At 49.2% G+C, this 60948-nt stretch overlaps 1 protein-coding gene across 1 annotated transcript; it reads left to right on the top strand.

The window, feature by feature from the left end:
* Positions 1-5742: 5742 nt before the first annotated feature.
* On the top strand, positions 5743-31302 carry LOC311186328 (liver carboxylesterase 1-like; the record flags this gene model as incomplete). The annotated part of the gene is made up of 14 exons (XM_084257264.1): positions 5743-5794; positions 10821-11025; positions 13796-13940; positions 17076-17209; positions 18807-18960; positions 19665-19769; positions 21886-21990; positions 23626-23664; positions 24404-24544; positions 26406-26486; positions 26784-26931; positions 29047-29172; positions 30726-30798; positions 31119-31302. 14 exons carry the CDS (start codon positions 5743-5745, stop codon positions 31300-31302), a joined length of 1692 nt encoding a protein of 563 aa, XP_084113390.1.
* Positions 31303-60948: the final 29646 nt, after the last annotated feature.

The raw sequence follows: 60948 nt of genomic DNA, 5'->3' as shown, positions 1-60948 counted from the left end.
AGTCTCCATGGCAATGCCTGCTAATGCTCGCCTCTTTGTTCTTGGTTAATGCAGAAGTTAGTTAGTTATTAATTGGCATGTGAAAACCCAGTTCGGACCTAGATATTAATTGATTTGTTATTCTTACACTTGAATCAGTATCAAAGAAAGAACAAAATGCTAAAGGTATAGTTAGGAAGGAAATGTTCCGGCCCTGAGAACTATGGAGAACAAGCTGCCTTGAACCAGCTGTGCTTGGAAGCCATAGCCTAACAAGGGGGTGCATGTTGCGGCAGCAGCACAATTCCTGGTGTATGCAAGAGGTCAATAGTTCGCAGGCTGTGTGGACGTTTGGAATTTCTAGTTAAGAGTTAGAAATTTCTAGTTAAGAGTTAGTTCAGTAGCACTTACTTAGATTTGATGAGTTGTTTTAGACCACTTTGAAGTAATCAAAATATTAGCCAAGGTAATTGAGTGCTAGGAGATAGATTGATTTTAGTAATTGGATATAGAATAGGAATTTTACACCCATGCTGTAACTGGGAAATAATTGTTGCCAAATGTTGTGCTGTCTTATATGATTGATCATGTTAGTAAATGAGCTGTACCTAGGAAACTAATTATTCTTAAGGTTACCAGAGAAATGCCCTTTAGGTGTGAGACCTAGGGAGTCTTTACATGTTCATGAGAAAATCTGTATTGATTGTCTCTGCTCTGCCTCAATGCTTATGCTGATGTAATCTCACCACTCCCTCTCCTTAAGGTATAAATAAAGACCGGCTGAGACCCTCAGCAGGAGACACTTGCCCAAAATAGGGTGTCTGTGTCTTCCTCACTCCTGCCTGGCTCCACTTCCCCTCCCCTCTGTCCCCTGAGAAAACTTGGCAGAAGCCATCCTCTCCTCTCGGAAACCCCTGACACGACTTCTAGCTGAGCTGGGCTCCAGCACCATGCTTAACTTTAATTCATGGTAAGTTGTACAGGTCTTCCATGAAGGAAATGTGTAAAATGTCCTTTTCAAATGTATGTGTACAAGAATCCATTTAGGGCCTCCCTGGTGCCACGGGGGTAAAAGTCAGCACTATCAAGATGCTGCAGCCACTGCAGCACTAGTTTGATCCCTGGCCAGGGAGCTACCCACATGGCGCAGCAGACCTCTCCTGTCTCACCTGCGGCTCCCCTCAGCAGTGTATTTCAATAGATCTGCCTGTTCTGCTCCCCGCTCTGTCTCTGGTGAGGCCTCTCACCACCACCCTCCCTCCACCTCTGGCCTACACCGCAGTTCTTGAATACATAAATAAAAAGAAATCTTAAAAAAACAAAATCCATTTAAAGAAAACTGCTAGCAGCTTCAGTACAGATGGCACGCTGACATGGCAAGAAATATGTCAGGATGAGAATAACTGAAGTGTAGAAACACTGTAGATGTTTCCGGCTGCACTGGAAAGTGTCATAAAATTCTAGATTCACAGAATGTTGATCCAGAGTGGTTGTGAGAGATCATCCCACCCTGAGTAGTTGCCACAGAGACCATATGGCCTGAAAAACATAAAATATTTGCTATCTGACCCTTCGTGCCAGCGTTGCTGACCCCTGGTCAAACCTCAGACCACTACCTTGTTGACCTGAACAGCAGGTCAAGTCACTTGAGGTCAGGACACTTGAGGTCTTCGAGTGTCACCCAGTACTGCATTCACCTTTTATATTGATATACATTTATATTATTTGTTAATACTTATATTTTGCAAAGATACCTGATTAATTCCATGATTCATGGGCAAAGCCAAGTGAAGGGCCCAGTATGACATCTAGTGTTTGTTCTGGAATTTGTTCTCCATATATCTCATGAGTAAATTTACAGAGATGGATCAGTTTCAGGAGGTTAATTTGGAGCCCCAGAGATGTTGTCTCTCCTAATACTTGCCCAAGTTCTTAAACCTTGGAAATCCTAGAGAGTTCCCCTTAGAGAAAAGAGGTGATCACACTCAACTGCCGTGGAAACAAGGAGAACCGTATCACTTACAGCTCATGTGACCAGGGAGCTGGCTCATGCTTAGCAAAACTGAGTTCTGGCTTGAGGCTCGGTAGATGCCAGTCTCACCTATCACTTTTGCAGAGTCATGATGAGCCAGCCATGGGCTTCCAGGCTGCAGCCAGGTGCAGCTAGGTCTGGGAGTGGCTGCCTCTGTCGGTTCATGTCGCCAGTCGGCATGTGATTGAGCATTGGGGTTGAGAGAATAGTTCACCCTTACCTTTTATGTTTTGCTAAGATAGTATCCTACAATCTTCATGGTCTAAGAATACGGGCTGTATTCCCAAGTTACACAGGCCAGCTGGCCAGGATAAGAGGTAAGATGGTTATTTTAATAGGTGGGGGGAGGGGAACTCCCTGATGGCACCAGGGGATAAGACGCAACTATGAAGCTAGCCGCAGCCACTGCAGCACAAGTTCAATCCCTGGCCAGGGAGCTACCCACATGGTGGAGTAGACCCCCCCCTGACTCTCAACCACTCGGTCCAGGTGTCAGAAACTTTTTGAGAAGCTAAACATTTTTGGTGCCCTAAGCATCTGCTGGATTCACCCCCTTAAGTGCCCACACTGCTCCCCTCAGCAGTGCATTTCAGTCAGTCTTCCTGTTCTGTTCCCTGCTCTATATCTGGTGAATCCTCTCACCCCCCACACCTCTAACCTATACCCCAGTTCTTGTATGCATAAATAAATATAAATAAATCTTTATTTCTTAAAAAAAGATTTATTTTTATTTATTTATACAACCACTGGGTACAGTCAGAAGCACAGTAGGGTGAGAGAATTCACCAGAGCCAGAGCAGGGAGCAGAGCAGGCAGACTGAAGTACACTACTGAGGGGAGCAGTAGGAGGCAGAAGAGGTCTGCACGCCATGTGGGACCCTCTTCCGGTGGCCGGGGAGCAGCCGGGGATTGAATCGGCGCTGCAAAGGGTGCAGGCAGCTTCGCAACCCAGCGCTCAACCCTTGCACCACCGGGGAGGCCCATAAATAAATCTTTAGATAAAAAAAGAAACAGAGGGTTTAGAAAAAATAGGTAGGGGATGTGTGTGTGTGTGTGTGTGTGTGTGTGTGTGTGTATGATGCCGTGTGATTAGAAGCCACTTGTTTCCAGTTTAGAAGGACCACCCAGAGTGTCCCCTGTGGGTAGAGATGTGATGCTCATTTTTAGGATGATCTTTATGATTTGTAGTTCTTTCCTGGGTAAAAGTAAGAGAGGAACTGGAATCCGGGTCAATCTTTGTGGAGGCAGTTGCTTCTGTGGACCAACTGTCATGCTGTCACAATTTTATCCCCACCACAGGGTTCCTTCTCACTGGCCAGCTACAGTGGCTAGCATGAATGCAAGTGAGCATCCTATTTTTTGAATTTTCGGTGCCAGAATCTTCCCATCAGCTGTAAGCTGTGGCCTTGGCCAAGAATGCATGCACTTTTCTGGAACTGTCTTGTGCTTTATGGCAGCTGGTTACCCAGTTATTCCTGATCGCACATTGGCCATGTCTAGACCAGGGCAGGGTTGCCAGATAACACTTCTACGCAGTGTAAGCGTGGAGAAGGCCCAGCTGCCGCCTCACTAGCTGCCTGACCCGCGATCACCTCGCTTCATGGCTGCCCTCCATTGGCAAGAGTGAACTGAGGACTCCAGTTTGATGCAAGGGGGTAGAGAATGCAACTTCTGGTTGGGCAGCAACTTCTCCAACCTGTCCACATTGGGAGAAGGGGACAATGAAGTTTGCGTCATAGGTCAGTACTGCCTCCTAGGCCCTCTTGTCCCAGAAATCCCAGCACTCCTGTTGCCAGCCATGTTTCCAGGCAGCCTGAGGACCCAGGAGTGGCCTCCAGGGCAGTGTGGGCACCTAGAAGGGGGTGAATCCGGCAGGTGCCTAGGGCGCCACAAACGTTTGGCTTGTCAAAAAGTTTTTGACACCTGGGTCGAGTGGTTGAGAGTATCATCTGTAACATTATTCAGCTTTTGCTCAACCCTTAGCTCTTCCTCTTCCTTGATGTGTCACCATTTTTTCCAACCACTCTGAGTCCCCAGGAGATAACAGTGTCAGTTCATGGGCTTGAGTACCACAAAGAAGTCACATACCCATTAGCAGTCACTCCCCATAGCTCCTACCCCAGACCCTGGCAGCCATGAGTCTCCTCTCTTTACATTTCCTATGAATCGAATCATACCATAGGTGGCCTATTGTGTGTCTGACTTCTTACATTTACATCGTATTTTCAAGGTTCACTCATGATTTAGAAAGCAATGTTTCGTTTATTTTTGTGATTGCGTAATATTCCATCTTATGACTAGAACCCACTTTTATTTGTCCTTTCATCAGTTCATGGTTATTTGGGTTGTTGTTAATGGTTATTTTGTCTGTAATGAATAATGCTATTATTTATGCGTAAGTTTTCATCTTGATATGTTTTATTTCTCTTGGGTAGACACCTAGGAGTAGAATTGCTGGGTCATATGGTAGCCCTGTGCTGAACTTTTTGAGGAACTGCAAATTGTTTTCCTAAAGAGTAGCCACTATTACTTTTTAACCTGTTGTTTCCCCTTCACAATCTACCATGACTGCCTTCCCCTGTTAACAAATAGAGGTGTCCGTTGGCTTGAGTGAGTGCATTTCCTTAGCCAGCTTTGCCAGAGTTTATTTAGCTCCTCATTGCTGAGCATTTAATGATTCTATCAGATAGGCTTGGGCATCTTCCTTGTGTCCCCAGTACGTGAATGACACTTCCCCAGAATTGCCCAGAGCACATTTTAGCTCTTTGCTTTGGTGCTTTGGCACTGCAATGCATGCCCTCCTCCACTCCTCTCTTATTTGGAGAGCCCCTTAAGAAGATGGAACATTCTTGAATTCATCTTTGTATCTGTAATACTTAGCATAGCACCAGGCATTTGGTAAATGTTGCAAGAATGAGTGAACAACTGGAATAATGAATAAATAGGAGGATGGCTAGATGGATGATTAGGGTCAGGGACTATGGCGAGATGGAGTCTGTTTACTGTAAGCACATTCTGTACAGCGACCTCTCCTGGAGAGGTGGTGAGTTCCCTGAGTCACTTGAGCTGAATATGGAAAAGTTAATTTTGGCCTCAGAAGGAGAACTGGATGAAATGTAAGATTCCTCCAGCTTAAACTTTAAGAATAGAGTCTAGAGCATAGAACTTTAAGAAATAACAGCTCAGAAAACTGGAAGATTTGTCCCAAATGCCCCATTTGAGCAGCTGAGGGACTGAGAATTGTTCTAAAACTTTTCAAGCTTGTTCTCATGTCCCCAGACCAGCACTTCCCTTGCCTAAAAGCAGGTAAGTGCTAGTGCCAACCTGTGGGAAGCTCACTTTGCACTAAGGTTGCCATCCTGCAAGGGAGAAACCCTTATGTAACAGGTTGTTTAGAGGAGCCTTTAGCTGGCTGTAATTTGAGAGGTTATTTAGTCCAAGCAGTTTAGATAAAAGAGGGTAAACTCTGGGTAGGCGTGGCTTAAAAGCCCCAACTGACCCCTGGAGCCACTTTGGAAGGGGCAGAGCTTTTTCAGGTTGCCTCCTGATTAGGCAATTGACAGTGGAGGCAAGTCCTGCGGGTGGGGTGTGGTGGGGCAGAAACAGGGGCGGGAACTGGAGCTGGGTAGCAGGCAGCTGGGGGGCAGGAGCTAGGGCACTGGAGCTGGACTGACACTGCTCCACAGGACAGTGGAGACCTCACAGCACCCAGGAGCTGTTGTTCTTCAGAGATGTGGCTCTCTGCTCTGGTCCTGGTCTCCCTCATCACTTCTGATGCTTGGGGTGAGTCCTTCTGAAATGCAGATAGCAGGAGGCACATTTAGATGTCCTCCTCCTGGAACTAAAAAAAAAAAAAAACTAAGATGCATACCTGGCAAAGGCACTGATAGCAAACGCCCAGCAGGTATGGTCTGCAGCAGGCATGCCTGCCAAGGGGTTGCAGAGCCCAGGCAGCCAGGACTGCTCGATGCAGGGAGGGAAAACCCTGGAGATCAACTGCACCTGTCATGTGCAGGAGGGCAGCTGTCTCATGCACCACAGATGGGGACGTCAGAGAGCTCAGTTTGTTTCCCCTTGACGATTAGTCAGGTTACATCCAAATCAGGGAGAGTGGTTTAGCAGAATACTAACAGTATCTACCCTGGAGCCAGCACGTGTAGATTCAAATCGCAGCTCAGCACTTACTAGCTGTGTCTGTAGGCAAGGCTCTTCACTTTTCTGTGCCTAGCTTTCCCCTCTCAGAAAACTCCTGTCCTGGCACAGTAGTTCCAGCCTCATTGGTCTGTTGTGAGGTGGAAATGGGTGGCCATTGCTAGTGAACATAGAGCTTGGTACGCAGGTGGTACTAAAAGGGGCTCTGTAAGTAAAGGGGTTGTTTTAAAATATAATGCATGAATAGAATATTTGCGGTATGCTAAAACCAACAACAGATTAAGAGCTGACTGCCACTGCAAAGAAAGCTTGTTGTAGTTACCAAGAGGAGGAGGGAATGTCCACCATGGTGGGGTGGGGCAGGAACAGAGGAGAGCAGTTGTGGGCAAGGACCTTGTCTGTAGTTGCCAGGGGAAGGGAGAGGTCAGGCAGATTTAGGAGTAGCAGGCTCGCACTTCCAGTGGGCTCTGGCCAGGGCTGTCAGTGGCTGCCAGGGGCCTTGCCCTGAAATGATTAGGGCAGGACAACAGCGACCGGACCCATGAGAGTCAGTGAGGGGGCTCTGGGCATGGGCCTGGCATGCTCAAAGGGCAAGTTGATTACTATCTCCAGGAATTAGCTGACTCTGTGGGGTTCCATCCCTCTAGGGTCAGCAAGGCATCAGAACACAGAAAATAAAAGGCATGTTTAGTACAAGGGGGAAGCAAGGGAACCCAGGCCACCCGGAGTCCTGGTATAGGTGGGGAAATTGAGACTTTGGAAGGGAAATGTGTGGCCCAAGGTCAAAGGGGAAGTCACGCTCTGGAATCTTCTGCTGAATCTGCAGGCAGGGTGTTGGCCAACGGTGCCCGGGCAGCACAGGCCCTGTCTGGATTTTCTCTTCTTTCTGGTGGCGTGAGTTATGAGAGGGCTGGCACTGAGGAGAGGGCAGAATCAGAAAGGAACCAGATTAGGTGTGGAATAGTCCCTTCCTGATGATTATCTATCTCTGGCCAGGATGGAGAATTCCATCTTAAGAAAGGCCATACTGGCTGCCTCTGTTTCCTCTGTGAAATGGGCATATTAGCACCTAGCTAGCAAGGCCTTCACGCGTGTTTTTTTTTTTTTTTAAGATTTATTTATTTATGCATACAAGAGCTGGGGTACAGGCCAGAGGTGTGTGCGGTGAGAGGATTCACCAGAGACAGAGTGGGGAACAGAACAGGCAGATTGGACGAAGTACACTGCTAAGGGGAGCAGCAGGTGAGGGCGAGTCAGAAGAAGAGGTCTGCTGCGCCATATGGGTTGCTCCCTGGCGGGCTGGGGGATTGAACTTGTGTTGAGGTGGCTGCGGATAGTTTCATAGGTTGCAGCTTAACCCCTTGCACCACCAGGGAGGCCCTGGCCTTCATGTATGTTAATTAATTGAACTGGAAGGCCCCTCTGGCACACAGTAAGAGTTCAGCATTAACCTAAGCAAGCACCGCTGTTGTCATTATTGTTCACATGGTCACGTGATACCTGCAGGGCCCAGGGAGGGCAGCAGGCAGACACCAGCAAGTAGGAGCGCAGCTCCAGGGCCCAGGTGCAGCCCAAGAGCACCAGGCCCCGAATTCACTCACTAACATCCTCAAGGTCTCTGTCTGCCCTTCGGCTCCCAGAAGTCCTCTGCAGCTCACACACCCACTTCATCTCTCTGAAGGCTGACAAAGACCTTTATGGACTCTGGTTTCTTGTCAGACATTACCCTCCTTTGCCTCTTTGCAACACTCTGCATTCTTGAAACCCCTTCCACCTGACTCTGTGCTCCCCACCCCCTCTGGCTCTCTTCTGACTCACCCACCCATGGAGGCCCTCAGCCTCGGCTGCAGTTTCCCTGGCTGGCTCTGTAGCTCTTTCTCCTCTCTCTCACAGTGGCCTCTTGAACGAAAGCGCACACATCCAGGGTTTGTGCTTTCACCATCAGGAAGACAATTCTCCCTTCACCTGCCCGCCTTCCTGTCTTGAAAAGCCCACTTACTGTGGCCTCTCACACCTTCTGCCTAAAATGGAACTTACCACCTAAAGTAGGTGCTTTGGTTTTCTCCTTTTCCTTCCATGCCCCCCTCTATCTGGTCAGGGGCCAAATCCATCTTCAAAACTCTTTAGACAGGGCCTCACTGTTGCCGCAAGGGGTTAAGACGCAGCACTATGAAGCTATTGCCAGCCACTGCAACATGAGTTCGATCCCCAGCCAGGGAGCTACTCACATGGTGCAGCAGACCTCTCCTGACTCTCCTGCTGCTCCCCTCAGCAGTGTATTTCAGTCAATCTGCCTGTTCTGCTTCCCACGCTGTCTCTGGTGAATCCTCTCATGTCCCCACACACACACCTCTGGACTGTACCCCAGTTCGTGTATGCATAAATAAATAAATATTTTTAAAAGTTCCTTAGACATCACTCTATTTCCTTATAAAAATGTCTTCTAATTGTAAAGAGGAATTTGAGCTCAGTGCAAAAACCTGGAAAGCACTGAGGGAACATGTCACCTGCCATGACACCACCCACTGACATCCTGATTTACATGTAACTGAGCATTACCCAACATGGCTGGGTGTCACTGGAAATAATTAGCAGCAAAAGCAGAACAACCTGCTATAAATGGCCGCATATGGGCTTGACTATTATTAACATGAGACATGGACACTAGTTTTTGGGTTTTTGTTTTTGTTTTTAAAGATTTATCCATTCATGCACACAAGAACTGGTGTACAGGCCAGATGTGCAAGAGGGTGAGAGGATTCACCAGAGACAAAGCAGGGAATAGAACAGGCAGACCAACTGAAATACACTGCTGAGGGGAACAGTGGGCGAGACAGGAAAGGTATGCTGCGCCATGCAGGTATCCCCCCAGCTGGCCGGGATCGAATCCACGCTGCAGAGGCTGCAGACAGCCTCATAGTGCTGCACTCAACCACCTGCGTCATCAGGGAGGCCCTGTTTTTGTTTTTAAAGATTTATTTATTTATGCATACAGGAACTGGGGTATAGACCAGAGGTGTGGGGGGTGAGAGGATTCACCAGAGACAGAATGGGAAACAGAACAGGCAGACTGACTGAAATACACTGCTGAGGGAAGCTCAGCAGTGGGTGTCAGTGGGTGTTGTCATGGCACTGCTCAGGGTAGCTCCCTGGCTGGGGATCAAACTCATACAGCTGTGGCTGCGGATTGCCTCATAGTGCTATGTCTTAACCCCTTGTGGCACCAGGGAGGCCCCAAAACTAGTTTGTAACATGATTTCACTTATAGAGTCTCACATCTTTCATAAGACCAACTCTGGATAATATTTTTTCTGTTCTGGTCCAAACACTTAGGAGATGTTGACATTTCTTCTATATTCCAAGGAGAGCAAGTTGGAAGGCGAGAGGTTAGAAATCACCTCCCGTGAGGGATTCTTCAGTAAGCTGGCCTATTAAGGGCAGATGTGAGGAGAGTTGGAGATTGGTTCACCTGAAAGTGCAAGGTGGCCCCAGCGCAGGCAGAATGAGGACCGACGTGGAAGCTGTGTGGCGGAGTGTCAGCCCAGTGAGCAAGACCTCCACAGGAATGGAGCAGATAGGAATCTGGCCTCAGCCCCTCTCCCCTCTGGCTCAGAGTCACCGGAAGAATCTTCTTTAAGGGGCTATGTCACAATCGTGTCACTTTCCCATACTCCAGAGCATTCACTGCTGCTCGTTTGCCCACTGGATAAAGCCTAAACCCTTAGCCTGGCACCCGCAGCCCTCCCAGACAGAACCTCCTTGCTGACTGATTTTCTACTCCCCCAGATTCCATCTGGCTCAGCTGGGTCACTGGCTCTCCCTCTGCCAAGCCTTGCCTCATGCTGGCTTGACCCTTGCCTTAAAACACTCTCTTCTCTGCTTTATACTTTATGATCCCTCCTCAGACCTCCTGTTCACTCTCCCCTCCAAGTACACCCCTTCCATGAAGCCACCAAGCACAAGACCTGGTTTCTTCACCTAACTCATGTAGCCCCAAAAAGTACGGCTCCCAGGACCCTGACCACTTTCTTTCCAGCTGTAGAGTTGAAAATGTGGGAGGCTCATTCTCCTGATAGTGTTCAGAGAGCCTCGTGTCCATGCCCTCATGCAGAGGCTGTTCAGCCCCCCATCGCAGAGGATCGTTGTATGCAGAGGCTCAAGGTGTGGAAACAAAATGTGTTTTTGCATCTTTCATTTATTGTCTACTTGATTAACCTCCATTCCAGTTTGCTCCTTAAAAAACCTGTGGGAGGGGCCTCCCTGGTGGCGCAAGGGGTTAAGTCTCAGCACTATGAAGTATCTGCAGTCACTGCAGCACGAGTTTGATCCGTGGCCAGGGAGCTACCCACATGGCACAGCAGACCTCTCCTGGTTCCCTGCTGCTCCCCTCAGCAGTGTATTTCAGTCAGTCTGCCTGTTCTGCTCCCCACTCTGTCTCTGGTGAATTCTCTCACCCCCACATCTCTGACCTGCACCCCAGCTCTTGTATGCATAAATAAAGCTTAAAAAAAAAAGCAACTGTGGGAGTCAGGAAAAAACTGAGGCCAAGAGTCAAAGTTCTTCCCTCGGGGTCATACGCCAAGAGGGACAAGACGCACGTGAGACCAAGTCAAACCCTTCATCTCTGCCTTGTCCCATTTCCTCCCCACGTCCCCAGGACACCCGTCCAAGGCGCCTGTGGTGGACACCGTGCAGGGCAAAGTCCTGGGGAAGTACGTCCCCCTGAAAGGATTCACGCAGCCCGTGGCCGTCTTCCTGAGCGTCCCTTTCGCCAAGCCGCCTCTCGGGTCCCTGAGGTTCGCGCCCCCACAGCCTGCAGAGCCATGGAGCTCTGTGAAGAACACCACCTCTTACCCACCCATGTAAGCTGGGGTTGGGAGGGGTGGCTTCGGTATCTTTCCGCTGGGATGTTTGCATCAAAGTGATGTGGGAAGGAACAAGGCAACTCTCTGAGTGGCTTCTACTTTGTTCTAGAATCCTCAAGAGAGCATAGATCCTTAAAAAATCCCAGAATTCACCTAACATTTTAGAGCGCTGTATTTCACAAACATTTATTGAGCATTTACTGTATGCCTTGTGTGCATGTTCTAGGCGCCTGGGATCCATTAATGAATAGAACAAAGATCCACCTTCATGGAGCTTGCTTTCTGGCAAGGGGGTACATGATACACAATATGCAAATTGATAAGCAAATACTGTCATATGTAGAAATATGGTAAGTGCTTTGGAAAGAAACAAGAAGTCCAGCAGATGAGATGGATAAGATGTAATGATTCCATTTATTCTCCTTTCTTGAACTTTCTCAGAGTTGGAGAGTGGGATAATCCAAGAGGTCTATGGGTGGGGAATGCTTTGGGTATTGACTAGGCAAGTTCTCGACCCCCAAGATGAGCCAGCTAGACACAAGCAGAGCAGTGGTTGACTCTAGTCACCCTGATCAAGTCGAGCAAGGAAGCCCCACCATTGCCCCCCAGGCTACCTCGACTTCTCATCACCTCAGCAAGGATTTCTGGGAATGTCCAGGATCCTGCCTCTTGTTGGCCTTTCTTCTCTCTTCTTTTCTTCTTCTCTCCCTCCATTCCCTTCTCTCTCTTCCTTCCTTTTTTTTTTTTAACACAATGTCTTTTTTTTTTTTTCAAAGATTTATTTATTTATTTATTTATACAAGCACTGGGTACAATCAGAAGTGCCAGAGCAGAGAGCAGAGAGCAGAACAGGCAGACTGACGAAGTACACTGCTGATGGGAGGAGTGGGCAGCAGGAGAGGTCTGTGCTCCATGTGGGACCCTCGCTGGTGGCCGGGGATCTAACTGGCGCTGCAGAGGCTGTGGGCAGCTTCGCAACCCAGTGCTCAACCGCTGTGCCGTCGGGGAGGCCCCACTTCCTTCCTTTTTAAAAAAAAAAAAGATTTATTTACACAAGAGCTGGGGCACATTCAGAGGCACGGGAGGGTGAGAGAATTCACCAGTGACAGAACGGGGAGCAGAATAGGCAGGCGAACCGAAGACACTGCTGAGGGGAGCAGTGTGCGGCAGGAGAGGTCTGCGCACCATGTGGGACCCTTGCCAGGCGGCCGGATATCGAACCCTCACTGCAGAGGCTGCGGACAGCTTCACAGCATAGCACTCAACCTGCGCCACCAGGGAGGCCCACGTCCTTCTTTAAAAAAAAAAAAAAAGATTTATTTAATTTATTTATGCGTACAAGAGCTGGGGTGTAGAACAGAGGTGCAGGGGTGAGAGTACTCACCAGAGACAGAGTGGGGAGCAGAACAGGCAGATCTGCTGAAATACACTGCTGAGGGGCACCGCAGGCAAGACAGGAGAGGGCTGCTGCACCATGTGGGTGAGCTCCATACAGGGGATGGAGCTCAGGTCAAAGCAGTACCAGCATGACAGAGCTGAGACTTAACCCCTAACGGTGCACCAGGGAGGCCTTCACCACTTGGGATTATTACAAAACATATTTTGATTGTTAGGTAGGCAAGGCAGTAGTAATAACTATAGTCATTATCATTATATGTTATTTATTCTTCATTTATTTGAATTCTAGTAGCATGGAAGTCTTGCTTGTTCCCTTTTTTAACATTTGAGTTCCTTTTATTTATGGCTCTTACTCTTGATGATCAGGGGAAAGGTCCCCCAGGATGGAAACCAGGAAACCATTTTTGTGGGTTCCAGGGCTGCCCCTGGAGAGCTCTGTCACCAGACACCTTGGTACTCCAGTCACTGCATCTCCATCCTGGGCTGTTGTTGCCTGCCTTCTGGGCATGCGGAGATCTGGAAATATAAACACTGCACATCATAGCTCTTCCTGGCTGTGTGACCTTGGATGTTTGCTCTAGCCTCCCTGTGCCTCAGTTTTGTCATCTGTACAATGGGTAATAATAGAACTTTTGTCATGGAGGCTGATTTGAGGATTCAGTGAGTTAAACTTAATGCCTGGCATACTGGTGGACTCAAGAAATATCACCAATTATAATCTATGTGGAATCTTTAAGTTCCGTTATTAGGGCAACCGACAGCCCTTGCTCAGGGTGGGTTGGTGGCACAACCTTAGCACGTAAGGGCTGGAAGACCCCTATGGGAATCATTCCCTTCACTTAGATCTGGTAGATTGGAGCCCGGACCGAGGAAGGAATTCACCAAAGTCACCCAACAAACTAGTGGTGGAAGCAAGACTAGAGTGCAATCCTCCTGAAGCTGACCCTCAAATAGGTCAACTCTGACCTGCTGCAGGCCCTTATGTCTGCCACTTGAGTGACTTCTCGTGGTTTATTGAAGTTTCCTGTGGTCTAGAAGACATTTACCTAGTGGAGGAACATGGTCCCCTGTAGCCCACCCAGTGCCAGCAGACTATGTCCAGATCATGCAGGAATGTCATCTCCTGGGTGGGCAGTGTCCTCTTCTTGACCCAGCTCCTGGGGTCTTAGTGACTCCCCTAAGTGACCTTGGTGAACCCCAGGGCCTCCCATCCAAACCACCTCCTACCCATTCCAGCATCCAAGTCTGGTAAGAACAACTTTCTTTATGCCTAGACCTCCCAGCCTAGGCTCACTCTGACAGGAGGAGGTGCCTCCTTACTTAGCTCTGTTGAGTTTCTGGGGTTTTTCTGTCTCCCGACCCAACCCAGGTGCTCCCAAGATGCAGTGGGGGGCCAAGTGCTGTCAGAGCTCTTTACCAACAGAAAGGACAGCATCCCTCTCAAGACTTCCGAAGACTGTCTCTACCTAAATATCTACACTCCCGCTGACTTGACAAAGAAAAGCAGACTTCCGGTAAGCATGGGGCCCACAGCTCACGGCTAGTGTGTTCCAGCACTCCAGGAGCTCCAGGTGTAGATGCAAGAGGATGAAGGTGGCTTGGGGCAGATGCATCTCTGCAGGGCCCCCAGGCGTCCTTTACCACCACAGCCAGACCATGTGACCGCAGGAAACACGTACGCCCCATACTTCCCTTTCTCCTAGAAACAGGCATAGCATCACTGAAGGAAGTTTGTACTTTCCGAGTTCTTTCATGTAATAGAAGAAGGTTTACTCTTAGTTACTAGATCAGGAATCTGATATCCAGAGCAGCTAAGATATTGTTTCTAATAAAATCAGAGCTGGTAGGACTCTCAGAGATAAACAGCAGCCCAGTTCTTCCTTTACAGAGAAACCTAGGCCCAGAGAGAGGGTGGAGAGGTCACACAGGGAGGCTGTCAGAGGAAAGCACGGATCTTCTGACATCCAAGCGGTGTTCTTTGACTGTGTCCTTTCCTGAGCACACAAGGAACAGAGTATGGGACAGAGAATGAGGGGACAGGGTCTAGGGCAATCCAGGAAGAGCTTTCCTTTGCCTTTGGCCAACTCTCTGGGATTTTAGTGTAGCTAATTTCCCTCCCTAATTGTCTTTGGCACTGGCTGGTGAGCCAGTGAGTCAGCATTTGCAGAGTAAATGGAGGCCCATCCTCCAGTCTCAGGCTGCTGGGAGGGGGAGGGTCAGCTGGAGAAGGCTGCCCCTGAGTTGGCAGGGGCCTGAACACCCGCCATCAGCCAGGAGCACCCCTGGCAAGATGCCCAGGAGTGTGGGAGGGCGTCTGTGAACCTATAACTAAAAGCTGGCACTACACGTGCTTCGTTCAGAGAGGTGAGGATGAAGGTTCACCATCCATTCACTCAGCCACTCTTCTGTTACGGCCTCAGTATCCCATGTTGGCAGTCAGCCCAGGTTGCTACGGGAAGGGGAGGAACCTACAACCATGGCCACCGGCTCCTGCCTTCAAAGATCTTACCTTCTGGGCTGCAGACATCAACTAACTTTCTTGGCAAATCACACTGAGCAGCTCTTGGCTCAGTCTTCATTCAGAAATGGCCAGAAGTCAGCAGGGGTAGGGAGGACCAGTGGCCTGGGATCTGATGGCTAGAAAACCTCTACTTGGGGACCCAGCTCTACTCTGGGATCTGGGTATTATCCTGCTTCTGCCTTTTGTGACAGGAGGCCTGGTTCTGTTTCCTCAAATCAGGAGTAATTACATGAGTATTCAGAGGTGAATAGCAAACTTGATCTCTGTGCCTGGCAAAGTGCACAAGGCGAGTGCTCTTGAAGCATTAGTGGGAGCTGAAGGGAAGACCTTAGATCTTATTCCTACCCTATCAGCTGGCCTGCTGCTGTGCCTCGTTGGCTGCAGAGTGCTGGGCGGCTCCCCATGTGTACTCTCAACCAGACTGCCTGGGTTAAATAAAGCACCACTTAGTAGGTGCGTGATTGGGCAAGTTCAGCGCCTACGTTTTCCTGTCTGTTAAATGGGGCAGCAGTATGTACCTCATGAATGGTTTCTTTCAAAGTGCTTCAGACAGTACTGGGCACATATTTGTGTTGAGTTCTTTAGTTTTTTTAGAGACAAAGTTACTATAATATTTTTTTAAGATTTATTTATTTTTATAAAAGAACTGGGGTACAGGCCAGAGATGTGGGGGGGGGGCGGTGAGAGGATTCTCCAGAGACAGAGCCGGGAACAGAACAGGCAGAAGGACTGAAGTACACTGCTGAGGGGAGCAGCGGGTGAGACAGGAGAGGTCTGTCCTGCCATGTGTGTTTCTCCCTGGCCGGCCAGGAATCGAACTCGTGCTGTAGTGGCTGCGGATTGCTTCATAGGTCGCATCTTAACCCCTGCGCCACCAGGGAGGCCCCAAAGTTACTATAATATTATTTTAGCCACACTGTCTAAATTGCTATGTGAGCTTTTTATTTTTTTGTAAAGATTCATTTTATTTATGCATACAAGAGCTGTAGGCCAGAGGTGCAGGGGTTGAGAGGACTCACCAGAGACAGAGTGGGGAGCAGAACAGGCGGATCCACCAAAATACATTGGTGAGGGGAGCAGCGGGTGAGACAGGAGAGGTTTGCTGCACCATGTGGTTTGCTCCCTGGCCAGGGATCTAACTCATGGATAGCTTCACAGTGCTGGTGCTTAACCCCTTGGGACACCAGGGAGGCCCCCTATGTGACCTTTTTAAATACAAAAGCTGAATGGTGTCTGCTGTAAGCACTCATCCTCAATTCTCATCACAGTTCCTGGCAACAGTAAGTTCTTAGGTCATGTTCATTATGAACATGACTGAAGACTTCTTCTAGGAGGTGACTTTTCAGTCAGACTTTGGAAGAAGGGTGGGATCTGGGAATGCAAAGGAGGCAGAGGGAAGGCATGTAAGGAAGAGATAGCCCTGAGGCATGTGTGCTTCTTTCTTTTTTTTTTTAAAGATTTTTTTTTTTTATTTATACAAGCACTGGGTACAGTCAGAAGCGCAGGAGGATGAGAGAATTCACCAGAATCAGAGTGGGGAGCAGAACAGTCAGAGTGATGAAGTACACTGCTGAGGGGAGCAGCAGGCACACAGGAGAGGTCTGCGCACCATGTGGGACCCTTGCCGGTGGTCAGGGATCAAACCAGCGCTGCAGAGGCTGCGGGCAGCTTGGCAACCCAGCGCTCAACCACTGTGCCACCAGGGAGGCCTGGCATGTGTGCTTCTTAAGAAAATCATTGTCACAGGAGACAAGTTTAATTCACTGCACAAGAAGTAACTAAGATGAAGGCAAACTGGGTGAGGGGGTGCAAGCATGAAGATGACCCAAGTGTTTGAGAGGAGATGACACCCTTTGCCTTGACTGTTCCCAATGTGGTGCTCTCAGCATGAGGAGTCCTGAGAGAAGGTGGCCCAGAGGCTGGGAAGCCAGGCAGGGCCACCAAAGTGGAATGGTGATCTGAGCCCCAGCAGGGAGAATGGGGAAAGAAAGTACCTTTCCTGAATTTGTAGGATCAAGTGGACGTTAGATAATAGCCTCCTTGGATGATGGCCAAGGATCAGGTAAGCAAACGGGACACCCTTCCAGCTCTGCTTCCATAACCAGTAAGTTTCTTCTTCCCTGTCCAGGTGATGGTGTGGATCCACGGAGGGGGTTTGGTGGTGGGCGCAGCATCAACCTATGATGGCCTGGCCCTCTCTGCCCATGAAAACGTGGTGGTGGTGACCATCCAGTACCGCCTGGGCATCTGGGGATTCTTCAGGTAAGATTGTGGAGTCTCCTCCCTGCACTGTGGACTTCCAAGTGAGTGTGCTGGGGCCACTTCCAGGCATGTCAGCCCTCAGGGGGAATCCCTTCAGGGGATCCTACTTACTTATCTATATACCCCCTACCTTCACCAAGTCCTTTCATAATTGGGCTCCACCTACCTTCTCAACCTCCAGCCATACTGGTTCACTTGTTTCTTTTTTTTTCTTTTTTTTTCTTTTTTTTTTAGTATAGTTCTTGCAATGCTTTTATTTCTTCTGACTTGTGATTCCAGATAATATATTATTTTTTTCTTTTTTTTTAATTTTTATATTCCCCATACAATTGCAACCCTGATTTTGGGGGGGGGGGTGCAAGGGGGAAATGGTTCACTTGTTTCTGAGCTTTGGCATGTACTGGCCCCTCTACCTGGAATACCTACTCGACCTGACAGATACCCATGCACCCTGCAAGGGCCAGCACAAATGTTACCTCCTGAAACTTTCTTCTTTTTCACCTGTGCTGCCCCGTTCATGGTATGCCTCCATCATGAAAGTTAGCAAGCAGCCCAGCTGTGACAGATTACTTCTCTTACCTCGCAGGAAAGGAAGAAAGGAGCAGGAAATTAGGCAATGCTTGTGAGTAAAGGAACGGGAGGCTGGAGCCACACATCAATGGCTGGGACAACCCTCCTAGAAGCAATGTTAGGCCCACTCACCCCTCTTCCTTCCGATTTGGTACACACATGAGAATGAGTGAAGGTTAGAATCTTCTAGAACCTTCTCAGTCAACTCTGCATGGGCACCGGAGCCAAGTTTCTTGCAGGACCCAGTTACTCTGAATGCCTTTTCTGAATGCCCTGGCCCTGGAACTACTGCCCCTGAGGCCACGGGTGGACAGGCTGAGGCGGCAGTGTGTTGCTCCCTGGAAAGACCTAGGGAGCCGGGGGAGGGGTTTCTGAGCTGTGTCGTGTCCTGGACTGCTTTGCCTTCTTGCTTTCATTGATTCTCCTCATTCCTCCCACCCACAGCCCTTTCTCTGCTCCTGTCACTCTAAAAGTGCTACATGAGCTCTCTCCCTTCCTCTCCTCCAGGTCTCTCCACTTCACCGCAGCCATGCCACCAGTTGTGGGTCGAATCTTGGCAGCTTCCACACATGGTTGCTCACAGCTTCCTTCTCTTGGCTCCTGGCCTCTACCTTCTAGGCTCTTTGCCAGAACCTCCTGTTCCCCAGCCTCACCTCTGCCTTTTCTTTTATTGCTTTTTATTTTTCCTGAAAGCATTTTTACTACCTGTAATGCTTTATTTATCTATTTGTTTTTATGATCTGTAGTATGAGCTCCATGAGAGATTTTTTCCTATTTTGTTCTCAAAAGTGTTCCTAGGCCTTAGGGGACAGTACTTTGCCCATAGAAGTTGCTCAGTGGTATGAATGAATGTACAATGGGACTGTGCTGCAGGAATGGGAGGCAAGTGAAGACATGTGTCAGAGCCACGGAAGACCAGTTTTACTCCAGAAGGCTCACCACCTGGAGCTCCCAGCCCCACCCACGTTCTTAAGAATCTAGCCATGACCTCTTTGCTCCCCAACCCACCCTGTTCTCTTATTCATAGCACAGGAGATGAACACTGCTTAGGAAACTGGGGTCACTTGGACCAGTTGGCTGCTCTGCGCTGGGTGCAGGAGAACATTGCTAACTTTGGAGGGAACCCAGGCTCTGTCACCATCTTTGGAGAATCAGCAGGAGGTGAAAGTGTCTCTATTCTTGTAAGTGTTTCTGGTCCTAATGCAGTTGCTGACTGGATCCCTTGGAATTCAACCAGTCTATCCATTGGCACCTTTACTTATTAGACCTGGGTTCAGGGCTGACCCCATGCTGTACAATGTTAAATGGTGGTGAGTTAATGACTTAGCACTCCGTGGACCCCAGTATAGCCTCCAGGAAGCTCAGAACTCAGTTTAACTTAGATATCTATCTATCCATCCATCTGCCTGTCTCTCTACCTACTTACTTACCTACATACCCACCTAAGATTTTTTAAACAAATAATCTCCCTTAGCATTACAGTATAACATGAACATGTACCTAACTATTAAGCACTTTTCCGTAACATTATTTTGTATAGCTGCATAGTATTCCATGGTAAGACTGTGAAATCATTTATATCCTCAATCTCATCACTTTGGAATCTTGGGTTTGACAAGTGTCCTGATGCTTCTGATTATTATCAGAATGTGGCACAAACCACATATTTTGTGTTCTCTCCCTTGCCCTGTGGTCCTGGCTCCCTCCTGCTGATGTTTTCTTGGAGCAACCTGAAGAAAAGGCAAAGCCACGAGAGGCTTTGAGGGGTCCACTGAACTCCAGGGTCCCCAGGGAAATGGACCAGGGCAGTACAAGGGGTGAGGGAAGTCATTGAAGACCTCCTGTCCAGAAGCATATTCTCCTTTCCTCTCCACTCCCTTCCCAGGTTTTATCTCCCTTGTCTAAGAACCTCTTCCACCGGGCTATCTCTGAGAGTGGTGTGGCCCTCACCTCTGTTCTGGTCAAGAAGGAAATGAGCGCTGCAGCTCAGGTAGGTCTCACTCACTCTGGATCCCTCTTATACCCATTGTTCTGTGACCTGAAATCTGAGAATTTTCTTGCTATGGGATCCAGCTGACATCCTCAAAAAATCTTGAAAATGAGAATATCTGAGTGAGAAGGGCAAGGAGACATCTCATTCAAGCTCCCAGTTTCACTGATGAGCAAACTGGATCATAAAGCAGAAGAAACATGCCAAGGTCATCAAGCTGTCAGGGCCGAGCAGGAGCTCTGGGCACATTGACTGCACTGCCTCAGTTGTGCCAAGGTGGGGTGCAGGGTTGAACAGTAGGCCTGGACTGTCATTGTGTCCCTTTCCAGTCTGATTTCTGGTGAACCCCCTTACTGAATGTGGGTCTGGAGTGGTTCCTCCCTGAAGACCTTGTAACCAGGGTTGGTTCCTAGAGAATTCATTCATTTACTCAATAAATAGTTTTGATATAGAGACATCTAGCAACCTTATGAAGCTTCCATTATAAGAACGGAGACAGTTAATGGTTCCATAATCACACTAATTATTAAATGTCAACTGTGACAAGAGCAATAAAGGAGAGGTACCTGATGTCATAACAGCATCTGCTGCAGACAGGACAGCCGATGAAGTTCTCTGCCATTAACAAAGACTTGGAGTCTAAATGAATTTGCAATGTGGGGAGGCCAGGGAGAGTGCCATCGAGAGCAGCTCTGCCTTTCAGTCTCCCAGCCCAAGCTTTTATTGAAGATATGAACAAAGGAACAAGAAAATAGCATGCAACTGTGGTTTTGCTTATACAGATTAATAAGCTACTACTGAAAGCAAGTTTTTCTGGTTAGTGAGGAACATGAGCAGAAGCCAGTAGGTCCTCAGAGAACAGGAGTCAATTCTGGGAAGTTCTATTTGCAGAACTTCTAATGTCCTGGAACTCCGTATGCAGAGTAAACAGGTATTCTCCAAAAACTCCAGCTCCTTTTAGGGCAGCAGGCTCCCAACAAGCATGCAAAAGAAGCACTTACCCCAGAGTGTAAGGGGAGATTATCAGGAAAAATTTCCTGGAAAATGGATCAATGAGTTGCGATCAGAAGAATGGGCAGTTATTTACTCAGTGAGAAATGGGTATTCCAGGAAGAGGGAGCACCATGTGCAAAGGTCCTGGGATAGAAGGAGGTATCTTGTGTGGGAGCAAGCAAGACAGGCTGATGTGGCTGGAGGAGGAGCAGAGGGAACTTGAAGTAGACTGATGGCGGGAATGTTGGCAGGGATCATGACGCGTAAGAAGGACCCTGGTGAGGAGTTTGTCTTTATCTGGAGTGTTAGGAAGCCCAGGAAGGTGAGCAACAGGGAGGTTCTGCTGAGAAGAGCGCCCCCTATAGTCAGTGATGAGTCAGGGCTGTGAGAGCTGGCTTCAGCACCAGACTAAAGGGGACTTGTAAGTAGGAGGGGAGCAAAAGAAGACACCAGGAATTTTGGGGGGTTTTGAGAATGTTTTAAAGAATTTTTTTAGTTGTAAACAATAGATGCACTTGACCAGGCTTAAGTCAAGGAGGAATTTATTTAAAGAGGTGACAGAGAAAAGAACATTTTGCTGTTAAACAGGAACTTGACATTGGCAAAAGGAAGGGAATCTAAGACTCATAGTCTCTCCCTCTCTCCTCTTCTACTTCTCCCTGTGACTTTTTCTTTATTCAACAAATACATTCAGGCACCCTGTGTCAGACATGATACTAAGCAATGGGGCGCCCATGCACCCTCCCCATACCCCATTGTTCTGGAACCTGCCTTGTCTCTGTTAGCAGTTTCCTCTCTCCCTCACCCTACCTGTGGATTGCTCAATGCCAAATTGTTAGCAAGTGGCTGAGCTGACATTTGAAACCAGACAGCATATTTTAAGGTTAAGCCCCACTCCATGCTGCCTCTGTTTAGATGTTCAGCCTTGAGAGCATGTCCTTTTAACAGAGATAAAGTAACATAGATGGAGGTTGTGTAATTGGTGTGACTAGGACCCAGGACCCACAGATTTTCTGCCACCCCCTGCTGCCTTTAGACATCAACGTTGGACAAGAATACCTCTTTACTGATGGAGGCAGGGGACATGCCTCTTGAATTCTGCTGTCCCCTTTGATCTCTGCAGCAAATTGCTTTCTTTGCTGGTTGTAAGACAACCACTTCAGCTGTCCTTGTTCACTGCCTGCGCCAGAAGACAGAGGAAGAGCTTTTGGACGTGTCGCTGAAGATGGTAGGTACTTATACAAACCTCTCACTGTACCTTCCCCAAGCCTGTGAACTGGGCCTCAGAAAGACTACCCGGGACGTTTCTCACCTGTCCAGGCTAATGTCAGCTTCTGGTCTGGAGGAAGAATTTCTTCATTCCTTTTTTATTCGGAAATATCTTAAACATTCACAAAGTAAAAAAATAGTATAATGGGGCCTCCCTGGTGGCACAGGCAGTTGAGCACAGCACTGTGAAGGTGTCCATAGCCACTGCAGTGTGGGTTCGATCCCTGCCGGCCACAGAGATACCTACATGGCACAGCAGACCTCTCTTGTCTCGCCTGCTACTCCCCTCAGTAGTGTGTTTCAGTCTGCCTGTTCTGTTCCCCACTCTGTCTCTGGTGAATCCTCTCACCCTCCTGCACATCTGGCCTGTACCCCGGTTCTTGTATGCATGAATAAATAAATCTTTTAAAAAAAGTAAATTAAAAAAATAGTATAATGAACAATGGTATAATAATCCCCTAGCTCTCTCAGACTTTCTATTTTGTCATTCTTGTTTCAGATATATTTCTAATAAATCAGGCATTGCATATTCCCACACGCCACTACCATTCTGAACTTTAAGGTTGGCGATATGAAGAACAAAAATTTTTCAGAAAAATTGTCACAGTTTTCTTGGTTAATTTAGAAACTCAGTTTCAGCCCCGTAGGGGTTTTCTGAGAGTGCCTCAACTGTGACTCTGGGATAACATGCATCCACACAGTCATTCATCCTTTCATTCACCATCTTATTATCCATCTATAATTTCAACAATCCATCCAGTTCATTGATATCCTTTCATCAACCTAATGTCAATCCATTTTTACCTTTTATTAATTTATTATCAATCACCCATGTTTATCCAGCCATCATATATCTTCACCCCATTACTCATCTCTCTAAAATCAATAGTGAATTCATCACCTACCTGCTAGTTATCAGGCATTTATCCACTTAACCATCCAATTTGCCTGTATTCCTGTATTTACCAACTCCATTCATCTGTGCATCCATCCATCCATCCATCCATCCATCCATCCACCTATCCACCCATGTTAAATTCACTCTTAGGAGTTTGTCTCCTTGGGAGGTCGATGACAACAATAGCTCTCTACACTTAAATCCTATCTGTCTAGAAGCACTCTTCCCTAGTAATTCTAGCAGAAGTGTTGAGGTTAACTCTACTGGACTGACATGGGCACATGCCCATCCCTGAACCAATCTCAGTGCCCAGGAAAGGAAGCACCCTGGGTCACATACAGAGGCCTGGATTCATAGAGTGAGAATGGGGAAATGGGAGGTATCCCAAAGGAATATCGGGATGTTGTTGCTCTGGGGAACAAGGAGGAGACATGGATGGAGGACAGGGCAGGCACAAAAGACATCTCTCTGTGCTCCAACCCCTTCACTCCCCCAGCACCCCCCTCCACCTCCACCCTGAGCTTGTGTCCAGGGGAGCCAGCATCCTGCCCACTTCCTCCTGGCCCAGCCAGGTTGGCACCAGTGAGGAGAACCTGATACCTTGAACCTGATACTTTTGGCAGCACACAGCTCACAAACATCAGATTTTTTTCCCCCGGTTCCTTTCTCACCCACATTCTCTCTTTGTCTTCACAGAAATTTTTCTCTCTTGATTTACTTGGAGACCCCAGGGAGGTAAGGACCTTTGACTTCTTGATTATAGGTTGTAAATCTTGACAACTTTAAGCTGCAGTTAATTATGAATGAAAGAAATCTCCCTCTGGACTCATGTTTGTATTGCTGAGGCCCAGAGGGCTGCGGTGACTTGCCTAGGTAACACTGCCAGGAGGACCAACTGTGGATCCGGAACTCAATCCCCTGATTCCTAATCCAGGGCTCCCACTCATTAATTCTAACTCCCTGGGCCCAGCCCCCAGGCTGCCTCCCCCATCATGTTTATATTTCCTGCCCCTGGGGGAGAAGGGGAGACTAGAATTTTCCACCATGAAGAGGTGGAGATAATTGGATAGGGGAGTCTACAGGAAGGGCCCAGGTCTCCTGAAAGCTGCAGGAAGGATTAGTATCACAAACTCACTATTTGCAGGACCCTCAGGAAGGGGATCCCCTTCCATGTCTCCTCTCCTCCCATCCTGCAACCTGGCCGGGTTCTGATGACTTTACCTTCTTGAGAAGCAACTTCTCAATATCCTGCCCTGTCAGCCCTCCTGCTGGGCTAGTTACCCATCACCTTACCACTGCTTTCCCCTGGGCAAACTTCTACCTTTTGGGGTCAGAAAGACTTAGCTGCCTTTTTTAGGACCCTGAATTCAGTGGCCACTGCCCATGGCCACGCAGGTCTCACCCAGGTGGTTGGAGATGGGGACATCAGTGTCTGTATGGGAGAAGCACAAACAGCATGCTGGCTTTTTCCCAGAGCCACCCATTCCTGCCCACTGTGGTTGATGGAGTGCTGCTGCCGAAGACCCCTGAAGAGATGCTGGCTGAAAAGAACCTGAACACTATTCCCTACATGGTTGGAATAAACAAGGATGAGTTTGGTTGGCTTCTGCCAATGGTGAGCAAGTGCGGGCCTCTTAGAAGACTGCCGCCTGCCGCCCCGCCACCCCTCCCCCAGATCCCTGTCCCCTTTAGCACAAACTGACATTTCCATGGACACTTTCTCTGGGATACCCCAATGGTCGCCTGGGTGGTATAGCCCAGGAGCCTCTCCCCAAACCCTCTCTTGATGGTCTTCAAACCAAGATCCTGGCATGTAGGGGCTGGGGGAGACTCGTGGGTGCTGAAGGGGGAACCACAGCCTTGACAGGAGGTACTTGAGTGAGGAGTGAGCCTGGGGCCCTACTAGCAGCCTCACCCCCAGGCTTGGGATTTTCAGTTTCCCCATAAATCCCCCTTCCTGCTCTTAGTCATCTAATTGGACAGATTCAGAGAAATGTGTTTCCTCTTGAGTTAGAATTGTCTTCTAAAAGTTAGCAAGGGCTTTATACACTCACTGAAGTTGGAACATTAGGTTTATTCAGTGACCTCACTGCAATAGGGAGAAGAGTCTAGTGTGAACTGAGCTCTCATCCCTGATACAAAAGGCTGGAGATCATATAAAGGTCATAGTGTATTAAGAGGTGGGCTGTGCATGTGGGTGTGTCCATGTGACTAGGCCACCTGAGTTTTCTCTGGAGGAGAAATCGACTTGTCTTGATGGCAGGAGCAGTGATGTAAGTGGAAGCCAGGTGCCCACCAAGGGTAGACCTTATACTCCCTCCCCACACCCCAGGACTGAGTGTTTTCTTTTCAGAGAGAAGGCTCTCTGGTCCTTGTGGAACCAGTTTTGGGTGTTTAATTTACATCTCAAAGGGCAGAGACCAGGTTTATAATGGCAAGTTTTCTAGAGCTGAGTTTGAGGACCCTCTGCCCATCCCAGGTTTGTTACTAGAATCCATGGCCATTAAGTTCTCCTGGTGTCTGGAGCTTTCTCAGGTAGATGTTTTAAAGAGGGACTCAAGGCATCCTAGGTATGTGACCTTAAGTGGCCAGAGGCCATGCTGGAGTGTGGTCACCTGCAGAGGCTTGGATGGAGACATTAAGTACAGAATTCTGTATTCCTAACCTTGAAAAATTTCTTGGGTCTTACCCAAGGAGTAAAGCTATAATATAAAATCATAATGGGGGCCCTCCCTGGTGGCGCAAGGGGTTAAGATGCAGCACTGTGAAGCTATCTGCAGACACTGCAGCTTGAGTTCAATCCTGGCTGGCCAGGGAGGTGACCCACATGGCACAGCAGACCTCTCCTAACTCACCCCTGTTCCCCTCAGTAGTGTATTTCAGTCAGTCTGCCTGTTCTGTTCCCCACTGTGTCTCTGGTGAACCCTTTCACCCCCCACACCTTTAGCCTGTACCCAGTTCTTATATGAATAAAAAAATAAATCTTTTAAAAAATCATAATGGAGGGACTTGTACTTCGTTGGCCATTTGGAATGGGGACGGATATTTGTGAGGTCTGTGTCATCTTCTCCAGTGTCCTGACTTCAGCACTAGCCTGATATAAACCTCCCCTGTCTCACTGACCACTGAATATATAGACAGTTGGCAGATAGAGACAGACAGACAGACACAGACAATTGCATTGTATATATAGACAGTTGGCAGATAGATAGAGACACACAGATACGGACACAGACACAGACAATTGCAAAGGTCTGGGCCCACTTGTCTAAACATTTACTTTATCTTCAGCACATCTTGACTTTCTAGATATAAGTCCATTAGATCATTGATTTTGCCCAACTCATCGAAGACCCACGTCCAGGAGACATGATGAAGGGAGAGGCCCTTCAGCTGCATTGGCTTGGGCAGTTGGTCAGTTGATTCTTCCTGCTAATTCCCAGTGAGTCACAAATGATTAACTGTTATTTTAACAGATGATGGGCTACCCACTCTCAGAAGGCAAGCTGGACCAGGAGTCAGCCACATCTCTCCTGTGGAAGTCCTATCCTATTGTTGTAAGACTTTGGGAGAAACATGGGAACTAGCTGAGACCCAAGGAAGGGTGGAGCCACACCTTACCTCACAGAGCAATTAAATGGCAGAATGAAGACTAGGCCCGGGGGTCTCTGTCCACACCCCTCTGCCTTTCTTACCCAAGCACCCTGGGTCAGGGGTTGCACAGGGCAAAAAGCTCCCCATTAACTCAAGTCTTCCTCACTGGCTGAAGAAACTGTGCCAGCCACGGGGGGGGGGGGGGGGGGGGGGAGGGGTACAGGGAGGAAGCTGTCACTTTCATTCCCGATCCCTTTCAGAATGTCCCCGAGGGACTTACTGCAGCGGCCACTGAGGAGTATTTAGGAGGGACAGACGACCCTGTCAAAAAGAAAGACCTGTTCTTGAAAATGATGGCAGATTTGATATTTGGTGTCCCCTCTGTGAATGTGGCCCGTCGTCACAGAGGTGAGTTCAAGACATTGGACAGGGAAGGGACAGCTATCCCACAAGCTTTCCTGTCTGTCTTGCCCACCCTCAGCATGGAAAGATGTGAGGGAACAGCTGGGGGTTAGGCCTCCAAGGCTGACTCCATAAGACCTGGGGTGGGGCACTGTCTTATTTTGATTTCTGCCTGAATCAGACCCTGAGGCAAGGATCTGAACTCAAGTAGTTTTTCTGGGAGATGATCCCAGAAAATGCCAGGGGAGGAGTGGAGCGGTGACATGGAGAGAAGAAGGAACCAAGCAATGCTGTATTGATGAGCAAGTGTCCGCAGTGGCCAGCAGAGCTGGGGAGCCCTGGGGAGGTAGAAGACTTGTCTCGTGACTGTCCCTTGCAAGGGGCCTGTTCCCAAGGGCCCATTAATTCCCTGGCACTTTGGCATGCTGCCCACATGGACAGAATGGTCTCCATGGTCAAAGACCTTGGACCAAGAGCTACAGATCCCAAAGGCAGCAGTCAGGCTGGCATACCCAGAAGTAGGGGTTGGGTGAGCAACAGCAGCCTCCACTATAGGGGCTCCTTACTGGAAGTTATGGTCAGAGGGCAAATCTTAGATGAGTCTTTGAAGAGTCCAAAGTCAGAGCTAGCAGCAAACTCACTTATTAACTAGTGGAGCTGAAGAAGAATGAAGCCAAAACTTTGGAGTGGAACAGGTCAGTTTTAAACCCCTCCTTTCAGCAAGCTCTGCTTGACCTTGACTCAACTGTTTAATGAGTGAATTACGAACCACAAGTTTGCTTGTTCCAAACAAAACTTCCTGCTCAAAGATGTCATGATGGGGAGCAGGGGTTAGGGAGGCCATTTAACAAATGACATCCTCATGTTGGGATGGCATATGATGTTGTCATTTGTGGACAAACATTTCATTACATGAAGAAATGATGATTGGCATTATGAAATAATATATGCATTGTTATCCCAACTTTATACACATAGGAGAGGTGTGTGCTGAAATATGATAGCGGTTTCCCTGAATGGTGGGATTATAAATGATCATATTGTTCATTTTCCTTTTTTCTGCATTTTCCAAGTTCGTTGTTGTATCCAAGTGGGGAAGGTTGTAAAATTTCTCCACCAGCCTGAGTCGGCACCCAGCCCTTCCCCATGAGATCCCCTGTCTATGGGCACTGTGATCTCCGCAAAGCAACCCTCTCCCCACAGTTGGGTGGCCCAAGAGTTAGTCCCCAAGAAGCAGGAGAGGGCAGCTCCAATGGCATAATCAGCAGGAAACCTGATATCTTCTTGGGGCTTGGAGAGGAGGTGGTAAGGGACCAGGCAGGAGAAAAGAGAGGGGCAACTTTGTCTGTCCTGGCCCTTTATCTTTCTAGCCCTTACCTTCCTGCCCCCCTGGCCAAACAGGAAGTGAGATAAGTGAAGTGGCATAGGAAACCCTGAGCTTGTGGTTTTCCTTGACGCAAGTGGCAGCCTGTCACCTTTGTGCACAGGTTTGTGTTTAAATAGCTGCACCTTCAGACCAGCCACTTGGACCCCCTTCATCCTCCTTAGAATAGGTGAGAAAACACTGGAAGTGAGAAAGGTCAGAAGACACCTGTTAGGCTGCAGGTGTTCTCCAAAAGGATGCAAACCAGGCAGGGATCTATGTGTTACAGCAGCGTAATCTGTACGTGTATGTCTCGGTGTGGCTGTGTTGAGTAGGCAAAGGGGTTTATGATGTAAGTTGACCCCCACCCTGTAATGAAAGTTGAATGGATTCACCAAGTTTTCATTGTTCTTTTATTCAGCCAGTATTCATCCATTCATTCATTCAGCAAATACAAGGCTCAAATCCCAGCTCCATTCAACCATGGCTCAAATCCCAGCTCCAGCAAGTCATAGGGCTTCCCCAAGACTCTGCTTCTCTATTATGCTGGTCATCAGGGGTAGGGGCTCATGTAGGGACACATGGTATCCAGCACGTGGTTGGCACTGAGACAGGCAGTGGCTACTACTGTTACTGTTGTGTGCTCAGGCCCCCATTGTGCTGCAGTTTCCCTGGGTGCCCAGGGACCCTGGACATCTGACACCCCCCCCCAAGGGTGCATCTATTTAATGAATTGTGCATGAACTATATCCTCTCAGATGCCGGAGCCCCCACCTACATGTATGAGTACCAGTACAGCCCAAGCTTCTCGTCAGAGCTGAAACCCAAGGTGTCAGACCACGGGGATGAGCTCTTCTCGGTCTTCGGAGCCCCATTTTTAAAAGGTGATGACCCTTATTGAGACTGCAAGTATGGAGTGAGGAGATCTGGGTCCCCCATTTGGTGGTCTTGGGCAAGTTCTTCCTCTTTAAGTCTTAATTTCCTGAATTCACCATAATAGTTTTGGGGTTTTGTTTGTTTGTTTTTTTCAAAAAAAAAAAAGATTTATTTTTATTTATTTATGCATACAAGAACTCGGGTTGCAGGCCAGAAGTGGTGGGAGAGAGTAAGAGGATTCAACAGCAGCAGAGTGGGGAGCAGAACAGGCGGATCCACTGAAATGCACTGCTGAGGGGAGCAGCAGGCGAGACAGGAGAGGTCTGCTACGCCATGTGGGTCAGCTCCCTGGCTGGGGATTAAACTCATGCTGCAGTGGCTGGTGATAGCTTGATAGTGCTGAGACTTTAACCCCTGCACCACCAGAGAGGCCCTGAATTCACTGTAGTAAGTTTAACAACAAAGGGTTCCAGCATTTTCCTGTTTTGACATACACAATGGAAAATGTGTAGGACTGCTCCCTCATCCACGGATATGCTAGGAACCGGGTCTGTGCATCAATAAGATAAATAATGGGTCACCTGCAGGGATCTGGCACCTCTTGCCCTCCCACTCACAAGAGCGTAACAGAATGAGAGTGAGAGTCAGGTTAAAATTGGCATTGAGGTGCCTCCCCCACACCTCTTGCCTGTACCCCTGTTCTTATAAGCGTAAATAAATAAATCTTTTTTAAAATTTGGCATTGACCTTGAATCAGGACCAACGTATCTCTATCCATCCATCTAAAATTCCTGTAAAGGCCTCCCTGGTGGCGCAAGGGGTTAAGTCTCAGCACTATGAAGCTATCTGTAGCCACTGCAGCATGAGTTCGATCCCCAGCCAGGGAGCTACCCACATGGTGCAGCAGACCTCGCCTGTCTTGCCTGCTGCTCCCCTCAACAGTGTATTTCGTCAGTCTGCCTCTTCTGCTCCCTGCTCTCGCTCTGGTGAATTCTCTCTCCCTCCCACACTTCTGACTATACCCAATGCTTGTATAAATAAATAAATAAATCTTTTTAAAAAATCTTTTAAAATATATTTAATTATGTTATACTTTAAAGAAGATCTTTCACAAACACCTTCAGTATGTTAACTACTAGTAGTTACAGGTGACTTGTTAGCCACCTGGAGACTGTCCCTGACACCTCAGGGGCCCTGGGTATTTCCTGGCTGGGTGGTTCTGTAGGCCCTTGCAACTCTGTGTTGTATTAGATTCTGTGAAAATGTGGGTGGGTGACGGAGATTGAGAAAAAACCCAAGAGCAATCCCGAGCTGGGATAACTGACTAAGGGCCTGAAGGGGTTGGTGTGGGCGGTGGTCACAAAGGGTTGACTGCTGCCCTCACGAAGCCCAGGTCAGTGACCCTCGAGCTTTGAGTGCATGTAAATTACCCAATTGCAGCTTTTGAGGCAGAAGTTCTAGAGCACGGACTCAGAGCCTGAATTTCTGGCAAGCTCTCCACTGCCACCTGCCCAGGAAACACACTTTGAGTAGCAAAACTATTTTTTATTCTTCTCCACAGAAGGTGCCTCTGAAGAGGAGATCAAACTCAGCAAGATGGTCATGAAATTTTGGGCCAACTTTGCTCGGACTGGGTGAGCATGATGGCAGAGATGCAGCGGGGCTGGGGCAGGGCACAGCTGCTGGAAGGGGGTTGCTGCTAATGTGAAATGGTCAAACTTCTGGCCATGTGACCTCTGACCATGAGACCTCTGACATGAGAGTCTCCTGTTTGGAGAGGCCACCTAGGAGGTGGTGTTTTCTGCGCCTCTGGAGGTGTTGTGTTCTCTGCCTCTGGAGGTGTTGAGCCTGGTGGAAGACATGAAGATGAAGCTGGATGGTGGTCACTGCAAATCTCTAGGGCTTGCTGGGCCACACAGTAGCTCTAGGGAATTATATTTGATTCTATTCCCAGGAACCCCAATGGGGAGGGGCTGCCACACTGGCCAGCATATGACCAGAAGGAAGGGTACCTGCAGATTGGAGCCACCACACAGGCAGCCCAGAAGCTGAAAGACAAGGAAGTGGCTTTCTGGGCTGAACTCCTGGCCCAGGAGGCCGCAGAGAAGCCGCCACACACAGAGCACATTGAGCTGTGAGCAGCAGGCCTGACTGGCCTCAACGCCCAGGAGGGCCCAGTTGGGTTTCTATGGGAGGCATTTATGGGCCAAAGAGGTGAATTCTCATGGAGACTGGGCAATTTCTGGTGGGGAAGGGCACAGGCTAGGGAGGGGAAATTTACATGTGTATGGCCTCAATATGGGAAATAAATGTTCTTTTGGAGACCATGTCAGTGGCTGTGTCTTGGGTTGGAGATTAACCCATCCTCCTCAGGAAAAGAAAGGTGAAGAGAGAGCACAGGAGCAAGAAGGCACCTCATGAGCTGCTGAGGGGACTGTGGAGCCCTGCTGGGTCTCCCCAAGAAAATACCACACTCCTCAGTATGTATGCACCTAATGGAATCCCAGGGGTCTAGTGTGATGTCTTGGGCTTGGTCCCCACCTCCCCAGAGCACACCCCAAGACAAGGATTTGAGTGCATTTGTTTATTTGATGGGTGGCCCGAGGGGACACTGAGAGAGGAGTGGAGAAAAGCTACAAGGGAAAGCACTTCATGTGGACCGTGTCAAGAGCCTCTTCTCAGAGGCCAGTAGGGGGTGGAATACAACAAACCTCAGGGTGCTTCTCTGGGGGAGGGAGGGAGCTGGGATAGTCTCTCCTCATGGGGGTTTCTCCTCAACACCACGACATCCCAGGGTTTAGCCCTGAGGGAGAGCCCCAGGAGCCCCAAGTGTGTACGGTATGGGGACATGAGCAGCACAGTACCCACCGCCAAATTTAAACTAGAAAGGGCATGGGGAGGACTCTTGACCACCCTCCATATGGACAAGGGGAGACCCAGATTGGGGGAAGGCTGGCTGAGTCACCCAAAGTCATTGCTGGAACTACGGGGACCTTGACCTTAAAGGCGGTTTTTCAGACCACACCGCCCAGCCACCGCCCAGGCAGGAATGGCATGGTTTCCCTTGATGACCTGTCCCTCTGCACCTGCCTGCAGCTGCCCCCACCCTGTGCAGCTCTAGGATGGAAAATACTGAAAATAACTGGTGATACGAAAAAGCAAGAGGAATGAAAGAAACAGAAGCCTGCAGAGGCCATCAGACCCCACGAACTAAGGGGCCCTGCCTTCCTGGAACTACAGGGACTTCCGCATCACCTGTACAGCTTCTAGAAATGCTTATGCCCAAGCCTGTGCTGATTCTGATTCTGTTGGCCTAGGCAGGGGCCTGAAGATCATGATTTTTCCTGACCTCCATGTTTATGGGAAGCCAAGGTTGAGAGCCCCAAACCCTTTCTGCAATGTCAGACCACAGGGCCCCATACAGAGTATGGGCTAAAGGCACCCCAAATGCACCAGTAAGTGAGTATGGGAGCTGTGTGCCTGGTCCCTGGAGATGCAAGATCTGTAGATCCACCCAGATGTTTCAGGGCCTGTGGGAAGAAGGCAGGAAACCAAAGCAACAGTTCTTTGACTGGGCCTTGCAGAGACTGGAATGTTATGGAGAGGATGGCCACCCATGGAAGCCACTGTGTTGGGGTCAATTTGCCAGTTCTCCTGCAGCAAAGCCCCACACCAGCAGAGCCACCTTCTTGGCCACTCAGCTCCTCTTGGCCTCTGCTCTGGCAGCCCCTGCCAATGCCCTCTGGGTCCGCTTGCTCACTGTGACCTCACATCCCATTCCATCCCCTCTGCTGAACTTGGCATGCCTGCTTGAGTTGTCTCTGTGCAAAGAAAGTCTGAATGGTCATCCCAGGCCCCTCCAGGACAGATTGTCCTGACCAGGGGCTGGATCCCTGCCCCCTAGGCCTTCTGGGCTGGGTGCCTGCCTGGACTGCTCAGCTGGGATCAGGTCCACAGAGTCCAGGCAGGGCGCTGTGGGGATGGCAGCCCCTGCCAGAGTTTGGCAATCCTGGTTTAAATCTGGCTGCCCCGCAACCTGAAGTAGCCCGCTTTTATCAGGACTCTGGCTGCTCTCTGGGTTTTTGTCCAGAGTGGAGGCCCAGGTCTCCTCAATTCTCAGATGCCTCTAAAACCTACCTGGGGTGCACTCCTAGGCTTCTGCTCTCGGCCATGCTGGCAGCACCAAATCCTCAGCACTCCCTTCTCTTCATCCTCCTAGCCTGGGAAATCTGTGGTTGATCACGAAGTCTGCCTGCTGGATCATCTTTCACTCTTCCAAATCTATCAACTCCCCCTGAGATTTTTCAGGGCTCAAACCTATTAGACCAGAAGCCAGGAACAGGTTCTTTGATTTTCTGTGTCCTGCTCTGACATTACTTTCCCATGAGGACAACATAGAGTCCGGAGGTGACTCAATAGGGACATTGCAGGAAACAATGAGAGGTGGGGTGACAGTTCCTGACTGATTTCCCAAAATGGTGCCCACCCACTCTGGAACCAAAAGTCTGTCAATCAAGGGACAGGCTTCCTTTATAGGATTGAAGACCGGGTGGATGGGTGAGCACCACTTCTCCCCAGCACAACTTCTCCTTAACCCTCCAAAGCTGCAAAAAAGCTCTTTTGTTTTACAAAGAACTTGGGGTCTCCTGCAATGGGAACCCTGCTCATGGCTGAAACTTATGTTGTGTCTTCATAGCTCTGTCAGCAGCAGGAAGATCCCCGATCCTGCCTGGGTCCAGTCTTCTTCCATCACTGATAGGGGAGAGTGAGCAAGGGGTGAGCCTTTCCAAAGCTCCCACCATCAAGCAAGCAGCCCCTGGGGCAGCTTGTCCCTTACCTGTAATATCTCCTCATACTTGTCTGATAAGCCTGGAGCAAGGGGGCGGTTGTTTCTATGAGGCTGAGGCTCAGCGCAAGGAAGGTCCTTTCCAAGATCACACCTCTGGTGCAGAATACAGGTCTCTGCTTTCCCATTCCGGTGGCCTTGGTAATTCAGTCCTTGTGGTCTAAAGCTCATATGTGCCCATCTGCATGGTGACACCAGGAATGAAAATGCAGTTAGGCTTTCCAGTTAGATGGAGGGCTCCTTGGGGTCAAGACAAAGATCAGATCCATTTTCATGGTCCCCCTAGCAAGAGCCTAGCAGTGGCACTAGATGGACAAATTAACAGCTAGCCGATACTATAATTTCAGGTCTTCAGGCCTAGTCTCCCAGCCAGGAATGGATCCCAGGCTGCAGGGGCAGCGCTGAGTCCCAGCCACTAGACCACCACGGGTTGGTGTCTCAAGAAGCAGCAGCAGGAACTTCGCTGACACTCAGGTGAGCAGGTGAAAAGAGCCAGATTTGTTTAGAGAAAGAAAAAGTTTATTAAGGAGAAAAGGAACAGAAATAAAGTGGAACTCCAAGGCCCATGGATCCAGGCCAGGGAGGGGCAAGGAAGCCAAAGTGGAGCCCTGTCTCAGGGAACATATACATTCTTTCCCTCATTGTTCTAAAGCCCCACCAGTCTCTTTGTGATTGGTTAGTTCTTGGTGTTCTCATTCACTCTGCCTTAATATCTCTGTGTTCAGAATTAAGACCTTGTGTCCCAGCCCTTACCTTACCATACTTTTCTTTACCATCCTTATTCGGCAATGTCCTGTTCCCGTAATCCTGCAGTGTTTGATTAGTTCCCTTTGCAATTTGTTGCCCTTATCTCTGGAGCATCTTTAACTCTCCTGATGTTGCTGCCTGCACTGCCTCTGAAGCTGCCTAATTATCCCTGACTTGCCCTGGGACTCCAGCCAGCCAGGTGGATCTCTACAAGGTGATGGTGGACATCAGCTTTCAGCAATCTGCTCACTACCTTTGAATAGTCACAACGAAAAGTAATCAAATGTTTATTATTTGTCTTCATAATAAGGTAGTTTTCATATTAATTCAAATAACCATGTACAACACACTATCTGGTAAATATTTGGTATCAATCCTATGAAGGTTAACACCATGCCCAGGGAAACGCAATCAGTATATGAAAAAAACAGAGGCCAGCTACATAATTTGCTGTGCAAAATAAAAAATGCACAGCAATTTTAAAAATTATGAAGAATTTCGAGATGTTGACACTAGAGCATTAAAACTACTGTGCAGCCTGGAGGTCTGAGAGCAGGGTCTTGTGTGAGGACACAGGTCTCACGCCCATGAAGTGGCCCTGGTGACAGAGCAGAGACAGGAACCTCTGAAGACTGGTGAGTGCTTCAGTGCAGAGCAATTCTATCCTCTACACAGGACACTGTTTAAAAACCCTTATCTGGATTTGTCCTGATCTCGCATTTCCAGACAAGGGTGACCATTGAACTAGTGATTCTCTGCTGCCCTCTTGTGGTCAATGTCCTTATAGCCGCCCCTCTGGAATGGTGGGGAACCAGGTCCCCAATTCCAGGCCAAGGTCCCTAGCAACATCCCTGGATGCACAGTAAGGACTGTGCCTGAGCTGACACGTCCAGGAATTAGTATTCATATCGGTCTCTAGATTTTTGCAGCCATTCAGCGGCAGCTTAAATCGATAAAATCCAAACTGCAGTGAAATGCCTTCAGTGGCCTCCCCAGCCTCCAAGACAGAATGAATACAGTTCCCAACACCATGCAAAAGGTGCCCTGGTGTGGGCCTCTAAGACCAGCCAGCCTCCAGCTGAGCCGCAGCTGCAGACACATGAGCGAGCCCATTAAGGTCAGCTGAGCCACGTCTCGATGGGCAGACCCTTCTAGGTGACCCACAGATTCATGAGTTAAACTGTTGCGGAACTTCAGCCCTTTACCCCAGGAGGAACCAAGTGGCACTCAGAGAACTGAGAAGATCAGGAAAGTTTATTTGACACTGGTGGACTTAGGGGAGTAATCTCCAAAAATTCCTAGTTCCCGACATGCATAGAGATCAGTCATTTCAGCATTTGTTATACTGAGAAGTGTGACAGATTTTGATGGGCAGACCATTTGGTAGAGTGCAGGGCTATTTAGACAAAGGATGGGCAAAAGGGGAGTTAGACAAGGGTCTGTGCAATGGGAGGCGGAAGGAGCCAGCAGAAGATTAGAGTGGCCAGTTTGCCCTGCCATTTGACTCCTTTCTTTTGGAATGCAGCCCTGCTCAGAAAGAGACCAGCCACAAATCCCTCAGACAAGAGGGGAGCTTGCAAATGATAAGAAGGTAAACGTGCTAATTGCACCAGGTGGGTATGTTGTCTGATTGATGCCACCCTTCTACTGCATCTTTGTTTCATTTGCTTTTCCCTTCACTATCAGTTTCAACATAACTTTGGACATTTTCCACTTCAAAGACTGATTTAGTTATGCATACAAGAACTGGCATCAGGCCAGAGGCATGGGGAGGTGAGAACATAACAGGGTGGCCCCAGGAAAGGGAAAGTTCCAGGTTCCCTACCCCACCCAAGGGAGGATGGAGCTAAAGAGAGAAGAGAAGAAGTTGGAGAAGAGATGGAGGAAGGACAGAAACAGGATGGAGAGCCAGGAGACCTGGAGGAGGCGCATGGAGCAGAGAGACACGTGAAGAAACTGCGCTTGTCTTTTGGTCGTGGACTGGGTGACACAGATGTGGGTGAGACCCGTGGGAAGGTTACCAAAGACAGCTTTTATCTTGATTTCGATTTTGCTCTTTTACTCCCAAACTTGTATGGCTGTTTCTGATTCTATGGGTCCCTGGCGAGGGCCATGCTACTCATGTCTTCTGACAAAGGTCCAGGCATGGGGCAGATTCCTGAAGTCAGGAATCTCCTTAGCTGACTCCTGCTAGATTCTCCTCATTTGTTTGTAGCTGGCTTCTACCCAATGTGGCAATTGTTAAAATATGCATTTAGAAGTAAAACTGCAAATGCAGTATGACCAAATACTAAATAACTAATTTGGCAACAATGGCACTGCATGATACAAACAGTACATTTTGAAACAATTTGTATTTTTCTGCTTGGAAGCAGTGATTTAAATTTTGGTTTTACAATAACAAGTGATATGTCACACCTGAAAATTTCTGGGAACTTAAGGCTGTAAAACATTCCCAGCCAAGTCTTTGAGATAGATTTGTTGTCTTTTAAGACAGACCGTCTGGAGAGGAGTTTTAAATTTAGGGATAGCACGTAAAAGTTAGAGACAGCAGTTGAGGTTAGAGATAACAGTTAATTGATAGTTGAAGTTAGAGATAGTTAAAGTTAATAGATAATTGAAGTTAGAAATAACAGTTAGTTTGTTACTGGGCAGGGAGAGGGTCACCCCAGACCCCACAAACCTGTCTGCTCTAAATAGGTTCTGCCATCCGCTGCATCAGCACAAAACATATGAGACTTTAATGGGAAGGAACTTTAATACAACTAGTAAACAATACAGGAAAGGCAAAGAATCTAGTTTCTAAATCAAGCACCCAAAGTTACCCGTGCCCTTGTGGATAAAACTCCATCCAAATGGGACTGGCCCAGAGCAAGGCCCCAAAGCCTGCCCCAAGTCTAAAGCATCTTCCAGTGGGGAGCTGTTATAGGGCAGCGCCGATATGGAACAGGTTGCCTGGCTGTGGGTCCTCACCCGCACGCTTAAAAGGGACTTATGAATACTCCACTACAGGCACACACAAAAGGTTAATAAAAGGTTTATTTACAAGGGAAAAGGAAATAAGGAAAATGTACAACTCATGGAGAAAATAGGGAAATAAAGTCTTTAATGCATCCTACCCGATCCGACGACCTGGAAACCCAAAAAGCACTCTCAGAGCTGGCTGGACACTGCGAGCTGGTGGAGAGCCAAAATGGGGGATCCCCTCCAAAGCCCATGTGTCTGGCTTTATACCATCCTGGCTGCTTAACCCCACCCTCAGGTCCCAGCCACCTTCCCTTTGGTGGTGATGGGATTTGGAGTTCCCAGTGTCTTTGGCTTTGGCCTGGGGTGGGGGTGGAGTCCACAAAGCCTGTATGGAATTAGCTTTAGGACATCCTTTTCCCCCTAACAGACCCACAAAAAAGTATCAGAAACAACTAGACAAGTCTGGAGGGAAAAGAGCAAAACCAAAATCAAGACAAAAACTGCCATTGTCACCTCCCCACGGGTCTCTCACCTACACCTGTGTCACCTGTGGAACCAAGCTTAGCCGAGGTTTCGCCATTTTGTATATCCTCCACCTTGATATGTTAGTCCTTGTCCAGCCGCATTCCGGAGATTGTTTCAAAAGTCACAACCCTCGCTCCACTTGGTGACGAAAAAGCAGACCACCCCAGCCGCCAATGAGGGCAGTCCTGTCCATAAATGGGACAGCATCTCTAACGGCCCAATCAGTTTGAAACTAACTGCGAGCGCCAAAATGCCTTTGTAGTAGCCAATGAGTAATTGCCAGCTTCTTTCGAAATTCGCGCCGCTCGTGACCCTATAATAGACCCCTGCTTCATCTGTTCGGGGCTCTCGCTATCTGCCACTGTGTTGGTAGGTGCCATTAACCCAGACTCGAGCCCATAATAAACTCTTTTGCATTTGCATCAGCTGTCTTGGGATTCTTGGAGGCTGTGCTCGCCGAGAGTGCTGATCTTGGGCACAACATCACCCAGTCCACGACCAAAAGACAAGCGTAGTTTCTTCACGTGTCTCTCGGCCCATGTGCCTCCTGCGGGTCTCCTTCTGGCTCCATCCTGCTTCCTTCCTCAGTCTCTTCTGCAGCTTTTTCTCTCCCTGCTCAGATCCACCCTCCTTTGGGTGGGGCAGGAAATCTGGAATCTTCCCCTTTCCTGGGGACCACCCTGTTACAATCTGACAAGATAAATAAAAAAGCAATATATGGAGAGGAGCCTTGAAGTTAGAGATAGCCTTGAGTTGACAAGATAAATAAAGCAATGGGTAAAAATATTGCCTTGAGAAAGTAAAAGGAGTTTCCTTTTCAAAGGTTGGGGTTAGAAAAAAGGTCAGTGCAACTTATGCAGCACTGAGATTCTTTGGGTTTTTTAATTCCTTTTAATAATTTACTACCTTTATTAAATCAGAAGAGATTAGTTATAGGAATAAGAAGTTTTTTTAATTTTAGCAGTAATTGGATTTGATTACCGATATGTAAGGTGATTATGTTTTTTAATGTTTAAGATTTAGGAATTTTATAAATTTTGATTAATTAGTAATTTAGCAGTATAAAGGAGTTATGTTTTAGTCATATAAGTTTTTGTTGTTTTGCTGTTTTTTAGCATTAACAGAATGATTGATTACTGGGACATGTTTTGTGGTGACTGCATTTACCTTGAGGACAAAATGATTTGGCCATTATCACCTCAGCAAGGGCTCATAGGTCCCCAGGCCGGTTTGGCCAGTTTTGAAAAAAAATGCCATGGTGGTTAGTCTTTTTCACTACTTGAAAGCACTCTCTGATGTACTCCCATGGTGTCCAGGCAGGACAGGCCACTGAGCAGGTTTTCTGATCCAGCAGATTTGGTAAAGGAGGAGTCCTGGAGCCCTCAGTGGCCTTTGCAGGTCTTTTATTTAGATTTACCAGACATAGGGCAGGCAGGGGTGCTGGGGGCCGTGATGCTGGCAGTCGCCCCAGTCTCCCAGCAAATCCTCACTCTATCTGGGCTTGTTATAGGGCAGCCCCGATACAAAACGGGGTGCCTGACTGTGGGTCCTCACCTACGCACTTAAAAGGACTTATCAATGCTCTACTGCAGGCACACGCGAAAGGTTAATAAAAGGTTTATTTACCAAGGAAGGTCAAATGAGGAAAATGTACAGCTCAGGGAGAAAAATGGGAGACAAAGTTTTAAATGTGTCCTACCTGATCTGCTGATTTGGAATCCCAAATGGCACTCTGAGAGCTGGCCGCCAGCCAGGAGCCCTGAAGCCAGGAGGCGAGCCACAGCGAACAAGACCCCCAAGGCCCACGTGTTTGGTTTTTTTATACACAACCTGGCTGCTTAACTCCACCCTCAGGTCCCAGCCACCTTCCCTTTGGTGGTGACCGGATTTGTCTTTCCCAATGTCTTGATGACTTTGGTCTGGAATGGGGGTGGGGTCCACAAAGCCTGTATGGGGTTAGCTCAGGACATCCTTTCCCCCTAACAGGCTCTCTGGCGTTCTCTCTGCTTCTCTTCTCTCAGCTTCCATTCCTTCTCTGCTTCTGCTGGTGTCCCCATGACGCTGCCCTTAAATGCCCAGTCTTAGCCCAGGTGAATCCCATCTACATATGCCCACACCCTGCTCCAGGTGCCCGCTGAAAGGTTTCGCGCAGTAAAGGAAAGGAGAGCCAGGCTAAATTTCTCAAAGGAAGGGAAAATTTATTGCGCCCCGGGCGGACCTCATGGACCAAAGGTGGGGTTCCATGAAGCCACGCACTTTTTCAGGGAGAGGCAGGCTGTTATAGGGTGAGGAGAGGTCAGGTGGGAGACTGAGTTCATAGGGCAGGAAAATGTTTGTAGGGCAGAGGGAGTTTCTTTGAGAAAAGATTTGTAGGCAGGGGAAGATTCATTGTCTGAATCCTCTAGGCAGGCTTCTGCATTCCTATTCCCAGGTGGGCTGCCTGGTGGGCCATCAGACATGCATTCAGGACTGCAGGGTTCCCTCATCTACCCTAATGGTGGGAGGGCAGAAAAGCCTGATACTTTTGTTATAGGGCAACCCTGATATGAAACGGGTTGCCTGGCTGTGGTTCCTCACCAGCGCGCTTAAAAGGGACTTATGAATACTCCACTACAGGCACACACAAAAGGTTAATAAAAGGTTTATTTACAAGGGAAAAGGAAATAAGGAAAATGTACAACTCAGGGAGAAAATAGGGAAATAAGTCTTTAATGCGTCCTACCCGATCCGCCGACCTGGAAACCCAAAAAGCACTCTCAGAGCTGGCCGGACACTGCGAGCTGGCAGAGAGCCAAAATGGGGGACCCCTCCAAAGTCCACGTGTCTGGCTTTATACCAACCTGGCTGCCTAACCCCACCCTCAGGTCCCAGCCACCTTCCCTTTGGTGGTGATGGGATTCGGAGTTCCCAGTGTCTTTGGCTTTGGCCTGGGGTGGGGGTGGAGTCCACAAAGCCTGTATGGAATTAGCTTTAGGACATCCTTTTCCTCCTAACACTGTTACCTTACCCTACACATGGCTTGCTCGAGATGTATAAATAAAGAACTGCTGATGGATCTCCCCTGGTGGCGCAAGGGTTGAGTGCTCGGCTGCTGCCCGCAGCCTCTGCAGCACCAGGTCCCCGGCCACCAGTGAGGGTCCCACATGGCGCGCAGATCTCTCCTGCCACGCCCGCTGCTCCCCTCAGCACTGTATTTTGTCAGTTTGCCTGTTCTGTTCTCCGCTCTGGCTCTGGTGAATTCTCTCACGCTCCCGCGCTTTTGACTGTACCCAGTGCTTGTATAAATAAATAAATAAATCTTAAAAAAGAAAGAAATAAAAAAAAAGAACTCCTGAGACCCTCAGCAGGATGATACTTGCACCCTGATCAAGTGTCAGTGTCTCCTCATTCCCCCGGTTCCCTTTCCCTTAAGTCGCTGACGCCGTCTTTTCCTACAGGGACCCTGACACGACAATTTGCTGGAGCTGGCTTCCCACAGGTCCCCGCCGAAAGGTGCTTTAGACTTGTGACAGGCTTTGGGGACTTGCTCTGCGCCAATCCTGTTTGGGTGGACTTTTAGCCACGAGGGGATGGGTAACCTTGAGTGCTTGATTTAGAAACTATATTCTTTGTCTCTTCTGTATTTACTAATTGTATTAAAGTTCCTGTCCATTAAAGTCTTATATGTGTTGTGTTGATGTGGCAGATGGCAGAACCTATAGAGAGCAGGCAGATTTGGGGGCTCTGGGGTGCCACCCTTCCTGCCCTATGTAGGGCAAGGAAAAAGGATCAGGCTTTTCTGCCCTCCTTCCATTAGGATAGATGAGGGAACCCTGCGGTTCTGAATGCATGCCTGATGTAGGGCACCTGGAGTAGGGTGTGGGCATAGGTAGATGGGATTCACCTGGGCTAAGACTGGGCTTTTAGGGGCGGCATTGCGGGGATGCCAGCAGAAGCCAAGAACGAACAGAAGCAGGAGAGCAGAGAAGCAGAAAAAACACGAGAGAAGGCCAAAGAGCCCAGATAAAGTGAAGATTTGCTGGGGGCTGGGAGGCCTACCAGTCTCCCGGCCCCCCAGCATCCCTGCCTGCCATGTGCCTGGTAAATCTAAATAAAAATCCTGCAAAAGCCACTGAGGGCTCCAGGACTCCTTCTTTACCCGGTCTGCTGGATCACAAAATCTGCACTGTGTTCATTCCTGCCTCTACACCTGTAACAAGAGGATTCACCAGAGACAGAGTGGGGAACAGAACAGGCAGATTGACTGAAATGCACCTTTGAGGGGAGCAGTGGGCAAGGCAGGAGAGGTCTACTGCGCCATGTGGGTAACTCCCTGGTCAGGGATTGAACTCGTGCTGTAGTGGCTGTGGATAGCTTCATAGGTTGCGTCTTAACCCCTTGCTCCACCAGTTTTTCTATTCTTGTGATGGCCCTCCATCACAGCCCTCCATGGAGAGCTGACCTCATGCCAGCCCTGGAGACAGACACGAGCCAGCATTTGCTGCTCCTGTCCTTGGCCTTGCTGGTCCTGATAGGTCACTTCAACCCCTGGTGCTAAATGTGGTGGCAGGGATGGCTTAGGAAAGCCTTTTTTTTTTTTTTTAATGTATGCTTTTTTTTTTTTTTAAAGATTTGTTTTTTCATTTCTATAAAAGCTGGGCTACAGTCCAGAGGAGCAGGAGGGTGAGAGGATTCACCAGAGACAGAGTGGGTAACAGAACAGGCAGATCTACTGAAATACAGTGCTGAGGGGAGCAGCGGGCGAAGGAGAGGTCTGCAGCACCATGTGGGTTACTCCCTGGCCGGCTGGGGATCGAAATTGTGTTGCAGCATCTGGTGATAGTTGGATGGTGCTGTCTTTAACCCCTATGCCACTAGGGAGGCCCTCCTGTGGATTTATTTTAAAAGCTGTTCTTTTCATGGAAAAGGAAGTGTACAGAATAATAAAAGGTCTTTCCTTTGCCATGTATCTGATAGTGGAGAACTTTCTGCTGTGAAGGTAAAATGCTATTGAAGTAGAAAATATCCAAAGTCATGTTGAAACTTAGAGTCAATGGGAAAGCCATGAAACAAGGATGCAGTAAAAGGGTCCCATCAGACAAACATCCCACCTGGTGCAATTCGCATGTTTACCTTAGCATTTGCAAGTTCCCCTCTTGTCTAACAAGGCTGATTCCAAGAGGAGGGGGCATGGCAGAGCCAGCTGACTCTTCTGCTGGCCCTTTTCCTGTCCCCATCAGTGAAACTCCCCTTTTGCTCATCTTCTGTCTGACCTTCAACTTGTAATCTACCCATGTAACCCATGTTACACTGAGTATAAAAGGAAACTTTTGTGTATGTTCAGGACCCAGATCTTTTATTTTTTAATGATTTATTTATTTATGCATACAAGAACTGGGGTACAGGCCAGAGATGGGTGTGTGTCTGTGTGTGTGTGTGTGTGTGTGTGTGTGAGACAGAAAGAGAGAGAGAGAGAGAGAGAGAGAGAGAGAGAGGATTCACTGGAGACAGAGTGGGGAATAGAACAGGCCGACTGACTGAAATGCACTGCTGAGGGGAGCAGCGGGCGAATCAGGAGAGGTCTGCTGCTCCATGTGGGCAGCTCCCTGGCCGGGCATTGAACTTGTGCTGCAGTGGCTGCGAATAGCTTCATAAGTTGTGTCTTAAACCAGGGAGGCCCCAGGGCCCAGATCTTTCAGGGAGAACTCTCTCCTGTCTGGTGCCCACTAGTGTGATAATTATAAAACCTGTGCCTACAGGACCTTAGAGTGCCCTTTAGTCCTTTTCAGCCTTACGCTATGAATTGTGTAAGGGAAATGGGCTTGTCTCTGATCAACCTCCAGCTAGTAAAGAAGAGCCTCTGGTCATAGTGTCCTCCCTTTCACCCAAATAACCCATTTTTAACCTGTGGAGTAGGACACTGGAGGAAATTAAATCAATTGACATTAGGATTGCCCTGCCTGATGGGGCACCTGCATCTTGTTACATCGTTGTAAGTTATGTTGTTTACTTCTGTGGGCCATGGCAGCAGTATTTTTATATTCACCAAGAGAAGCAGAGGCAGGAGAGAGGCGGGAGAGGCCCCAGAAGCCCAGAATGAAGACTTGCCCAGGGCTTGGAGGCCTGCTGGTCTCCTTCCCCCCAGCCCCAGCCCTGCCTGCTGTGTACCTGGTTGCATTATATGTAAAAAGCTCAATAAAAGCCTGAGAAAGACACCGAGGGCTCCAGGTCTGCTCTAATCTTAGAAAACCTGCACTGGCCCTTCCTGCCACTACATTTGGCATAGAGAGCAGGATGGTTCAAAGGAGGATGATTCAAAGCAGACAGGTATAGAGCCCTCTGGAGACCTCAGGAGGGACTGAGGAGTAGCAGACTGTTTGCCCATGACAACACTGGACGTGCCATGGCAGCACAGGAGGTGGCCAAATTCCAGGAGCTGTGGGAAAAGCTAAAGATGCTGCAGGCGCACAGGAGGTGACAAGGTGTAGGGTGAGGAAAAAGTATCAGGCTTTTCTGCCCTCCTGCCATTAGGATAGATGAGGGAACCTTGTGGTCCTGAATGCATGCCTGATGGCGGGCACCTGGAGTGGGTACACCTGGGCTGAGAGACTGAGTTTATAAGGGCGGCGTCATGGGGATGCCAGCAGAAGCCGAGAGAAGAGAAGCAGAGAATAAAGATTTGCTGGGGGCTGGGAGGACTACCAGTCTCCCGGCCCCTAGCACCGCTGCCTGCCATATGCCTGGTAAATCCCAATAAAAGCCTGCAAAACCCACCGAGGTCTCCAGGATTCTGACTCCTCCTTTACCCCGGTCTGCTGGATCAGAAAACCTGCTCCGTAGCCATTCCTGCCCCTACACAAGGTCTGGGAGCTGCGGGTCGAGACCTCGAGTGGAGGAAGAGACGGCCCGGGAAGACCAGCCCGCGACTCCTGAGGCAGCAGAATCATTGGGGAAGAAAGGACCACAATTTGGAGCTTGCCTGTGCTGACACAAAGACAACAGATGGACGGACTGACAATCCTGCGAGAAGGCGGAGGAACTTTGAAGGGTAATGTTATGTTTTGGGGACCCTGGGAGAGGATGGTATTGTTTGTACACCCCAGGAGATGGGAATCTGGGGGTGGCCAGTGGACCTTGGTGACCAAAAGTAGCCTGTGTACTGCCCAGCAATCCTAGGGCCACAGTCCAGAGAGGCAATGGCCAGTGTAGAGGAAGGGGCAGGCATGAGTAAGAGCCCAAGAGGCTGAGGGAGGAAGCCCTCTCCAAGTTTTCTGTAGCCAGGCAGAGGAAATGTGAATTTAGACAAAAGCTGGTGCTGAGATTGGGAAGCCCTGAGCAGCTGTTAAGCAGCCTGCGTATGCTAAAGAAGGCCAGTGAGTCTCTTTAAAATCACCTGTGGGTGATGCCTTGCTCATTGCTGAGTGAGGGTGAGGAGTTGAGGAGCCCATCCTCGGGGGACGGGTGGGGAATGTGGCTTATGGTGGAGCCCACAGCTGAAGAGGGGACCCAAGAGAGGCTGCATATGGAGCTTGTATCCACGGATCCCCGACCCATGTGCTTGTGCAACGGGTTGGCCTGAGTGCAGGGGTCTGCATGTGGCACTGGTGGTTATGAAAGCCGAATGTTGGAGTGACCGCAGACAGAAAACCCTGAGGATGGGGTGATTACCCGCAAAGAGTACAGAATTGCCAATCCAAGAGTGAGTGCATCCTGGGGGTGGATGTGGTGTGAGGCTTGTGGCCGAGACTACAGCCAGAGAAGGCTCCTGGTGTGTGATGGCGGATGCCTGAGTGGTTCCCCCTTGCGTGAGCAGTGCCTTCGGCAGCAGAAGGGGTGGCTCATCTGCTGGGGCCAGTAATTATCTTCTGCCACTAGGTTGGTGCCCTGCCTGGATTCATTTGTGTTCTGTTGTATTACTCAGTTGTATTCTATTTTCTTTTGTGGGCCATGGCTGCAGTGTTTATGTTCATTAAGGGAAAATTGTTTATAACTTATATGTAGACTGTACAGCAGAAAACCCTGAGGGGGTGGATGGTAGGGTAAATGATTCTCAGGCTTCTCTGCCTTCTGGCCATGAGGATTGTCCTGCGGATGGGGCACTTGCATCTTGTTACATTGTTATAAGTTATATTGTTATAAGTTATATTGTTTACTTCTGTGTGGGGCGTGTCAGCAGTATTGAGATATTCACCAAGAGAGGCAGAGTCAGGAGAGAGGTGGGAGAGAGAGGTCAGAGAAGCCTGGAGTGAAGACTTGCCCTGGGCTTCCCCCCTCCCCCCACCGTGCACCTGGTTGGGGCACTACATGCACAGCTCAATAAAAGCCTGAGAAAACCTCCGAGGGCCCCATGACGCTCCTTTACCTGTCTGCTCCAATCTTAGAAAACCTGCTCTGTGCTCTTCCTGCCGCTACTCAGGGCCACTGAGACCCAAAAGACTGCCACAAGGAGATCCAAAGGAAAGGGGCAGAAGGGGCCCAGCTCTTCTGGGACAAAAAAAAAAAAAAAAAACAAGATAAAAGCTGCCACTGTGTACCTCCCCAAGGGTCTCTCACATCATTTTCAACCAGTCCAGGACCAAAAAGGCAAGTGCAGCTTCTTCACATGTGTCTCTGCTCCCTGTGCCTCCTGCAGGTCTCCTTCTTGCTCTCCATCCTCCTTCCTTCCTGCTCCAGTCTCCTCTCCAGGTTCTTCTTCAGCTCAGCTCCACCCTACCTTAGGGAACCCAGAACCTCCCCTTTTCCTGGGGGCTGCCCTATTACAACACCAGGTTGGTTATCTAGTTTGCTTTTTCATTTCTAGGCTGAACTTCAAGGGGCTCCAAGCCCCCATTACACTGAAAGCACGGTTGATCGCTGTGTGCATTTTCTGGAGAGAGGGATCCATTGGCACCTGGCTGAGCAGTGTTGAGGACTGTCATTGTTTAGGGAAGGCATGAGCATAGATGATTTATTTTTTATTTATTTTTTATTTTTTAAGATTTATTTATTTATTTATACAAGCACTGGGTACAGTCAGAAGCGCAGGAGGTTGAGAGAATTCACCAGAGCTGGAAACAGAGCAGGCAGACTGACGATACACTGCTGAGGGGAGCAGCGGGCGGCAGGAGAGATCTTTGCACCATGTGGGACCCTCGCCCGGCAGCCAGGGATCAAACTGGCACTGCAGAGGCTGCGGCAGCTTCACAACCCAGCGCTCAACCGCTGCACCACCGGGGAGGCCCAGATTTTTATTTTTAAAGATTTATTTAAAACACACTGCTGATGGGAGCAGCAGGCGAAACAGGAGAGGTCTGTTGCACCTGTGGGTCAGCTCCCTGCCCTGGGGAACTCATGCTGCAAGTAGCTGGCAATAGCTTGATAGTGCTGAAACTTTAATCCCAGCGCTACCAGGGAGGCCCTTAGATGATTTTTTTTTAAAGATTTATCTATTTTTGCATACAGGAGCTGGGGTACAGGCCAGAGATGTGGGAGGTGAGAGGAAGCACTAGAGACAGAGTGGGGAACAGAACAGGCAGACTGAAATACACTGCTGAGGGGAGCAGCGGGCGAGTCAGGAGAGGTCTGCTGCGCCATGTGGGTTGCTCTCTGGCCTGCAGGGGATCTAACTCATGCTACATTGGCTGCGGATTGCTTCATAGTGTGGTGCTTAACCCCTTGCGCCACTAGGGAGGCCCTTAGATGATTATTTTTAATGCAATTGACGTTGTTTTTGGAAATGTAGGGTTTGGAGAGTGGGGTCCTTGGGTTCACTCTGGGAAAAGTTTCACCAGAGCTTCCCTTTCAGTGGCACTGGCAAATTTCCCAGGCAGGTTTCTCCAGGAACAGACATGTTAGTTATATACAAAACAGCAAGTTCATTATAAAAGGTAGAAAAGAATAAAGGGCACTTGCATAGACACAAACTGGCAGAAAGAGCTGCCCAGAAAGAGACAGGTTTGCTGAGAGAGGCCTGCGGAGTCACAGCCGGCCAGCCTTGAGGAGAGCGGCCACTGCTGAGGGAGGTCAGTCAAGAGAAGCCCTGGCATGGGACAGGTCATGGCCAGGCAGGAGGCTGCTGCCCCTTGCCACTGCAGAAATTGCCCTGATAGAGTCTTCTCTTTAGGAGGGGCTCTGTTCTTTTGTGGAGTGATTTGTTTTTGTTGCTTTTGAATAACTGTAGAATTTGAAAGGGACCAGAGATTCTACAATGGCCTCAATCTCCATATCCTCACCTCCAGTCTGCTCCCCACTGTAACAGGGTAGTGCCCAGGAAAAGAGGAAGTTCCAGGTTCCCTGCTCCACTCAAAGGGTGGAGCTGAGCAGGGAGGAGAAGAAGCTGGAGAGGAGACTGGAGAAGGAAGGAAACAGGATGGAGAGCAGCGAGGAGACCTGGAGGAGGCACATGGAAGTGCTTGCTTCTTGGTCCTGGACTGGGTGACACAGATGTGGGTGAGAGACCCGTGGGGTCTCTCAACAATGACACTTTTTATCTTGGTTTTGATTTTGCTCTTTTTACCCCAGGCTTGTCTGGTTGTTTCTGATCCTTTTCTGTGGGTCTCTGCTGCTTTAGACTTGTGGCAGGCTTTCAGGCCTTGCTCTGGGTCAATCCTGTTTGGGTAGACTTTTACCCACAAGGGGACGGGTAACTTTGGGAGCTTGATTTAGAAACTATATTCTTTGTCTTTTCTGTATTGCTTTCTAATTGTGTTAAAGTTCCTTGTCATTAAAGGTCTTTTTTTTTTTTCTTTTTCCTCAAAGGAAGGGAAAATTTATTGTGCCATGGGGGTCCATGAAGCCACGCCCATTGTGAGGAGAGAGATGTCCCTTTTATAGGGTGAGGAGAGGTTAGGCAGGAAAACTGGGTTGGCAGTGGGGAAACAGGTTTAGGCGGAACAAAGTTGTTTTTCATAGAGCTGAGTTGTTTTTCTCCTGTTTATGGCTTCAGATTAGGTTTGATGGTATCAGTGGTACTGGTGTCCGGTCATCTTTTCTTTTTCTATGTGGGCGTCCTCATTCCTGGCCCCTGCATCGGCCTTTCATTCCAGCCTTTTGTTGATAGGAAAAGGGGCGACGGTTCTTTCTTTGGCTACTTCCTGCTGTAAGGGGGCAAAGGCCAGGGTGGGGGCTCAGGCCTGGTTATGATGGTCTTCTGCAGGGACTCGAGAATATGGGTGGAGAAGGAGTTGGTTAAAGTTGGTACGGGACATTTCTTGGATCCGTTGTTGGATGAAGTGGAGTAAGCACAGGGCAAAAAGAAAAAATAAGGAGATTATGATCGGAGGCTCTAGAGTGGTAATACCTTGCCAGAGGCTGCGCTGATCTGGAATTGCCAGGTATAGAGGAAGAATGGGAAGTGGCTTTAAGAGATGGGATTAGAAACAGAGGAGGGAGAGTCACAGGGCCTCTACTCTGTAGGCTGAGTGGAACCTGGACCAGGGACGCAGTGATGCGTACCCGAGTTGGGCCCAAGCGGTTGCATACATACTGCTTGTCCACAGGGACCCTGTTGCTCATCTGTCAATAACAGGAATGGCATTTCCAGGTCTGGGAGAACTAAGGCTCATCTTAGAGATCTTTGCCTGGATAAAGCGGAGAAAACAGGGGGTAGAAACAGAAAAGCATGGTCAGTGTGACCGGGCCTACTAGGGGCAGGATCCATAGCAGTGAGGGAGAGCTGGTCCAAGTCTGGCCCCAGCTTCGGCTGATGAAGAGTTGGTCAGAGGGGATTTTGTTGGTCAGATGAGCAAGCCCATGAATGTGTTGTCAGAGGTGGAGACACACATGATTTCTCACCAAAATCTCTCTCAGACCTTCAACATTTTCTTAGGCTTTCTTCCTTTCTAACACCATTTCATTTTATCCATCCTGCTTTTTTTATCTTAAGGACCTTCAGAATATCCATCTTTAATACATTTCTTTTTTCAAACACACATATTTCACCTTACATGCATTTACTAGACTTAGTAAAACCTTAATTTTATAAGAGAAGTTAACACCATCTCAACAATGATGAAAAAACACAAATTTAAGGTAGATAGCCACTGTAGCTTTTCGTTCGTGTACCCAGTGATTTAATTGGCAGATAATGGTGTCCAAAGCCTGCATCTGTTGGGTGATATTAATGTTTTTAATTTGGCTATGGTCACCCTGTAGGGTTTGAATTGGGGGAGGAGGTGGGGTGGTTCACCCTCTGTAGAGGATTTTTAAAAGGGGAAATTCCAGCTGAGCTGACACTGTGTAAGAATCCCAAGGTGACACTGGATCCTAGGCATGCTCGCTGTGGGACTGAGATTGATCATAGCCTAGGGCTTACTGGAGTAGGATGATGTGTAGATTTTCCAGCTGAGCAGGTCCGTGGTGGAGTAGGGCTGGTCTGTGAATAACCTCTGTCCACCTCGGAGAGTCCCGCTTGGATTCTAATATACTGGTCCCCGAGTCTGTCTTAAGGGGAGCTAGAGAGCCTCTCTATCTGTTCCTTGCAATCTACACGTTTTACCACCTGCGGCGTAAGAACCGTGGCTCTGGAGAGTCAGGACTAGCAGGAGACAGCTGAGACTCAGGTCCAGATGGAGTAAGTAGATGGGACTCACTCAAGTGGGATTCCTGGGAGGCCGGTAGGGGAGGACACCAAGCGGGGACCTCCAGGGTGCACAGGCAAGAGCGGACCAGTGGTCCTGGGCTGAGAAGGAAGGCCGTCGACACCTATAACGGAGGCATGAAAGGGATAAACTTGACCAGAATAGGAGGGGAGGACAGAGAAGGTGGCCCCCGTGTCAACCAGAAAGGAGATGGACTTACATGCTACCTTGACTGTTACCCTGAGCTCCTGAAAGGTTATCGGGGTCCAAGAGTCCGGGCCTCTTCAGTCCTCAGCCGCCAAACCCAAGATCGCCGGTGGAAGTACAGCAGGGCTGGAAGGACTGGCCCACCATGGCCAGGCGTGGAGGGATAGTCACTTTTCCAGTGACCACAGACAGTCCTGGCGGAGGGCTAGGGTTGGGGCATTGTCTGGACCAGTAGCCCTCCAGGCCACACTTGAAGCAGGCTCCTGGTGGTGGTCAGTTGGGGCCCATGGGGTTCATTGTCATCCTCTCTCGGGCGACAGGTGCTGCGGTCGTTGGGAGGAGCAGGGCCTGGCAGTCTCAAGGTAGCTACTAGGGCCTGAGATTGAAACTCAAACTTCTGGCGACTACGAAGTTCCCTCTCTGTCCTGTCCTGTTCCTCCCGGTTGTTAAATGTATTAAAGGCCATATTCAGCAGATCCCAGATAGGGGTTTGAGGACCGTCCTCAGCCTTCTTAAGCTGTTTTCTAATGTCGGTCTGACTGAGATATAAAATGGCTACTGTGGCGCCTCCAGGCGAGTCAGTGTCAAGCCTGGTATGGCGCTGGAGCACCTCCGTCAGGTGGCTAAGGAGGGCAGCAGGCGCTTGGAGACCAGCTAGGGGACAGGTATTAAAATGGTCTAAGTGAGCCCTGCCCTGGTGACCTGCATCAATGTCAGTCTGGAATTCCCAGCCAGGCTCCTGGCTGGGAACTGCTTCAGGGCCTGGGGGCATGGTTGTGTCCCTCAAATGGTCCTGATATGCATGGTCTTGAGCAGACCTTGAACAGACGTTCCCTTTTATTAGAGGTCAGGGTGGAAGAGAAGGTAACACGTAAATCATGACACATAAGGTCATAGGCGTGGGTAAGATAACGAAATTCTTTGGTATAGGTGGTGGGATCATTAGTGAAAGAGCCCAGATGCTTTCCAATCTGGGAGAGATCAGACAGAGGGAAAGGAACGTGGACTCTACCTACTCCTTCAGTCCTACCCACTGTCCTAAGGGGACAGAGAAGAGGAGAGAGGGTGTGGCGGCTAGGAGGTGAAAAGAAAGAGAGGGGGGCTGGATTGGGGAGCTGGAGGAGAAGATAGAGAATTTAGAGGATCAGAGAATGCAGAAGAGGGGTTCGGAGAGGGCAAAGAGTGTGAGAGGAGTCTTGAGATATTGAAAATATGGCAGGTTTTCAGGAGGGAGGGAAGGGGCGGAGCTCAAGAGAAAGACAGCCTGGCACTAAGGGAATTTCGGGCCTCTTTTTCTGCTTACGGCAAAAGTTGTCTAAGTCAGTTAGAATTTGGGGGTCAAAAGAGCCCATTTCCGGCCACCTAGAGCCATTGTCCAATTCATAATTGGGCCAGGCCGTGGTGCAATTAAAAATGAGGTGCTAGGTCTCATATCCGGCTTTTAGGGGCCAAGGGCCTTTAGGAGGCACCCCAACAGGGTGTCTGGCGGGATGTGGGATTGCGTTTATCCCATAGTGATTGTCCCTCTTAGGATCCCAAACGGAGGGTCGGGGGTGGATGCCGGCATCCCAGCATCCCTGGCCCGATCCTCAGGGAATCGAGCAGGAGAGTGAAAGGGGAAGGCGGCCTCTTTACCCCCAGGAAATAGGAGGGGTCGTTCCCCTGAGGAGATTTCTCACCTCAGAGGGAGCCCCACATGGAAAGTGTGGATCAGGAGGGAGTAGTGATCTCTGAATAAAAAGCAGAGACCTCCATGATCCAAGCGACCCTAGAGGCAACAACTCACCCTGGGAGAGTGAAGAGCCAAGTGCTGGTGGTCCACAGGCTGGCTGAGTCTTTTCGTTCTTCACGATTATTTGGCGAAGAGCGGAAGGAAGAGAAGGTGGGCCAACAGGAGGAAGAGGAGGATGGCCCCTCAAGGGAGATGAGAAGAAGTTGTTGAGGCAGAAGTGGCCACATGGATTGGAGTTACCAGGGAAGCCCAATAAGGTACTAGAGCAAGTCCCTGCTCTGCTCACATGGCATTAGAGGCAGCAAGGGCCCGTTCTCCCACAGGGAGGGGTGGTCCAGGTTTCAAACCGGCGGCCATTAAGCCTTAGTGAGCTCGGAGGGGTTCCTGGCTTCCAGGTTCATGGGGAGAGGTAGGGAGAGAGTGTGGACAAGAGGGAAAGCAGGGTTTCGGGACGGGGCAGGGTCCCCAAGTGGGATTGAACCCCGTCCCCGGCCAACTCACCAGATGAAAGGTTCAGAGTGGTAAAGAAAAGGAGAGCCAGGCTAAATTTCTTGAAGGAAGGGAAATATTATTGCGCCCCGGGTGGACCTCATGGACCCAAGGTGGGGGTCCGTGAAGCCGCTGTCATTAAAGGTCTTAAATGTTTTGTCTTGATGCAGCGGATGGCAGAACCTATTTATTTATTAAAGATTTATTTTATTACTTATACAAGAACTGGGGTACAGGCCAGATGTGTGGGAGGGTGAGAGGATTCACCAGAGACAGAGCCGGGAACAGAACAGGTAGACTGACGAAATACACTGCTGAGGGGAGTAGCAGGCATGACAGGAGAGGTCTTCTTCGCCATGTGGGATTCTTGCCGCCAGGCCGGGATCAAACCAGCACTACAGAGGCTGCGGACAGCTTCACAGCTCAGTGCTCAACCGCCTGTGCCTCCAGGGGAGGCCCGGCAGAACCTGTTTAGAGCAGGCAGGTTTGAGGAGTTCTGGGGCGTCCCCTCTCCCTGCCCTATAACACTTTAGGGGGAAAGGATGTCCTGAGCTAATCCCATACAGGCTTTGTGGACTCCACCCCCACTCCAGACTAAAGCCATCAGGATATTGGGAAAGACACATCCCTTCACCACCAAAGGGAGGGTGGCTGGGACCTGAGGGTGGAGTTAAGCAGCCAGGTTGGGTATAAAAACCAAACACGTGGGCCTTGGGGGGCTCGCTGTGGCTCGCCTCCTGGCTTCACGGCTCCTGGCTCGCGGCCAGCTCTCAGAGAGCTATTTTGGGATTCCTGATTGGTGGATTGGGTAGGACTCACTTAAAACTTTATCTCCCACTTTTCTCCCTGAGTTGTACATTTCCTCATTTCCTCTTCCCTTGTAAATAAACCTTTCATTAACCTTTCGCGTGTGCCTGCAGTAGAGCATTGATAAGTCCTTTTAAGCGCGCAGGTGGGGACCCACCGTCAGGCACCCCGTTTTGTATGGGGCTTGCTCTACAACAACACCATGAGTCTCTAACAGTTTGACACTGTCTTGGGTATGTACCTTGGCACCTAAGAATGTTTACTTTCCATTGCTGGCTTAAGGTCTACGTTTATCACACTTGCAGCTCCCAGGATTGTGTGAGCCAGATTTGTGGTCTTGTGGCATCTTTATTCCAATTTTTCTATTGTTATCCTCCATCACAATCAGCCAGTAGACAATGCCACAGTACAAAGGAGGTATTGCCCAATACTAATTAAGTCCATGTCTCCAAGTATGTAAACGCTGTCAGGGAGCCAGTGGTGGGCCCCAGGGGTGAACCAGGAAGTCCAAGAAGGCCACTTGTAAGATCATTCAATACAACAGAAAACGGACTGTTGCTGGAGTGGTGAGCTCCCCACCACTGGAGATATGCCAGCAGAGAGTGGTAGAAAAGAAAGGAAGCCAAGCTGTTTAACAAATGCCTGTGAGGGGCGATTCTTGGTGGCTGCTGAGTGAGAATTGGGACTTGAAATTTGGAGCGTGAGTCTTTATTGGGTCAGGTTACTGCCAAAATTTTTTGGTGCGCACAAGTGGTGGGGTCTCTCCTGCCAGGAGCTTTTCTGCTGCAGTTGTTTAAGCTGGGGCAGGTCTGCTGGAATTGTTTACTGTTATCAGCTTATCTCTGATTCTGCTTATCTCAGGTTACCTGCCTGGTTCTGCCCTTTTAAGAGGGGCCTGTGTGCTCTCATCAATCTCTCTAGGCCTCAATGTGTTCACATACATGATGGATCGGGAGTTATTCATACTAGATGTTCATGGATGGCTTTAAAACATAGCAGTTTGGAAGTTAAATGAAAATTTGCATGGGGAAGTTAAATGTCGGATACAACTCATTTTTAGTGGTACAAACCGCCCCTCTCCCCTCCTTTGTAGTTACTAGACAATGAATCACTCTCTTAGAATTTAGCCTTGTCCGGGCACACATTCATAGCCAAGGTTCTACGTTATCATGTATATTCTACTCCTTTCTAATCTTGCCTGCTTCTCAGGCTTAGCTTTGCTGACACAGGAAAGGACATTGTGGTCTGGACATGGGCCAGTCTTCCAGCCCATGTTGGCCACCAGTTTTTTATTTATAAATAAGTCTTAGATTTATAAATAAATCTTATTAATAATAAATCAAGGATAGTAATATAATAAAATAATCAAGGATAATAAATAAAACCTTGATTGATTGATTTATGCATACAAGAACTGGGATGTAAGCCAGAGGTGTGTGGGGTGGGACGGATGGTAAGAGGATTCACCGGAGAGAGTGGGGGGCAGAACAGGCAGATCTACTGAAATACACCGCCAAGGGGAGCAGAGGGCGAGAGAGCAGAGGTCTGCTGCACCATGTGGGTTGCTCCCTGGCCAGCCTGGGATCAAACTCAAGCTGCAGTGGCTGGCAATAGCTTGATAGTGCTGTGTCTTTAGCCCCTGCGCCACCAGGAAGGCCCAATAAATAAATCTTTAAAAAAAAAAAATGTGGGCCTCCCTGGTGACTCACAGGGTTAAGATGCAACCTATGAAGCTATCTGCAGCCACTGCAGCACCAGTTCTATCCCCAGCCAGGGAGCGACACACATGGTGCAGCAGACCTCTCCTGACTAGCCGGCTGCTCCCTGCTCACTGCAGGGAGCACTTAAAACTTTAAATTCACTTAAAACTTTATCTCCCACTTTTCTCTCTCCCTCCCCTCTGCAGTGTATTGCAGTAGATCTGCCTGTTTTGTTCCCTGCTCTGTCTCTGGTGAATCCTCTCACTCCCCCCACCACCCCCTGCACTGATACATTATATATGACCAGTCTTGGGCCTCTGATTGCTGCAGCCGAGGCGGCCAGACTGACTCCGATGAGAACTGGGATGAAGGCCACTCTCCTTGACCGTGCGTGTGGTAGAAGCCACTGGAGTTCTACACAGGTGTATTGCATGAGTTGGGGGGTCACTAGTACTGGAAGACATGGACCTGGGGTTGTGCTGTTTATGCATGTCCAGATGGTAGAGTTACACCAGAAGAACCCTCCCTCTGCAGGCACGGTGCTTGCTGAGACATTGGTATGAGATGAGCAGAGATCAGAGATGTCGGACCCGAGGGGGTATTGTAGCATGGAAGTGACACATTGGGTAAGAACCAAAGGGGCAGGTGGCCTGCCAGTCGGCAGTCAGGGTGGTGAGACGGTGGAGTTTATTTGAGAAACGTTTAGTGGAACTGCCTCCAAAACCGGGCGGGTAAGGGATGCACAGAGAAAGCAATCCTGGGTGGGAGCACCTGTATTAGAGGCGTTTAGCCAAAGAAGGGTGTGGATTATGAGGTCCAACCAGGTCAGGACCTCCTGGACCAACCCCGGAGGCTGGGGTAGGGGACCTGCCATTAGTTGCTATTCCAGCTGATTGACAGAATGGCTGATTGTTTCAAAGACCTTGATGGCTGGCTCAGGTGTGCTGCCCTGAAAGCAAATTATGTGGATGGACCCACCTGGCTTGACGTTGAAACGGGTAGAGATATACATGCCCCATAACTGCAGCACCCCATTGGCTAGAGGTTGGGTCACTGATGGTGAAGGAAATGTTGGTTTCTCCCTGTCTCTTCAGGGTCCCAGTGCCGGGCCAGTGGTATTTACACTGCCAGTAAGGGCAGCCCTCCCAGTATTCCCCCCAGGACTTGTAATAGTTTTCCAATGGATCTGAAATAAAACACAGGTAAGGGGTGTAGGAGGCCAAATGCCGTGGGGATCCCCGTTGGGATTAGTGATTAGTTTGTTGTGTCCCTGGGTCGGGGTCTGCAGCCAGAATGAATGGGTTAAAGGTCAGGTTGACCAGTTGGCAGTGCATTAGAAGGCAGGAGGCTTAACCCAGGATTGTTCCTTGGATGGACCCTGAAGCTTTCTGAACCTGGAAGGAGTAGTTACTGGTTGAGATTGGAGGGTAAAAAAAAGGCAGATAAGAAGTAAAAAGGTAAAGAGAGAAACTTCCAAGGGAGAGAAGCCCACAAGTGTCCCCTGGAAGAATAAATCCTGGAACCAGGCAATAATGTGGTGAGAGTCCAGGGAAATGCGATGAAACCAGGCTACATCCTGGAGAAGCCTATTCAGGAATAGCCAGAAGCGCCAGTTGGAGGCCAGCCTGACGAGGCCTAGCGGTAACCCTCAGGGAGAGAGGTCCCGTAGGAGTACACTGCCACTGGGGGAGAGGTTCCTGTAGGGGCTCCCGGGGCTTGTTTACCCTGGAGTAGTGAACCCACCCGGAGTGACTGAGGAGTTTGAGGGCCGTGGGGGTAGTGAGAATCACCATATATGTTCCTTTCCACCACAGCTGGAGCCCCCCTGTGCCAAGAGATTTAAGGAGGATCTGATTACCAGGCTGGAAGGAGTGACACCAGTTTGCCCGCATTGTCCGGCTCCAGCAGTCACAAGCCTGCGTGTTGGCATAGTAGGTGCCTGAGGAGGGAAAGGGCTGGAAGGTAATCAGCCAGGGGGCTCTCAGGGAAGGTGGTGGTGTTTAGGAGGAAAGGTCTTCCATACATAAGCTCGAAGGGGCTAAAACCCATCCTAGAGTGGGGGATGGCCCTCATGGGGGCCAAAGCAAGTGGCAATAGGCTTGTCCAAGGCTGTCTGAGCTCCAAGGTTAGTTTGGTAACGTGGCTTTTAAGGGTTCTGTTAGCCCTCTCCACCTTTCCTGATGACTGTGGTCTGTACGGGACGTGCAGTTTCCAGTTCATATTTAGGCTCTAAGACACCTGCTGGGTCACCTGAAAAATAAGGGCGGGCCCATTGTTTGACTGTATGGAAGATGACAGGCCAGACCTGGGAATGATATGTTCTAGCAAAGCCTTGGTGACTTCCTGGGCCGGCTCTGACAGAGTAGGGGAAGCCTCAACCCAACCCAAGAACGTGTCTACAAAGACCAGTAGGGTTCGGTAGCGTTTGTCCCTGGGCATGTGAGTGAAATCTACCTGCCAATCTTGGCCTGGTGTTCGGCCTCGAAACTGGTGGCATGGTTGGTGGGGGGTGGTCTCTGGGCCCCCTGGGGCGAGACACGGGCATGTGCCCGTGACCTGTCCCACAAGGCGGGCAAGATATTTGTGAAAAAACGTTGGCTTAACGAACCTAATTAGTGGTTTGGCCCCGATGTGGAGGGTGTTGTGTAGCTGTTGGAGGAGGGTGACAGCCTGACTATTTGGGAGAATGAATTGGGTGCCCCATACCAACCAGCCATTATCCAATTCCGCTCCTCCCTGATTAAGGACCTCCCGCCTTTCCTCATCTGAGTACTGAGGCCAGAAGTCTGGGGGTGGGCATAAAAGAAGTTGGGTAAGTCTGTTGGCGTGCTGTGGAATCCGCCAGGGCATTGCCCCTAGTCACAGGATTGTCCGGGGCTTGGTGGCCCTTGCAGTGGATGATGGTCACCTGTTGCGGTTCTGTGAGGGCTGAGAGGAGCACCTTTATAAGTGGAGCATTGACCACTGGCGATCCTTTGGTGGTAAGGAATCCCTGCTCCTGCCAGATGGAGGCATGATTATGGGCAATTAAAAAGGTGTATTTGGATACTGTGTAGATATTTACCACCATTTTTCGAGACAGCTGTAAGGCTCTGATAAGGGCCACCAATTCCACCTTTTGGGAAGAGGAACTTGCCAGGAGGGGCTTTGCCTCCACGACTTGGGATTCGGTGACCACCACGTAGCCTGCCCGACGGACGCCACCTGTGACCATGGAACTACCATACATGAACAGTGTCCATGTAGGATTGGGCAGCGGGACATCCAGAAGGTCTGGATGGGGGCCCCTGGGCTCAGTGACTATGTCCAGATATTGATGGTGGGGCAGGTTTGGGGGCAAGGCTGGGAGAACTGTGGCCGGATTAAGTGCAGTGGTTTTCCTGATGGAAAGCTGAGGATGGTGGAGAAAAATGAGGTGGAAGTCTTGGATCCAGGAGGGAGTGAGGCCTGCCAGGGCCATAGGCAAAAGGAGGTCCTGGAGCCTATGGCCCGCCACTACCTCAGGTGGAGCCTCCTGGGTAAGTCTGAGTGACTACTGAGTGAGTAGGGTGTGAAATAAAGAAAGGCAAATGGAGCCTGATGACAGAAAGAAAACAGATAATTTCAGCCCTTAAAGTAGGGTGACTGTCACGCGGATTTTTGGGTATGGCTGGGTTTTGCAGGATTTGGATTCCTAGCAAAACCCTTGTATGATGCTCTCAAAGGCCTGGACTCTGAACCTTTGTCTTGGACTCCAGAATGTCAAAAGGCCTTTGATGAAATAAAAGTAAAGTTGATCTCAGCACCAGCATTAGGGCTTCCAGATCTTAGGAAGCCATTCAGACTTTATGTACATGAGAGACAGGGGGTTGGCCTAGGAGTGCTAATCCAATTGTTGGGACCAGAAATGCAGCCTGTTGCATAGCTGTCCAAACAATTGGACCACACCATTAAGGGATGGCCTCCAGTTTTGCATGCTGTGGCTGCCACTTGTGACCTCCTACACGAGGCAGAGAAGTTTACATTGGGTCAGCCCATCACTGTGTGTGCGCCACATCCGGTCTTGACATTGCTGGAGCAGAAGGGTGGACTTTGGTTGACTGCTGGGCAATTGGGAAAATATCAAGCAGCTCTGTTGGACAATCCTAATGTGAAGCTGCAGGTTTCTAATCCCCTGAATCCCGTCACACTGCTTCCAAGCAATACAGACGGACCTGAGGATGACACTTCAATCCATAACTGTTTAGAAACCATAGACACAGTGTATGCCAGCCGACCAGATCTGACTGACCAGCCTCTGCCGGATCCAGAATGGCAGCAGCTTCATGGAGCAAGGCCGTCGATGCGCGGGATTCGCAGTGGTGATGTTGTGGAGGCCAAGGCTCTTCCAGCATGTCCTTCAGCGCAGAAAGCTGAATTAATAACCCTGCCTGTGTCTTGGAACTTTCAAAAGGTAAAAGAGTCAATATATTTACTGACTCAAAGTTCTCTTTTATGATTCTCCACATGTGTGGGGCCATTTGGAAGGAGCCAGGACACCTTACCGCCAGTAACAAGGACGCCAAACACCCATTAGAAATCCTGGCCCTGTTAAAGGCAGTAGCTTTACCATCAGTTGTTGCTGTGATGCACTGTCCTGGCCACCAAAAGGGTGGGTCTGACATGGCAAAGGGCAACAGGGCAGCTGATCGGGTGGCTAAGGCTGCTGCCCGTTCTGCCCTCCAGGGTGCACTCATCCCTCTTGTGGACCTGACTCAGTATGCTCCCAAATACACCGAGCGGGATGAGGAGAGAGCTCGTGCATGGGGATTTACTGAGTTTGACCCCAGCTCTACTTGGAGAGTAAACTCCCATGGGATGATACTCCTCCCGGAGGCCCTGGTATATCTGGTGCTAAAACATCTCCACGAAGGATCTCACTATGGGAGAGATGCCTTATTAGAAACAGTGCACCCATATTTGAAGGGCCCGTATTTACATAAAATAGCACACCGGATCACCTGAGGTTGTGAATTATGTGCCAGGAATAACCCCAACACTGACTCCCACCCTAAAGCCATTGGGGTTCAATATCGGGGCAAATGCCCTTTTGAGGACTGGCAGGTGGACTGTACACAAATGCCCAGAACAACAGGCAATTTCAGATACCTATTGGTTTTTGTAGACACATTCTCGAAATGGGTGGAAGCATTTCCCACAAAGATGGAAAAAGCTTCTGAGGTTGCAAAACAGCTGCGAAAGAAGATAAT

Source organism: Talpa europaea (assembly GCF_964194135.1).
Source record: "Talpa europaea genome assembly, chromosome: 16".
In the NCBI taxonomy this organism is placed as follows: domain Eukaryota; kingdom Metazoa; phylum Chordata; class Mammalia; order Eulipotyphla; family Talpidae; genus Talpa; species Talpa europaea.
The sequence above is the reverse complement of the archived record's forward strand: the minus strand, read 5'-3'. Positions and strand labels throughout refer to the sequence as shown.